Source organism: Schistosoma mansoni, chromosome W (genome assembly GCF_000237925.1).
Source record: "Schistosoma mansoni strain Puerto Rico chromosome W, complete genome".
NCBI lineage: Eukaryota > Metazoa > Platyhelminthes > Trematoda > Strigeidida > Schistosomatidae > Schistosoma > Schistosoma mansoni.
Window position 1 is genome coordinate 18,963,339 of NC_031502.1, and position 62,423 is coordinate 19,025,761.

Genomic DNA, 62,423 nt, shown 5'->3' on the forward strand with positions numbered 1-62,423 from the left:
GCAACATGGAAGTCAACTTATTCGAGTAAGATAAGTTCCATTCTTGTTCGTATTTCTTAATAATTGCAAAAGCGTTATCGCTCGAGTTTAATAGGTACATTGCCCCTGGTATGCATACCACACCAACAATCAATAAAGGGGATATAAAGGCGAAAAAAAGGGGGAAAAGCACCCGAAAGCGTAACTAAGGGGAAAATGTCGATTTTTCGCCTGCACGTCGGTTATTTAGGGGAAATGTCAATTTTTCCCCCTTTCTTCGTGAATTTGGGGGAAATTTGCAGATAACGTGTCCAGTAGGACACATTCAGTCAGTATGCAAAACTACTGCTCACTTTGCTTCAAGTATTACTAAATCTTGTAACTTAGATCCCAATAATTCCGCTGTTATTTATGATCATTTATCTTTATCCAATGTTCGAAAGGTAATGTTCTTTTTTAAAAGCGATTATATACATCCCCTGGTTCATTTCATGAATTTATTGTGGACACAGGCAGTATAGAGTCCATTATTTCATTCAAGAACTTGAAATATTCAGATCCTAATGTTGTAATAAGACCCACTGAAGTCTCAACATTGGGGATTACTGCACACAGACTGCCCATACGTGGATACTATGAATTGCTAACAAGATATGATAATTCTTCATATATACCTTGTGAATTTTTAGTTAGTGAAACAGGACTGTCAATACTGGGTTTAAAAAATTTGAAAAGGCTTGAATTAGAATCGTCTTATAGTGACATTTATGTCTAGTGATTTTTTGTAACAACAAATTAAAGGTCACATATTTTTCCTAGTTGTCACACTTTTTATGTAATCACACTCATATTCGATATTTATTGTTTTTCTGTATCAATCGTAAAGAAACGAATACTTTTGTTTGGATATATATAACACGACTTCACTACCGCGCTTCTTAAAATATAAACGTTGTATCCGCCGTCTATTCTTCTGCTTTAACGGCCACAGCCTTTGATTGAAGATTATAATAGTATTATAACATCTTTTTAGACCATTCCACACTACGTTGGTGTTTTGGCCCGGATCATTACTGAATAATACTACTGGATCTAATCTTCTCCACTTTGCTGTTGGTGCCACCACGTGCAGAGGAATCTTTGTTAACCAAGTGAACTTATTTGTGGTTGTTATCTCAGAAAGCAGCTTACAAGTAACATTCATTTCATAACACTGTTACCATTTTGTTGTTCAATATACCTTTTTATAATTTAACTGTAATTTGTTACCTTTTGCGTTAATCATAGACACACGCTTAGGTTCGTAGTGTTAATTCTTTTGGTATATTGTTGGTAACGTTGCGTATTGTTATATTCTAACTAAGCTCTTCTGCTGAGTTCCACCACAGTCTTTACTAGTTTCTACAGAGAATTCTGATGCTTTACTTAAAGACTTGATAGCTGCGTGTGCTAAGGGCAGTTGAGGTATGAAAATTCAGCTTATATAAGACAAATAATTCTTTATGGTCTTCGAGGAACAGTACATAAGATATTGAACGATTTGTATGCAAAAGGTATAATTGAACCGATTCAGTCTTCAGCGAGAGGTACTGTTATTGGTACGCCATTGAAGTCGGATGGCAAGACTCCTAGAATGTGTGATAATTGTAGAATAACACTGAACTCCCGTTTGTTGAAGCAATGGTAGAGGCTGAAGATATTCTAAATCGACTTCATGGTTCTAGAGTTGACTTAAAAGATGCTTATCTTCAGATCTCTTAAGATCAATCTTCATCTATTTTGACAAAAATTAACACTCCTTTTGGTCTGTTCAAGTACGATTTCCTTCAGTTAGGTCTAACTTGCTCTCCAGACATATTTCGGGAAGTGAAGACTAAGGTAGTAAATGATCTTGAATGTGTTCAAGCTCATCAAGATGATCTCGTCGTTTATGGTACTGATAAAGTAGTTCGTGACCAGAGACTTGTCGTTTTATTGAGTCGTTTAATTGAGAAAAATATTACAGTGAAGCCAAATAAGTGATAATCTTGTGTATCTAGTTTCGAGTGTATTGGATACCTAATTGATGGTAATGGATTTAGACCAGATATGAAACGACTGCCTCTACTGACAAATGCTTCGTCTAGAAAAAATCTCACAGAATTACCTTTATTAGTGAGTGCTCTTCAATACAATTCCCGTTTTATTTTTCTTGTCGTGATATTCAATTCATTCGAATGGGATGAGGAACAAGGGTCATGCTTACGAATTGCGCCAAAGTTTCTTCAAAGCTTTGCTGTTCTTAGAACTTACCCAGTGTACAATCTGTACTTATTACTGATGCATAACCTTGAAGATACGACCGGTATTGTAGTTCTACAACTATAAACCAGTAACACCTTTATTCGAATCGTTCCTCAGTCGGTTAAAATCAGAAGTCAGATGTGAAGAGATTGGAAAAATATATTTGATCCGTTATCAGTATATCGAGAAGCGTTCACTCTAATCTGGCTATTGAACGTAGGAGCTGTTTCCCACGCTGGGTCGTAACGTGATCTGGTGCGGATGCATGACCGAAAGCCTTCACTTAAACAAGTCCACTTAAAAAAATGTGGTTAGCATCCAATGTCGAACACTTAGAAAGCTATTGATTTTGGGGAGTTATTTACAGCTACAACCTGTGGGTATTGGCGCGGTTTTGGAGCAGGAAGGTAGACTAGATATCTGTTTCACGCAAACTTACTGTTGCTGAACAAAGTTATTCACAAACTCAGCGAGAAGCATAAGCAGTATTTTAGACTGTTAAAAGACTTCATAAATATTTATTTGGTAAGAAGTTTACCATTATTACTGGTCGTGAACCTTTAAAGTTCGAAAATCTTTAGCACGCTCCTCAGGTGCTGTATGGATTGTTGCTTTGAGTGCCGATGACTATACGGTTCAGCACGGGAGTGCAAAACAAATTCCAAACGTTGACTACATTTCTCAACAATCATTATAAGGTGGACCTGTTAATATTTCGTGCCTTAAGGTAACCCTCGTGCTATTGATAGAAGAAACCAGAGAAGTAGTGAATAGGTCTTTATTTCGATCTTCGCGCAGTCACAGTGGAGCGTGGGATTATCTGTTCGGACAAACAAAGGCTCTCAACATTCAATATAAGATAATAGGGAATATAACGCTTACAAAAAGTAAGGAAGTGGATGAATACTTGAACAATACTGTTTTAGCATATGCTTGGTTGTTTGGGGTCAACTCTTAACCAACCAACCTGAGCTGTTACATTAGCTTCCCCCTAGAATCGACTTCCGTAGGAACGTCGGTTCGATTAAACTATCTATCGAAAACACCTTAGTTCTATTTCTCATCCCAAGGCGAAATTATCAACTCGCTCACTATTTGACTTACAATCAGTTACGACTAACGCTTTCAACGATAGTCCATGGATGTCTCTTCATTTACTAGCTTGTCACCTTATTTTGTAGCATGTGATCTTTTCTACAACTATCGCTGACGTTTTGCTGCGTGCTTTCAAGAGAAAGTGTGAGAATGTGGATTAAGAATATCTGAGGAAGTGCCGCGAGCGGGCTACACAACACCATGTTGGTGAGGTACGATTTTTCATGCTACGAATTTTTCCAGGCTCAGACCGGCTATCAGGTGTTACTCACCCTGCCTCTTGAGTCGCCTCCAAGTAAAAAGTAAAGAAGAGTCTGCTCAAAGGTTATGTGAAAATCAAGCAAACCTGAAGAACTGCTCCACTGCCTGCATAAAATAATAAGATACAAAATGGAAATACATAAATGCAAATGATAATTGTTCGGTTCATGTAAGTGCTTGGCCTCCAGAACGGATTGGTATCTGGAAGGAAATAAACATAGAGTAGATATCTTGTGCACGAAGAACCATGAAAACAACAAAAAAACTCTTTTGTAATGCATATATGTAAGAGGGTGAACTTGCTAGAAGTTGGACTCTTTAACAAAATCGATCAAATGCATGACCTTGAGCCAGTGATGACCGCCTTTTACAATTAGGTGCGTAACCAAGGGTGCATCAGAGTAATCCACAAAACGGAAACGAATATACGGTTAAGAAGCAAAAAAAATTGTGTGGAGTATGCGGATCAAGTACAGTTGTGTCAAATACCCTTTTCTGGTTTGATTTAGGTATGCATGATATATTGAAGCAATATTTCGTCAATTCATCCAAGTAACGAATTGGTTTGCACCTCAGAAGTGTGTAAGTCCTATTACTCATTAGTATTATGAATGATTAGTCGATAAAAGGAAAAATTTCAGTCATAACAAGAGGACGGATTGATATGTCAAAGTGCCATATTGGAACAGTACAAGTTCTTTGCTTGTATTAATAATAATACTATAGAAAAAAAAATGATGAGAACTTTAATAAGTACTTGACCATGGTTTAATCCAAAATGTTTTGTCTAAAAAAAAACACTTATTAATAGTAGTATTATTCGTATCAAGCTACTAAACATATCTTCGACCGAAAACTTTTAGAATTAGTTCATATGGTATATATGTATAGCCAGTCTACGTGAAAAATGTATACAGATATATAAGAAGTACAACCAACATAGTTAATTCGCCAGAAAAAGAAATCATAAAACTCACCTGGATTTGATTTTTGAATTCGTTGTATTTGCCAGTGTTAGTTGTATGAGTTTGATTAAAATCCTCAGCCATCGTTTTGGAATACCTAGCTTATGTGTCCAGTATTTAAAAAAAATATTTAACATAACACTTATATATCAGAGGTAAAAGGTCTGGGGAGTTGTATGTGAGGCGGAATGAGGAAAAAAAAATTATTTTTAAGTAGATGCAGGGTCTGATTAGCTACGTGGCTAGATTTATCCTGCAGCCGAAACTGTCAACATCCTTGACTGACTAATCGGATGTGCCCAGCGAACCGTTTTAGTCATTTGTAAAGATTTATCATCTTTACATTTCGATTCCGTAATGGATTTGTCAGTTAAACGATTTAACAACACGTATGGTGGTTCATGATCTAGATAAGCCGGCTTTAGCCTATCAATACTTACTGTGTCGATGTTTCCATGTTTTTCTATCACGAAATATTTAGATTTTCTTGAGACGACTTTGAAAGGACCTTCAAATGGAGGACTGAGTGGTGCTTTTATTTTGTCACATCTTATCCAGACGTGCGTGCAATTGCTTAGGTCTTTAGGTATATATACGGCGCGCGATTGTTCACGAGTATTAATCGGCTTAAGTTTAGACATGTGGTCCCGTAGTTGATCTACATAATTTTCTAAATTAAGTTTTTGACTGTTAGTATTAGGGTTAATAAATTCACCTGGTAGTCTCAGAGTTGTTCCGAAAACCAGTTCCGCAGCTGAACACTGTGCGTCAGTTTTGACAGATGTTCGTATTCCCAACATAACTAACGGTAGGAATTCTGTCCACTGATTGGGGTTTGAGTGAGATATAAGGGCGGTTTTTAGCTGACGGTGAAAACGTTCTACCATCTCATTAGCCTGAGGATGATATGCAGTGCAGCGTATCCTATTGGGGCCTAGAAGTTTAGCCAAGTTATTAAATAGTTCGGACTCGAATTGTGCTCCTCTATCCGTCGTTATTGTTATGGGTGCACCAAAAATGGTTACCCAGTTCTGCATGAAAACTTTGGCTACTGTTTCCGCTGTGATGTCCGCTATCGGGATGGCTATAGGGAATCTGGTAAATCGATCTATGCATGTAAAAAGATAATTAAAACCGTTTGAACGTGGTAAAGGACCTACCAAGTCGATATGCACATGGGCAAAACGTGCATCTGGTTGCGAGAAAACACCTATGGGTGAATTTGTGTGACGATTTATCTTTGATTGTTGACATGCTGAACACTCTCTAACCTATTTGTGTACATCCTTCTGTAAATTCGGCCATATATATCTGGCATTGATTAGTTTTGTTGAAGCTTTTGCGCCAGGATGAGACAAAGAATGAAAGTTATTATATATCAACTTTCGCATACTTTTGGGAACGAAAGGTCGCGGCATTGTCTTGGTCGTGTCACAGTAGATTAGAATACCGTCGACAGGTGATGGGAACTGTTTTAAATTAAGACTTGAATTGTTCGTTTTAAGCAGGTTTTGTAATTCTAGATCCTGCTCTTGTTCGTTTCTCAACGTCTCGAAGTTTACTGTAGACTGCTGTAGCACGTTTATTTCTAGCCTAGATAAAGCATCTGCCGCCTGATTGTCCTGACCTTTGACATGTCGGATATCGCTTGTGAACTGTGATATATAGTCAAGGTGTCGGACTTCTCGAGGTGAGTATTTATCAGCTCTCGCTTTTAGTGCATTCGTTAGTGGTTTGTGATCCGTAAAGACTATAAATTCCCTGCCTTCTAACATGTGTCGGAAGTGTTTAATGGTTAGGTAGATTGCAAGAAGTTCTCGCCCGAAGGTAGAATACCTTGTCTCTGCTGGAGCGAGTCTTTTTGAGAAGAAAGCAATTGGTTTCCAGGCGTTTTTAACCAGTTGGTTAAGGGTACCGCCTACTGCTTTATCTGAAGCATCCACCATCAAAGCAAGTGGGGAAAGAGAATTAGGATACATCAACGTAGTTGCTTGAGCTAACTTATCTTTAAGCTGTTTAACAGCTTCGACAGCGTCAGAAGACAGTTTGAATTCTTTTGGTTTTCCTTTTAGCGAATCTGTCAAGGGTTGCATTAATTGTGCACAACCTGGTATGAATCTGCGATAAAAGTTAATTAGACCTAGAAAACTTCTCAGTTGTGTTAGGGAACTAGGTATGGGGTATTGTTTAATGGTGTCTACTTCTTTTTTGATCGGTTTAATCCCTTCTGGGCTTATTGTGTGACCGAGAAATTCTAAAGTTTGGACACCGAAAACACACTTACTTTGATGTATGTTTATTCCATGTTCATCCAGTCTTTTTAACACTGTTTTTACATGCTGTCCGTGTGATTGCAAATCGGGGCTGGCAATTAACAAGTCGTCTATTTACCCCTGCGCAAATGGCATATCTCGAAGTAGATTGTCTATGAATCTTTGAAATGTCTGTGCCGCATTTCTCAGGCCGAATGGCATGCGTACAAACTCGAATAAGCCAAAGGGTGTTGTAACAGCTGTCTTGGGGATACCTTCATCAGCCACTGGGATATTGTGATATGCCCTGACTAAGTCAATTTTAGTGAATATGTTCATACCCTGTAAACCGTTTGTGAAATCTTGGATATGTGGTATTGGGTACCTATCTGGTACGGTTTGACGGTTGAGGGCTCTGTAATCCCCGCACGGTCGCCAGTCACCTTCATTCTTCTTTGGGACCATATGCAAAGGGGATGCCCATTGACTATCAGAGGGACGGATAATACCCAGTTGTAGCATATAATCAAACTCGGCCCTAGCGATTTTGAGCTTATCTGGTGCTAGTCTCCTGGGTTTTGCAAAAACCGGTGCACCTTCGGTTTTGATAGTGTGACTTACTTTTAGTTTGTCTTTAGAAGGCTGTGGGTTTGGTTTAGTTAAGTTTGGAAATTCCGCGAGTATATCTTGGAATTTCGCTGTTGTTACTGGAGGAGTTTGAATCAAGTTAAGAGAGCTGATGTGACTTTCTTTGCCTTTTGTGTAATACGAAGTTTCTTTTAGTGTTAATCGCCGTTTCTTGGTGTCAACTAGAAATTCGTATCTCTCTAGAAAGTCCATCCCCAGTATTGCCAGATCTAAGTTGGCTACCGTGAAAACCCAAGGGAATTGCCTCCTGAACCCCAAATCTAGGGTTAAGTTTTTCTGCCCAAATGTCGCAATTTTAGTTTTATTTGCAGCTTGAAGTGTAATTGATGATGTTTCTCGACTAATCTCAGTTTTATTTTGAGGGATGATGCTAAGAGCAGCGCCAGTATCCACCAAGAAATTCAAGCCAGAGTTTCTGTCTCTAACATAAAACAAGCGACCGTTTAGGCGCCCCTCCTCAGTCGTCGCGACCTGGGGAGGGGTTACTCGTTTCCCGCTATCTTTAGAATTATGCTTAGGCTAGGCGCATGGTTGCATGCACTTGGTTGAGTTGACACCAAACTTCCAGTGGTACCAACAAAACTGCCCAGGTTGTCTGGACATTTGTGACCTGTTTTGTGACTTGGATCGTGGTCGTTGTGGTGACCTGCTCCTGTTTCTATGACCCATTTGCATTCTGGTGACAGCCTCAGTGAGACTCTTAACACTCGCAATGAGTCCTTCTATGACGGGGTCTTTTGCTGATTCTACTTTTTGTGTGTGATTTATTGTGCCTGGTCCAGTTGGAGGACCTCTCTCCATTATTCTATCGGCTATACGCGCTAAATGAGATAATGAGGTTTCAGGATCTTGTGCATCCAAACAGTGTTGGACGTAGCATGGGAGAGCTTGTATCCATCCTTGTTTTAGGACTGCTTCACCCACTGTGTTATCACCCATTAACACTTGGAGGTGACGCAAAAACTGTGACGGTGACCGATCACCTAGTGTTTCACCTTGAAAAAGTCTTTGGATTCTTTGACTATCTGATAATGATAAACGGTTCATTATCTCTCGTCTTAAGATGGTGTATGGTTGTGGTGATGGTGGATCTAAAATCAAGTCACGGACTTCTTTGGCGACTGAAGGAGGAAGGATAGAACACAAGTCTCTATGGCGAATCCCTTCAGATTTGATATTGTGTCTCGTGAAATAATGCTCTAGTTGAGCAAACCACAACTCAGGATCACTACGATCAAATTCTGGAAGTCGGGATTTCGTAGTCATAACAGTGTCTATCTCCACTGGTGACAAATCCTCCAGATTATGGGTTTCTATTGAGTCTGACATGAGGTATGTGACAAATATAGCAATAAAGTTAGCACGAAAAATGGTTACTATAACACGAATAACTTAAGATAATACGGAATAAACTAGTTATATACTCAACTTAGTTTACGGATAATCCGGTCTACTTTTACGCTTAAGAAAAAAAAAATTAATAACAGAAATGAGGTTAAATTTGTGTTCAAAAAGGGCTCACCACTTTCGTGCCTTAAGGTAACCCTCGTGCTATTGATAGAAGAAACCAGAGAAGTAGTGAATAGGTCTTTATTTCGATCTTCGCGCAGTCACAGTGGAGCGTGGGATTATCTGTTCGGACAAACAAAGGCTCTCAACATTCAATATAAGATAATAGGGAATATAACGCTTACAAAAAGTAAGGAAGTGAATGAATACTTGAACAATACTGTTTTAGCATATGCTTGGTTGTTTGGGGTCAACTCTTAACCAACCAACCTGAGCTGTTACAAATACTTCAGACTTTTTGTTAATGCAATCTTTACAGGTGAGACGTCCAGATCTCATTGGTGGAACTCGTAGACACTTTAGATTTATACTCAATGCTATACGGAAAGGTTGGAATGCTAGTCAAAATGTAGAATTCCTGTCTATCTTTCAAAGAGGGATGAGTTATCTACTATTCCTGATAGTATTTTGTGCCTAGATGATCGTGTCGTTATTGCTCCTTCATTACGTAAATCCGTCCTTGAAGATCTTCATAGTGAACATCTAGGTGCTGAGAAAATGAAGTCCTTGGCAAGGCTCACATGTCGGTGGCCAGAGATAAATGCAGATATATGTCGCAGATATATGTGAGAGATTTCATAAGCTAAAAAGTCAGCCTTCAAAGTCGACTCCATGACCAGATTCGTCTGAGGCCTGCAAGAGAATTCATTGCAAATTCTTGGCAAGTACTATACGCGTGTAGTTATTGATTATTTGTCAAAGAGGCCTGAAGTTTTTTTCACTTCACCAAATTCGGACTTCATAACACAAGCATTAGGAAAGGTTTTTAGTCGTGAAGGGGTTCTCATCGTATTAGTGAATGGTTATCGCTCTCATTTCGTTGCGCATGCAGTCACTAACTGGCCGAATGGTATAGGGTACAGGTATCGGTTCACTGCTCCCAGGCACCCTTATTCTAATGGTTAGGCAGAAAATTTTGTCAGTACATTGAAAACTGCTATTGATTCTATTGGTGCTTCAACATTGAAAAAACTGGAGAGGGGAGTAGATACATTTCTACTTCAATATAGAAATGCTAAACACTCTGTGACAAAAGAGACTCCATCAGAGCTATTAAAAGGAAGAATTCTTCATTACAATGTGAGGTGTTTGAAGTCTGTGGAAGTTGCATATTATCGTGAGAATGATTTTCAACTAGCCACGGGGATTGTGATGAAGAATGTCGGGAAATATATGGTCCGAATTCTAGATACCAATGACCCAAGTATACATAACCGACATGTTGATCAAATACGATTCTAGAACCCAGGTGAATCTTTTCCAATTTTGGTTGTTAAATGTAATACTAACGAGTACATTCTAGATAATACAGAGTCTTTATTAAATGCGCTATCTAACATACACAGGATGAACTTAAGAAGAAGACGTACGATCGATTACAGACACTCAGACTCCAATTTAAGTGTTTACATGAACCAATGATTTTTTTTGTAGTGATGAGTGTTTTGATTTCGAATCCTAAATACAATACATTGGTTCTTGCTCATCTAATAATTCTTGAATAAATGGCGTTGTTTCTGGGATTACTATTTTTTTAATATAGTTCAAATACTCTTAAATATCACAGTTAGCCATAGGTCTTATTGCATTAGTTATACCGTTAGTAACTGACTTATTTTAATCTTCAGTCTCAGTAGTAAAACAGCGAAAATCATACACTTTTATTATCATGAACGTTCCCCAACTAAGAAGACGTGAACCCTGAGAAACGAAACTTTCATTGTCCTTGCTGAATATTTTATGCATGTATAGTGGTCGAAACCGCTTATTGTACGAGTGTCCCAAAGCCAACAAAACCAGATTCTGAGGACAACGAAACGAGAGGATTACTTCGCTGAATGACTGGCATGTTGAGGAGTGCCTTATCTATGCTGACTAGATGTCTGAGTGATACGCAGCACGACGTACCTAAACGCGATCTGGAGCAGATGTTCAGTGTGAATCTTCGGGTAGGCGTGTGCACGTAAAAATTGTGAGATCTGCATCAATATGGAAGACTCAAAACACTCTGTTTCTAGGATTTATCCCGCTCTATACTTTTAACTAAGTTTTAAGGTCGAGGTCCGACCTTTACAGGGCTATTTTTGAAGGTAGCGTTACGAAGTGACTGATGCTTATGCGACGTTGTTACCATTTGCAGAATAAACCAGAAATTCTCCACCCACTTTTTTTCTAGTCTCAATCACTTTGCAGATAAGTACTAGTAGTAATGCTACTAATATCACTACGAAGCAGTTGAAGGATGAGGAAATATAAGTGAAAATGGAACTTTTCGAAAATCGACTTGTTTTTCCTAACATCACATTTTCCCATATGATCTGTTCCATCAAACCTTTCCATAGGATTTTTATTCGACCACTGAAACACCATCCTTTGTTGGGAAAAGCGTACAGGGCTGCATACGACCCTACACAAGTTTAATAATTGAAACAAGTAGGTGATACTTACCCAAAAACCCATACTTATGTGTGTATGAATGCACTGAAAGTTGTTTCCGTGTATCACTATTGTCGCTCCACTACTCGGATACGAAGTGACGACATCTTAAGATGCTTAGACATCTTAAGGCAAGTTTGTCCTATAATGATATCAACACTTGAAGTCATAGGATTTCTTTTGTATAACTACCGTATCCATAGGTACTGTGATATCGGTTAGCACCCTAACTGTTGCACGTCAATGCATCTCCTTAGCTGAATTCATCAGCCCAAAATCATTGTACGGCTGTAAATCCTAATCCTGATTCTTCACACTTATTTATAACCGGTTAAGTGGACAATATCAAGGTGAATGTAGCGTCACTCAAGGGTCGTCCATAAATTATAGTCTCACCAGATCATAATGCGATCATTGGATAACACAGGATCAGAGCAATTATCGTCACCAATGGGTAGACTGCGTGACATCGGTCAGAATAATTCACAATTTCGCACGTGTATTCAATCATTATCTCTGATCTGGTCAATTGCCTCCATAAAGATTCTTTATTTCTACGAACGCTCATTTACTTGAAGCATGTGTCTTACCCATCGCTTTTTCTATTGCTAATAATAGTTACTAACTATACTACTGTATCATCTTACTGTGTTGGTCTGATATGGCAACTAGAACTAACGCCCATATGTGCCAAGCTGTGCGTTACTGCTGACTGACTTACAGAGTCTTCATAGGTGTTATTTTAGGTGTCTATTGTTGACTAGTCTCACTATTCGGTTTTTTATTTTCTAGGTCATTAAAGGATCGCTTCACTGCATTTATAAACCGTCTACGATATATTCGCCGTCAATCCAAAAGGACATTTGGATCAATATATCTACCCAACAAAGTGTGAAATAAAAGATTTGTCTGCATCAATGTACTCATAACAATTATGTCGGGCTCAGAAGAGGACAGTAGCATTTTTGTTAAAAGACTGTATGCTCGCTATACCAAAGATGAGATTATAACTCCACAAGCTCTTGTCACTTGGTTTGTTGATTATTTAAATTATCCATTTATGTATGATGAAAAATGTAAGTCTAATTTTGGCTTCTTCAAAGATCCTAAAGATACAAAGAACCATCCATTTCAGATTGTTTCTTTTATTACTCGTGATGCCTTACAAAGCAACACGACTCTACGGTTTTCAGAAAAGACAGAGCTGTTTTGTTTATATAATTCTTACCGATTTACTTTTGTCATTGACTTTAGTTGGTCGACTTTGTGTTCAAGCGCAGATGGAACATGTTTTGTAAACAGTATTGTAAAAACAATCAACCAAATTTTTTACATCCTGTCTGAACCCAGTTCTTATAGCTTTCCTGGGACTGGTTACAAGTTGTCCAATTTTACAGTATTTTGTTCGGTGATCGTTGTTGTTCCTAACTCAAAGTGCTACACGTTATTGTCTGGTTGGGTTGTTAACACTAAAGAAATTCCCAATAAAATAGCATATATTTCTCGTTCACTTGTGAAACTTGAGCGTAAGTTTTTGGAAGACATTAAAAATAAGCGTGATGACTCTAAATGTACTGGCAGACGATACGTTTTCTTATCAGACCTACTTAGACATGGGGCTCTATCTGTGTCATTACTGACCCCTACCTCAGGACCTGCCACAATCTTGTTTTTTACACACGGCTGTTTTGCAACATCTGATTTTGGTGTTCCAGAATTAGTAATGTCTCATTTAAATGTAGAACATGTTCGATGTGTTTTCATTTTGATGACAGACAATATTACCCCTGATTTCCACAAACCATATACTCCCCATAACACGTCTAAACCATCTTCTTTCATGACCGCGGGTATTCAGCAAGTAGAGTTGTGTAGTGTCTTAGCCAATAACACCGATGGATTCGTCGTCAATATCCCGAATGAATCTCAACATTTAGCGGTTCAGATGAATTCATGGAATAATTTGGCCGAATCTTTGTTAGCCGTCCCCGTATTTCGTCGTAGCGAGTATACAGAATGTTATAGTGATTTTAACCGTGACTCCCGAGTCATCGTCAAAGCAGGTTCAAAAATTGTAGAATTGCCTCCACATATCTTGTTAACAACAAGATTAAAAAGTGGATTCCGACTTAAATCCATCTCAATAACTAGGAAATCGACTGTTCCAAAAAGCCATTTGATTACAGCAGAAGCTTCTGTTTACAATAAAAATGAAGAGATGGAAGCTTGTGTTCCACTTACTGAAAATGAAAAGATCTCTAGTAATTGTGTGGCCACCAAATTAAAGTTAGATCTTGTGATGGTATGGGGGGTAAATATAACATTCCACTGTTCTATACGTGGAGGTTGGACACGAATATTTCGTTCTCCTATTGTAACTGGCTCAACTGATTTTGCTACAAAGAACATGCATGAAGACGCTTTGTTATCTCCCTTTTCTGACGCATTTACTACTGAAAAGTCGTTGGTAGAATTGAAAGTTGAAGCAAATTATTCACTTTTACGACAGATTTTTAATAGACATTCTTTTCCTAACAGTAATCTGGAACTATCGTCAATGTTTTCTCGTCTTCCATTGCCTATTCAAATGATAACTTTGAATGATTTACTTTTAGTGCATGTTTATGAGTTCAGTAGGGATCCATTTGTTCGGAAGGTTCCTGACTCATTTTCTAATCGTTTGTACCCTGTGTTTGTTATGAAAAATAATCTCCAAGGTGATTTGGTTGCAACACCTATACTACAAGATCTACAACCGACTATTAATCCTGACTATTCATCCATTCTACGCTTTATCAATTACTGGAGACTTTTCATCGATATTGACCTAGTTCAGTGCTATCGTTAGATGGACTTGCATCACATCTTTTTACTCTTAGAATACGACTCACCTCTACCACCTAACATACATTTCCCTCCATCTGACAAGCGCGATACTTCTCCTCTTTCTTGCTGTCAAGCTCTTTTCCGTGTTCATACTCTTCTGTCACAATGGTCAAGTTTTGTTTTGCTCGAAAATAGTACTTATATAAAGTTGTTTCATATCGGTGACTTTGCTGTTGGACGACTTGCACATAAATCCAGTTCTTTATCTTCGATTTCTTCTGTTTCCGGGGCTACCCAGGAAACTATGGACGCGAAAAAGGTTAGTGAATGTAATGTTGGTTGCAATAAGAGATGTTCGGGGGTTTCCATATCATCTGTATCTCACTTCTGTTTGATTCGTCTTGAATTAAAAATTCCTGAAGTTAGATTTTGCATTGGCTTTGTTAATAATACTCCTGTTGATATTCAACACGAAATTATAGAGTATCTCAAAACACAATTAAAGTCTCTCCATTTTCCACCAAGAGGGCGCCAAGCTATTCCCAAATCTAGACACAAATCTGGCACTTTTCAACATGCGGCCGAGTGCAAACATGTTCCACCTCTTCAACGCTCCTGGGAAGATACACCATGTTGCACAATTTTCAATGCTAGACTTGATCGTCTTGTAATAGACTTCGGCACATTCTGTAACCCTGTAGTAAAAGCCTCAGACTGCATTTCCACCAATAAAAATAAAACTGTCAAGCTTGACCATACCCATGAATCTGAACGTGTGTCAAAATCATGCAAACAAAATCGGCTTTTGTTTTCACGAACCGTTCCAGCAAATGATGTGACTATCAATCCAGTATTGTTGGCTCAACATCTTCGTCATTCCGTTTGTGTATGGGCAGTTTTTTCATCAACTTGGAAGTCGTGTATGCAGTCAATATTCTCAAGTCTTGTGAATGTTCGGCTACAGGAAGGATTTCATCTAGCTCGAGTAGGTCCGCAATCCGGGTTCGTGTCTTTATTAACTGAACTGGAAATGCAATCACTTGAAATTAATAACACCGGGACTCCATGTTTGGTTCAGTATCAAGTCTATCCAATTGTTGACCCTAAAAATGTAGAATCTCACGGACATGATTTAGGACATTTGACTGTTATAAATAATTTTTTAAAGAGCCATATCGATGCTGCTGTGTTAGATATGTTAAATTCACCTGATTCCTCCGTGGTTCCCGACATAAAAACATCCTCGTTTTCTCCTATCATTATTGCCTCCGAAATATGGATCCAGCCTGTCGATGGTAGTATTAACCCAGTCCATTCAGAAGCACAAAACTGGTCAGGATCTACTTTTTCCGAATTACCCCGGATTATTTTTAATGATGACGAAGAGTGCATAGTTTCATACATAACATTGGACAACTTGTATAACTTTGTAACTAACAAATCCAAAGCCTGTATTAGTTCTCCCAAAAAGATAACTTTACTAGGTGATGATGATCCATATTTTCCACTAGAGTGTCCTACAGAAATCTGTCTAGTATATAGTAGCATATCTAGGCTGGTATCTCGGTGCCCAAACGTAATTGCTTTGTTCCCTTTATTGGGGAATGTTGTCAACAAGAAACCTTCATCTAATCTGTCAAATGATATTCATAACCAACGTATGTTAACAAGTTTGCAATCACGTCTCCTAAATTCTGGTTTATTGGTTGAGGTTCCAGTTTCTGTAGATGAATTGAAAACTGTTCTTACTAAATGGGGCCACAACATAAACTCTGAATGTCCAGAAAACACTGGTGTTGATCTTCCTAAATTACGTTGTTTTGTTGGTCGGGGATCACTGAAACAATCTGTTGTTGTTTCAGATGTTATTGATGAACCAAATCCTATGGTTACGATGATTCTTATACCAGCCACAATGGGTGATGTATTTCATCCTATTAAGTTCAGCATAGTTAAAAACCACCTAGGAACTTCTGATGTACCAAACCACCCTTCTCTTCCTGTATTTATCTATGCCTGTTCTCGTGTTTATATGTCGTATCTAATTGATGACAAATGGACATACAAGGCCCCAGATACTCACGTAATTGATATGCGCTCAAATGACCGACGTTTTCTCCAATCAGATAAACATGAATGTAATATTGTTGGTAAGGTATATTCTTTGCCAGGTGAAGTCCCAGACTGTTTTCTGAACGTGGGTTGTCAAAATGAAAGATTGACTCAAGAGTTGCACGCATTGTGGTCTGATTTGATGTTCTATACTGAAATTTTAGAGCACTCGTACAGTTATGCTTTCAGTGTTGTAATTTATCGGATTATTTTACATAACTCCATTCCTGACACTAAAGATGTCAATTATATACTTAGGCACTCAGAAGAGTGTTTTCCGATTCAGCCATTGTATGTAGATCTTACATCATTCTCATTACTTACCTGTTCTCATCTTTTTCCCTACGTTCATTTGCTACATAAAAGAAGTAATAGACATTTTGAAGGAAGTAATTGTTCCAAACCTCTACCTGTTCTGGGTTATGAAAAGCCAAAACAATCTTCACTTCCATTGTGCTTCTTGGATTCAGAGGACCTGTCAGTTGAATTTTATATGTCTTCCGCCAATAACTGCGACTGTTGTGAAATTCAGAGAAGTTGTCTTCTCAGTACATTTACTGAATATCTCAAACCTGTACCAAACTTGGATGGTGTTTATGTATTGTCGAAATCCAAGTTAACGTGTCGAGGAAATCTCACAATCCGTCGTTCTGTAAGTCAAAATATCTTAAAATCGTGGAGTAAAGCTATAAATATTTCTGGTTCTAGGGAAATCCTCAGTCAAACAGACACTTGCAATGCATACAGTAGTTCGGTGACTTGTAACTTGTCGGAAGCCAGCGGAGAGAGCGAGGCTTTGTGGGATTCACGCACTCTAAAATCGAATAAAGAGGTTTCTCATCGTAATCATTCTATTTCTCATTGTTCAGATTCACTACTACGAAAATTGGTGGAATGGTTTCATTTAGTTACGAAAAGTTCCCCCGATGTTTGTCTCCTATTCTTACGCATTCGTGGGATCTTGGAGTATAAAGGAACATCTATCAATGTGCCTTTATTTAAAGGGATACCTACTTTCTGTGCTTCTTATTTTCACGGGCTTTTATCAGAACTAATCTTGAAAAAGGCCTCTCAACACAGCTCATCATTCAACCATAAAGTATCACATATGAGTAGCAGCTCTGCACTAAAAGTCGATCTAAGGGAATTATATTTTTATGTCGAGATTCTACCTATCGTTAGACCACATTCTGATTTCTTTCCTTCTCACAAATTTAACGACAATATTTTTAAGAGGCCGCGTCATAAAAATAAAACAGAAATTAACTCAGGCCGTGTACGAAATCAACATATAGAATCTTCAGATATCTCTCACTGCGCTTTTATGTCCAGTAGTTATTCTATTAATTTGGCTTACTCGACAATGGAGGAAGAATGCATTGTTATGGATGGCTGGTTAAACCAAAACTATGTTTCTGAAATTCCGTCAATACAACAATGTTTTCTTCGTCTCTTCATTTTTCAAATGCTGTGGCATATACATGACAAGTCTGTAAATTGCCTGCGTTCCGTCACTCCAGTGACAGAAAAATCCCTTGAAACTGTTCTTCAGCACATTGAAGATACTTGTAAAGCAATACATACTCCACTCTTCAATCCTTGTAGCATTTTAGTCAACTACTCGTATATATCTAGTGAAGACGAACTCTCAAAATCAAATGTCGATTTCGAAAAGTCATCAACTGTGGTAGAAAAACTATGTACCGTAGCACCGAACTTTCACAGTCTTAGAAAGCAGGTTCGTATGCAACGAATACAATTGGACTTTGTTTCTCATGACACTGATGTGGTTGATCAGTTTACGAAGTATTTTGAGAGTATGCTTGTTTCCCATTCATATGGGTCCCTTCAATATAATAATGGGTACTACTACCTATCAAACTTTGAAGAAACTTCTGAAAGCGTTTTAGAGAAACGACATACAAAGAGTAGTTTTTGGGACGGCGACAGAACTAACTATTTTCCTGGTGTTGAAAATTTCAGCTCTGGTTTGCAAGACCCAAGTGTTACCATGGATAAGGTTTCTTCACATCAGTCATCTTTTCCAGATAGTATGGCTATTGCTCATACTTCAAAAAAGGGGACACTTGCTAGGTCTCTAAAATATCAAACCCATAAGTATATGAATGTTTCATGTGTTGGTAATGGGTGGTGTAGAAATAAAGGATCATACTTATCTAAGCAAAATCCTTGTCGAACCCGTAGATCATACTCGCTTTCTAGTTTTGACTCTCATTATTCCAAAAATGACAATAAAGCTGTCTTTAAAAACAAGCTTGTTAGAAGCAGTATAAACCTATCCGAAAGTAATTCAAGAAAAAGCATACGTCCACTTGCCTTAGATGAATATGCACAATCATCAAAAAAATCTATGCCATTTTGGTTTATATTCCGTATTTGTTCCAATTCAGTTAGCGTTTTTTTTCATCATACAGATTTACACATCAAGAGCATTCACAGTCAAAAGCAGTGCCGATATTTATCACTGTCTAGATTTCCACTCCCTAAAAATTCATCATATCAAATTTATGAAGATATATTGTCACTTGAATGTCCGTACTGCACTATTTATCAGAATGTAGTGAGTTCCATTTATTCTGTGATTCGAATGCTCAATCAGAAGCTGTTGTTAAATAAACTTTATGATGAACGTTTTTGTGATCAGCTTTTGTTGCCTTCCGATGAAGTGGATATGGTTACAAAACGCGAAGTAGTTAGTTCATCTGAATTTGATGAAAGCAACACCCGAAATGGATCTTTTACTAAGAGTAATTTCCGCGGATGGAAAGTCCGAAATAAACGTCATTTCCGTTCATTCATTCATCATATACCTCCAAATGATAAAGAAAAAGCAGATTTCAGTTGTCACAAATTGAAGACACATTCAAATACTCCTAATCATATCGAAAGAACTAGCCGCATAAAATCTTCCAGCATACTCAATACCACACAGCATTCCGTGAATATCGGTGATAATCAAAAGAAACTCCCACTGCAGCACAAACTCTGGCCACCTGGTGTATTTGCTTGTCCGGTACAGATGACTAGCTATATTTATTTACATCCTCGAGTCTTTCTTAACTGTCAAATATATTCTGTTGAAAAAGGCAGACGCGTCATTCCTGCCCTTCGTCGGCTTCTGGAAAATTTAGCCATAACAAATCGATCTAATATGTTCTTCCTCATTGACCACCCTTCCAAAACAGATTCAATTTCTGCTTCTGCTAGGCAAAAAAGACAGGCTTATTGTGACTCGGAAGTGCAGTCAATACACTCATTGTCAGAATCTTCACAAGACCCTGTGTTTTATATGTTATTGAAAGAAATTACTACTGCAACATTTTCATCCGATCAGCAATCAGGCCTATTAGATAAACGGACAAGTCAAACAGAACCAAAATATTTATTGGAATCAAAGTTAAGTACCAAGATAAATAAAGTCAAGCATATTTCCTCAGATGTCCCCACTTCAACCTACTTTGGCAGTTCAGAAGAGACCGCAAAAAATATTCGCAAAGGCATCCGATTTGCAGGCAATTTACATAAAACTTACAAGCACAACGACCGTATTGGAGAAAATGTTTTGCAAATAACTCTTCATGGCATAAGTCAACCTAGCAGGCGACTTTGTTCTTCTGTTCACCATATGCTACAAACTCGTTTAGATGGACTCGTTCTTCAGCATATATCAGATAGTCTTTCTCGAAACGCCATTAATCGTCTTACGTTGGAAGACTTTACGTTTTTACTCAATAGGCGAATTGAACATCCCCTTATTCACTTTTATATCGCACTTCCTGATTTCCTAACGGGTAATGATAGTAGTTTGTTTGTTAGTCAAGCAGTTCTCTCCTTTTGCCACTACTTTCGACAAAATCTTCTTTTATTCTTAACTCCAGTTAAAATTGATGATGATACTAAAAAGCGTCTGAAGGAACTAGGCAAGGCTGAGTTATATCTTTTCAATCGTCCAAGCGCTCAGGGTTTCTCCAAACATGGTGTTGCAACTATCTTGATTCAGCTTATGATAACTTCTGGCGATAAAACACCTCAAACAAATTATGGCTTCACTAGGCCTTACATTATTACGGAATCCACATCATCTGATGAACCTGCTTGTCCTGGAATATCTTGCAACCTGTGTTTTCAAGACATGTCTAAAGCAATTAGGAATTTCTCTGAAGTTAGTAAGTCTGATTTACAGAAGCATTCAGTACCAAGACTTGTCTTATCAGTTCGCATGTGGGAGCGTGGACATTCTGATCTGAGCAACTTAAAGTTGCGTCTGATGACTTCTGTTCATCACGCTCTTTACGATTTAATAACAGAACATCTTGTTTTGACTTCGCCAGTATTTTCGGATGTAGAATGCAGCAATGATACCTTACATAAAGAGTCTTCCCAAAACTCAAACAGTATTGACTTGACGACTTCAGATTCAAAAGATACATTTTTAAGTGCCAAGAATATGCCTCTGAGCTCACTTGTTTTTCAATGGATGAAAGAAGGAAAAAATATTGAATCACCGCTTGTAACAGATGTCTCTATTAACCTTTCGTCTTGTTTATTTGTTGAACAACTGATTTCGGATCTTCTAAAGCCATTTATTTCTCATGATGATAATTCAGTTCTTGATAGTTCTCCAAATACCATTTCCCGTAAACAGGATTCCACACCAGACTTCTCTTGTGTATCTATTAACCCTGGTGGGACATTTAGTCCCTCTGAATCAGCAGCGAGTTCAAATAATAAAAGTGAAACAAAGTGTGAAGAGAATGTAGAGATGTTTAAGCCAGGTTTCATCAATAAATATATTATAGTCGGTCGCAATTGGAACGCCTGGAAAAGAGCTCTCAATGTAACTCAGACGGGACAACAACCCAAATCTATCGCCGTTCCAAAATCGTTAGATAAAACATCACATATCTGGCTCATCGAATTTACTTCCGATTCTGGTAAGTTTCCTTTATACTTAACTGTTTTGATGACTTTTTATAAGTTTAAACGCTATAAGTACCTGCTACTAGGTATTTTTAATTTCTCGCTTCATGTAGAAATAATACATTTTAACGTCCTAACATCTCATGACTCATTGGACCTGCTGTCTGGAGGTGAACCGGGAAAAACTGTCCTGTAGAAGTTCTGCTGATTAACATTGAGCCCAATATCTGTTATTGAATTACTGACAAAAGTGGAAATGAGTTTGCAGATCTTTGTTTAAAGTACCAGTATTTATTCCTATACCCTTGCAATAGTATGACTCATTCAGCAGCATTTCAAACACGTTGATGTTAAAGTGTATTAATTGCAGTAATCTACAAAATTGTATATATTTTACTTTGACCGTCAAAATATTATTAATAGGAGATCAGGATTAATCACTGTATTGGTATGTACGTGTTTTTTTAGTATTTCCTGTTTGTGGATTGTCTTGAATTATCTGAAGCGGAATATTGACTATTATCAACTGTCCAGTGGTTATGTTTGGGAACAATCATATATATTCTTTTTAAAGTTGGTTTTTAGACAGCTGTATCAGCTTCTGGAAAAACCTCACCCGGATAATTGGGAGACGTAAGACATGCCAAAATATAATTTCTGAGTCAGTATTTCTTAAATCCTCAAAGGAATTGAAGGAATGCATTGTTAGGAATTCCAGTAACCACCTAAAGTTAATTGTATTTGATTGTTGTTTTCCCAGGATTATCTCTGTTTTTGCAGTAGTGATATCACTCGAAGTTTGATGAAGTGTAGAGGTCTTCAGTGAATAGTAGAGGTATTTTCGAAGGACTCTAATATTTTAGATACAATTTACATGCGTCCCTAAGCATTAATTTCTGACGCAAAGCTCGACTATCAATTCTTTCTATATAGCGATTAAGAAATAAATGTTTTTGCTGGATTAGCACCTATCGATATATTTCACTCCTTTGATTTACTGTAAATATGTAGAAAGTTTTGTCTCGAAAGAAAAATCACTGAAAGTTCTACCATAATCTCCTTTTACTTTCCCCTAAAACTAACAGAGCATATTCACAAACAGTAATGAGTGTTTCGTTTGATGTTCTTCTTGGTCAGTTGTTTATCAATAGTACTTGCTATTTACTCAAATTTCCCTTTTATTCTTCAAAATACCACTTTAATTTATACGGTGCTTATCTTGGTATCAGTTTTGTTACTGATTTTTTTGTTCTGACTGTGAAGAATTATTTTAAATCACGATGACCAATTAGTGTAAGTTATAACGTTGTTTTGTCTTGTAGACTTGGTTCATTTCCTTGCAAAGTCGAAGTCAGACGAATAAAATTATTTATTTGTTAAGTGAAACAATTCACAGAAAGGATTATATAGACATGAAATAAGGTTTCACTGGTTTTTAGATTATATAGGCTTCATATTTCGAATTTTTTTACGTTTCATTAAGTAGTTCACGTTTCATTTTGAACTAACACGGCTTAAACAGTAAAAGTATACTATTAGATTTGCTCAGTAAAATATCAGGCCTTTAAACACATAAGTTACTATTTTTTTTCTACTGGATAGGTATTTATTATGATGCATCTTCACGAATGCAACCACTGAAAGTTAATATTCCACCAAATATTTGCTCAATAAACATTGAATCTAATCCACCCATCAAAAGACTTTATCGTAATGATGAAGCATATGCTTGTGAAGCACGCTTTTTATCTAACAATGATGCTAAGCGACGTGTAACTCAGTCATCTGATTTTCATTGGTGTCTTACCGATAGTTGTTGCAATTCCGCTCTACTTGGTAAGTTCAGTATTCGCTTATTTAATCTTATTCTACGGTTAAGTCTCAGAAATTCAAGTCCCGAACATTCTAGTTTTTAAGGTTGTGATGTTTTTGTTTGATTCCCGGTAAAGGTTTAGGATATGTAATAGCATTCATTCGTTTTATAAAAATTCTGTTGGGTAATGTGTAAGATACACCAGACAGTCATTTGTCTCCTATAAGCCCGCTGATAATTAGGACAGCCATATTCCAGCCATTAACCCAGTAAGAAATCTCGTCTTTCAATTTTTCGTTTTTGTGAAGAAATTTTGAGGTTAATTTTATAATATTTCGTTTCAGTCTAAACTGTCTGTAGTTTGATCTGGTTTTAGACTACGGAAGATAAATTACCAGAAATTTATTAATTATCTCTAGTATAATTTGTCCGATAAAACATCGAACAAATGGTTTCCAACTATTTCTTGTAAAAATCTGTTCAATTCCTTTTACTTCTGTCATTGTATGGATAAATTATTTGTAAATCGTTTACAGAGGGCATAGTTCGTGCCAAGATTTTTCACAGAATAATAATTCTCTTTGTCTTCCAACTTTTGCATTAAGTAGGTGGAGCGGGATTCCGACCTGTGACCTCCACTAAGCTACCGCTCCTTTGCTAAGTACCGTTCATCATTAAGATTTTCTACTTTGAAATGAATTTACGTTTAAGTTATCTTCAGTATTCTCCTTTTCAGTATCGAAGTTCCCAGAGTTTTGTCCTGTAAAAATTGGGATGCTTCAACATGCATCAGCTGATACAGATGATAGTGTTCATTTGAACCAAGCTGATCGTTCAGATTCAAATGAATTCTTATTTCAAAATTACCCTATGATACAAGAAAAATATGGGATAAATATACATATTCCTAGACAGAGCTTCTGTCTTATTTATGTAAATGGGCGTCATATTCAAATGTTCACTTATAATTGGACAAAAGAAGAAGCTGAACGTATGTCAAACCGCTTACTATTGTCTGTTGAATGGTATAATCAACGTTACCAGGTAATTTTCTCCCCTTTCATTTTATTCACTTAAGCCATTCGTTTTCCATAGGATTCAACAAGTTATTGTTGTTCCTGATTAGAAGTTAGCATCAACAAAATATCTGTTTAGAACTTCATGTTTTTCCTTACTTCTTTATTAATTTATGAGAATTTACTTATCACTGTAATTTATATTCCTTATTAATTTGGTTCAAATGCGAAGTGATGGTAATGACTTCAGAATAATCAGCTACTGATTTTTTAACAGCACCGTCCACCATAGTACTTCGCTGATCATTTATATTCAGTGATCTCCAGATATTGAGAATCATCGCCTCCTATTCTCATTATATAAAGATACCTATTCGAACCACCTATCACTGTAATTCATCTGAAAATCTCAGATTGACACACACAAATACTGTGATTATGATGGAGCCAAGTTAATGGTACCCTGATCGTCACTAAAGAGGAAATTTCGTAGGGTATCTTTAACACAGCACACAATTGTGATAGACAGAGAGTTGAAATTCCATCGGTGATTACGAATATTTTTCTAAGTAATCAACTATCCTTTGTCGTAAATACGATTAGAATCCTTATAAATGACTCTGTTCTATATCTGCTAAGTTTAAGTCTTGAAATTTGAGGATATTAAGCGAATAACAATCCGAATGAACTATGTTATTATTTAAATCGATAAGTAAATGTCAGTCTTTGTATACCACATTTTACTGTAAAAGCATCAGGTTGTTTTACTCACTTATTTTAGTATAAATAAAAGTTTATTCAGGATAGTTTGTTGTAGTTGAAATAAAGTGTCAACTTCATCAGTTGATATCCTTGGGATTTTTCTAGCGTTACGGTACAAATGAATTTACTTAAGTTAAATAGACTTTATTTAGATCCCCGTTTTTATTGGCTTACTGTTTCGTTACTGAGTTTATCTCTCTACTTCATTCAATCTATTCACCTAGCTTTTATGTTCACTATCATTTCAAAAATTGGGCTTGTTTCATGCAATCAATAATTCAGCTTTTCGAGGTTGTGCTGTTCGTGCTATGGATTTGATACGAAATACATGCCCTCCTGAGTTAAACATTGGTACGGATTCTCCGTGTACAGCAGTTAGTCAGACCTCAAGTAACTTATATAATACTTCGCCTTTATCGTCAGTTTCATCTACACCCAATGCTCAAATTTCTGTATCAAGTGTTTCTATGAATATTCTATCAGCTGTTACTTCCGTTGCTCGCAGGCGACATGTCACACCATCCACAGTTGATACGAATACTAACTGTATTAACAGTAGTAATAGTTTTCACACTCCTTCCTCACCTGCCTTTCAAACTCATTCGTTATCTCTTCATGGAACAAACAATTCACGGATGGAATTTAAGGAACATAAAAGTATCAACAACTTCTTACGACTGTTTCAAGTAAGTTTATCCCCTTTTTACTCGTTCATAATACATTCCGGATCGTCGGCGTGAATGCATTTTATTTTGTCTTCGAATGATTAAATAATTAGTAGGAGCCTTTAGTCCTCTAAGTCACTATAAAACACTAGTCATTGGTGTACTACTAATTACTCTCAAATATCGTAAAACTCCACATAACTTTGCTGTGGCTGTTCTGTTGTCTGATCTATGCAATATATTCAGCTTTGAGAAATAAAGCACGATTTCGATTAACATCTAGGTTAACTGTGTTTCTATAATAAGAATACGAATAGCATTTCACTGATATTCTCCATAATTTCTCGTTTGGGCGCGTATGTCGGAGAAGTTAATCACTCTATGTAATGTTTATCAGGATTTGATGCTTGAGCAATACTATGTTTCCTCATCAAAACCTAACGATCACAATCGAAAGTAATACTTTTGCAGAAAAATTATTTTTGATGTTTATTTTCTTTCTAATGTAGTGAAAATTCCCATTTTGACATATGGTAAATAAAGAAGGAAAAAGTGTAGAGCCTTGGTGGAAAACTAATTGAAAAGAAACTTCTTTACTCAATTCGTTCCTTCCTTATTTTCTTTCTGTTTAACGTTTTCTTGTGACTTGGAATATAGCTGGGTGCAGATACATCAGGAACGTTTTCAGATGTGTGCTAATCTCGAAATATCCTCAAATTCTGAAATATATACCATTGCTAACATAGGTATGTGTCTAAATCCAACTTTATCATGAGTCTATCGGAATATCAGTTAACGCTTGATTGAGAGAGCTGGTAATATTAAAGTAACATCTGAAGTAAATAACTCATAAAGTGTCTGAATTTACGGTAAGGATGAATTAAAAGCAGTCAGCTGTCAGTGAGATTTTCATCAGAACACGAATTGTTAATTCTCTTTTGCAGTCAATCTATATTGTCACAGGGGAGTTTGTACCTCATCTACCCTAACCATTCACATTAGAAGAAATTGGCATTCATATGGAATAGTTTCTTATATGTCTTGTCTCAACTATATGTTTTGCCAGTCATCATCAAAAGACCGATCTATCCTTTACAAACAGATAATAATGAAAGCGGTCTCGAAATCAATAATGTTACTTAAAATAACTAGTTGACAATAAATAGAATGATTCTAACAACTATCATTTATTATAGCAATGTCATCAGTTCCCGATATATAATACAAGTGAGAGCTCAGTGCGGTACAATTTCCAGTATTTAGAATCGATTTTCAGTCTTCGGGATTTTGTAACTTACCTTGACTTTCAGATCTGTCATATACTAGAATATTCATGCAATTGCTCAGTCTTTTTCACTGAGTTTTCCGTTTAAAGCATTTGCTATGAGTTTGATAGAAGCGTAGTTTTTGCTAAAACCATCTTCCAGACTTCAATCAACCTCGAATTCTTGTTGATTCTATTAATTATACTATTAAAAGCGATTATTAATTATCGGTTATCACAGCAATCTTAATCATCACAAAATTTATTCTGACTGTTATGTCCCGGTAGGGATAATGAATGGTAACTTTGGGATCTATTTATGAATCAATACTGTGCATATATTTTTTATCGTATAATTGCTAAATAACTAAATTTTTCTTATCATGTTCCCCTTATCATGAGCCTTATTTTGAATTATAACCTATTATTATACGACTTACAATTCATGAATTAAACCCAGTCTACTAATTACTGTTCCCCCTATTCACAGCCACATTGGCTAAATCTTGTACAAATGTTATTTCTTATTTTATGATGCGATGTGGTCAGTTTGATAGGTATATAAACCCAGTATGTTTGAGAATAATGATTAATATTGCAGAGACTGTTACTGGTGTTCTAGACTTAACTAGCTGGGCTAGGCAGAAAGCAGGACTGATAAGTACTCAAAACTGCTCATACGGCTTTTGTTTGTCATTGCTCTGATCGATAATTCACTTCTCTCTAATTGGCGGGGATCATCATGTCATACATTAAACAGGGCATTCAAGCAATCGATTAAACAGACTGTGATTCTCTAAAACATTCCGTTATTTACGTTCTAAATTTTTTGACATATACTACCGCTTGTTTTCGTGAATATGGCAATCTTCGTTTTATTTTATGCTTTATTAGGTGTATACCTGTTCTGTTCAGTTTTCTGATATTCTAGCTAATAATTTTAATTAATAAATCTACGTGTTTGGGACCAAGATCATTCTGCATATATGTCACATTTTTTCGTTTGCCTAGTTTGCACGTCCCAATTCATGAATTCGTTATCGTAGAGACACTGGCAATTCTGTATTCCTCTACTATTTCAAGTAACTATCATCTACTGCCTAACCTAAAAGGCACAAAATGTTTTCTAAACCTGTTTTAGCTATATGACTTGTTTCCATGGCAATATTTGCTGTATACAGGATGGTTATCATCCTCATCATTCTTACATCCCTTCTGAAGTCACTATTTTATTAAAAAAATTTCAGGACTGTGGTTATATACCTCCTTTGGTACCACCTAGTAATCCAAACTTACCATACATTGATATGTTACAACGGTACAGTGAACAAGCCTTAACGCTAATGCATGCTGATATTCGGCGATCTCAGTATATCGAATTGTTCGGTGAATATTTTAGAAATTGGCAAGAAGGTGGTAAAAACAATACAGCAAATAAAGAGTCAAATCCAGTAAAATCTTTACCACTGAACAAGGATACTGGACAGAAGTTTTCTCATTCTAAGTCTGCAGTGGAGTCTGTGAGTGTGATAAAAATTTTTCATAATAGCATACTTATATTTCAAACTGTTATTACTACTATTAATACCAGTAATTGGCTCATTTTCAATACATAAACAATGTTTAACAATTATTTGAACTAATCGTAATGAGTATCATGTATTCATACTTCATACACCACAAAATATCAGGAAGAGTTTTCAGTACCTTGAAAATTTACTGTCTTTGTACTCTGATGTTGCTAATTTTTTGCATCGAACGAATTGGAGAAAAATGAAAATTCCAATTTTGTTGTATATGATCTCACACGCTTAACCCGTACACTCAGCGTCACAACAAGTGACTGATGTCTGAACTATTTGATGTTTAAATTATTTTCCGGTCATATATCTACATGATACTCCCTAGATTTCTATACATTTTGATCATTTTACTAAGAAAAGTGTTGACTTTATGGTGAAAGCGCTTCACTCTCAACCACTAGGTTGGAGGTTCAAACCCAGATCCACTTCCTTCGATTTGGCCAAACCAGTGTGTATTTGGCTCATAGCCAATTACACAATACTGTTCATGGTAGGTGTGTTGGAATAATCATTTCAACTAAATGAGTGTGCATGTGAATATTTCAAACAGTATGCACCTAATTTGTGTGATGAACATCATTAAAAAAAAATTTTCATCGTCTTCGGTTTACTGTGTTTACCCTCATATTTGTTAATATTTACGGATTAAACATACTATAATTTAGATGTTTACAAAGCCATTAAAATATTTTGACAAGAGTTTACACGGGACCATAATTCATTGAGAGAGGGTTATATTATTTTGTTTTTTTCTACTTGAACGATAGGTTTGTGATAATTTAACCTTTTTTGTCGTAGCGCTGCTGACATTTAGTGATCTGATGCAGTTACCGAAGTGCTGTATGGTGGGATATCTAAAATTTTGATGCAATTTTTGTCTTGTGTGGACGACTATGCAATGCAAATTATGTAGAGACATAAAATTGACAACAACATTTTCTAAATGGTTATTCGTTTTAGGATTTACTTGTGTATCATATATGCTCCTAGTTAATAACTATACAACTTCTAACAATTTCAGTTCGAAATGTCATCCCACTCAATCCTCTCTTTATATGAAATGCAGCCGTTAGATTTTGGCGGAGTAGACATTTTGACTAGGTAGTTGTTTTCGTTGGTACTGAGTTCTCTGAATTATATGTAACAATTGCTGTCCATTCATTGTCGTTCTGGAAAGTTATTATATTATTATTAGCTTTATTCAATACTATATTTTTGGTACAATACAGAATTCTCAGCACAAAGTACTTCAACAAGTTTCCGTTTCTTACTTCTTGATCAATCCTGACGATAAGTATTAGGTGGTCGCCAGTTAGAAGTTAGCAGTCCAGGAATCGACATCTGAATAATGTACATTCTTTTCACTGAATATTACCAGCAAACACGATGTCTCTGATTGGGCTTGTTTGTGACTTGTGCAGTGAAAGATTGTAAACTTTTCATAAACGCACCTGAATAGGTTGTGCGATTAGTAAACATAATGATGTGTTAAAACAAGCAAAAACAGATAACTTGTTGAAATATTTACAGAGCAAAAACAGGCAGCGCAGATGTTCAAGCAGACTGCCTACTTCTTGTAGGCGCTTACAAACAGTAAAGTCCAATTTTTATTGCGCAAATCATGTACAAGGGGGAACGTTAGTCGGTAATTACGATTCTGCTAAGCACAAATTGCTCGTCATAGTAACTGAGTTATCCTAATTTTTCAGAACTGTTCCTTTTAGGCAGCAAGTTAATAATAAAATTTCATATGGTCCATTGTGATCTATGTTCATCACCTTCCTTCTCTTAACTGTGTTGAGCGATGGTACAGTGGTTAAAACGTCCTACTTTCAGCCACTACGTCGCGGGTTCGAACCCCCTTCTACCTTCGGTTCTGGAAACCGGCTAGTGTCGATAGACTTCGCACTTAAAGTGTGGCTTGAAAAGTCAGGTGCATAAATCTGTAACAGGTAAGTTAATAAAAAGTTCTTTTAAGGTTACACAAACATAGAATTAAGTTTGAGCAAATATTCTGTAAGTTACAATGACTTGTTATTTCTCATAATCTTCTCATTTTTTTCCGTATGTGTTACTATAACTATATATTGTATGTCTTCCTTTGACTCACTCAAGAATTTTAGGGATGTATTGCAACATTATGCTATCATGTTTTCTAGATACACTTGACATCACAATTCCGTTCATATATTTCGCATTCTCTAGAATTCATTGATCGAAATCGCATGTTCACTAAAACCCAGACTTGTTTCTTTTTCTATCATCACCTTCATGATCTATCGGTCAGTACTTTCGAGAACTACTGTTTGCTGCTATTCGCAAATTAAATACTGCCATATTGTTTTTTTAACTTAAAGGATTTATCTTGTGACCATTTCAAGGCGATCAGTCATTATCTCAGCAAAAATTCTTGAATTTCAATAAGTAGCATATAAGTTACCATAAGATCATTAAATCACTTTGTTCAGTAGGTGAGTTATTTTCAGTTACCCGATCAACCATAAATACAATCTCTTTGTAATCAGTAGTGAATATTGTCTGTAAAAAGCGTTTGTATATGAACCTCTGTAATAAAGTTCATTTTTTCCACATAACCTTTGTGTTCTTGTGCCCCCAAATGCCCTGGTACGGCCGAGAGTGGGGAGAGTCCGCTCTCCCTCTCGAAATGCTCTCACATGGCCGCGCGTATATAGCCCCTGCCAGGGAAGTCCTACTCACTGCTTTCTCGTGACGGGGGTGTTTACGAAAGTGAGAGGATGAAAAGCGAATGTCCGGCGCTATAACCGGGTTGGTGGACACGGAAAGTCCACCTAGGAGAGTTGGAAAACCCTGATTCTAAATAAATGGTGCACATGGGCTCCCGTATCCTGAAGGAACAAATGGCGAATGAACCAGTTATTGGTCACCGGCTACCATGGGACTGCATCTCCTCACGATGCTCCACTGCCTTGTGGGTTAGACCTCTAGGTCAAAGGCTCGGGGTGTGACCCCTAAGAAAACAACCTGCTTCGGTTTGGGCACCCGGGCAGTATCACAGCCCTCTCGCAAATAAATGAAATGGAACATTCAACTGACAATTATATTCTTGTTCATACTAGAAACAAAGCAATTTGCATTATTACTATTATTATTACTATTATTATTATTATTATTATTATTATTTACCATATCGCTAATTCACCCCCTTTTATCCCCAATTTGTGTAACCTTACTTTTCAACTTATGCAGCAGCTCACTCTTGGTGAAAATCTGTCCTATCTAAACGATCTCCAGTCACTGTCTGGTCGAAAGTGAATGCTTCCACCGATTATGAATACTAAAGCAGTCTTTCTGAAACCACGTACGCCATTCAAGCTGGCTTCCTTCAACGTTCGCACACTAATGCAGATCAGACAACAGATAGGGCTGGCTATGTCTTTGGAAGGTCTTAATGTTGACGTTTGTTGTCTATCCGAGACCCGTATTCAAGACTCTAGTGAAGTACTACAAATCCGCTCTCCATCTGTCGCCTCGAAAAGCTTGTTTCACGTGCGCTTATCCGGGGACCCTGTGGCATCCTCGTCTGGTCTTGCTGGCGTTGGTGTTGTACTAAGCGCTAGAGCTGAGGCAGCACTAATCGATTGGATCCCCATTGACAGTCGGTTATGTGCTGTTAGATTAGAAAGTTCCATCAAAGTGAGAAGAAATCGACGTGAGAAACGATGTCTTTTTGTCATCTCCGCCTATGCCCCGACAGATTGCAGCCCGGATGCAATCAAGGATGAAGTCGACCACCAGTTAACTATTCTCCAGAAAGCGCGTTCGACAGATATTGTAGTACTAGCCGGAGATTTGAATGCACAGGTCGGGCGTCTAGGCACAGAAGAGAATCGTTTAGGTGGCCGAAGGGGACTTGTTGGTCGCAGGACAGATAACGGAGATCGTCTACTGCAACTGTGCACAGAATACAACCTGTTTCTGGCTAGCACTAGCTTCCAGCACAGCCATCGCCGATGTGTCACCTGGCGTCATCCCTCTGCATCTCAAGTCTGGACTCAGATTGATCACATTGCGATCAGCTACCGCTGGAGCAGTTGTGTACAAGACTGCCGCTCCTTTTGGAGTACCTATCTGGAGTCTGATCATGCCCTGGTCTGCGCCAATCTCACCTTACTTTTCAGTGGCCGAAGGATTGACCGCCATCAATGGATCGATGTTAGTAAACTGTCTGCAACTTCTGTTGCATATAAGTATCGAGCGGAGCTAGCTTCTAGGCTAGCTACCATCCCACCGAAAAGTATAGATGAGCATTGGTTGCATCTTCACGACGCCATGAAAATGGCGAGTAAAGCCGCTTGCGGCTTCGCGAAACGTCCCGCTTACAAGCACTGGGTTTCTTCTGGCTCCTTACAACTGATCGAAACCCGTCGGTCTACTCCGGGTGACCGTGAGTATGACCACAAACGAAGGCTGTTACGTAATGAGATTGGGCAAAGCTTGCGTAAGGACCGAGAAGCCTGGTGGTCGGAGCGTGCTAATGAGATGGAAGCAGCAGCTGCATCTGGTAACTATCGGAAGCTCTTCCAACTCATCCGAGCCACTGGCAGCAAGAAGTCTGGTGTGAATGAAACAATCTGTGAGGATGACGGGATGCCAATCAATAACATCTGTCGACGTCTTGGACGATGGGCGGAATTCTTTGAAGGGCAGTTCAATTGGCCTACTGCTCCGGCAACATCCACCAGATTGTCCTGCCCCCCATGGCCGGTGACGACTGATCCACCAAATGAGGCGGAAGTCCGCAAGGAACTCCAACTCTTGAAACGTTACAAATCACCGGGCCCAGATGACTTACCTCCGGCTCTTTTTAAAAATGGTGGTGACTTTCTGACTAAGGAATTGACTGTGTTGTTCGCAAAGGTTTGGAAGCAAGAAAGTGTTCCAACATCATGGAATGAGTCGATAGTCGTCCCTATCTTTAAAAAGGGTTCACGTTGTTCCTGTAATAACTATCGGGGGATAAGTTTACTTCCGATTGCGTACAAACTATTGGCTTCTATCATTCTTCGTAGGTTGTTTAAAACCCGAGAACGATTGACTCGCGAGGATCAGACTGGTTTTCGTTCTGGTCGAGGATGCATTGATCACATCTTCACCCTCCGCCAAATGTTAGAACACCGTCATACTTATCGCAGGCCAACAATCATAGTGTTTCTTGATATCAGGGCTGCCTTCGATTCGTTGGACAGGACTGTTCTCTGGGATTGTCTATTGAAGAAGGGTGTGCCTGAGAAGTTCATTAACATCTTAAAGGCCCTGTATACGAACACCTCAGGCAGAGTGAGGGCATACAACCACCTTTCTCCTTTGTTCCATTCGAGCAGCGGGGTTAGGTAGGGTTGCCCAATCTCACCATTCCTCTTCAACTTTGCCATCGACGACATCCTGGAAACAGCTCTGATGGATGTAAGTAATGGCGGTGTGGATCTGCTGCCTGGAGAACGACTTCTCGACCTTGAGTATGCGGATGATATTGTCTTACTGTGCGATAATGCCTAAGGCATGCAATCCGCACTTAATCAGTTGGCAATCAGTGTCCACAGGTACGGCATGTGTTTTGCACCCTCCAAGTGCAAGGTACTCCTGCAAGACTGGCAGGATTCTCATCCTGTACTCACCCTAGATGGTGAGCAGATTGAAGTAGTTGAGAAGTTCGTGTATCTAGGTAGCTACATAAGTGCTGGTGGTGGCGTGAGTGATGAGATTGATGCACGTATAATGAAAGCCAGAGCGGCTTATGCCAATCTGGGCCATCTTTGGCGCCTTCGTGATGTTAGTCTGGCTGTAAAAGATCGGATCTACAACGCGTTGGTGAGAGCAGTTTTGCTCTATGCTTGTGAAAGCTGTCCTCTCTGAGTTGAGGATGTTAGACGTCTCTCTGTGTTCGACCATCGTTGTCTCCGAAGGATTGCTGACATTCAGTGGCGACACCATGTTAGTAATGCAGAGGTTCGGCATCGTGTGCTCGGGCGCAGAGACGATAATTCAATTGGTGTCACCATCTTGAAACATCGACTTCGGTGGCTTGGACATGTTTTACGAATGTCGTCCCAGAGAATTCCACGTCGTGCATTATTTGCCGACTCTGGGACTGGTTGGAAAAAGCGGAGAGGAGGTCAGTGTATGACATGGTGTCGTGAAATGAAAGAAAGTTGCAAAGGGCTAGCTTCTGTTGGTCCTTCACGACTCCCTGGCTGGGGTCCGAGAGATGGTGCAACACAGTGGCTAGAGACGTTATCAGATATGGCTCAGAATAGAAGCCAGTGGCGATCCTGCTGTAACCTTCTACTTTCTTCATAAAGAGCGGCTATAACTTTCTTAACTGAGAGAGCTCTTCTGGTTGTACATTTCAGTTCCCCCCATCATTACTCTTCTCCTTTCTTTTTTTCCTTCTTTTAGATATACGCATCTTGTTCCTTCTCCTCCCATTCTCATTATTTTGTGTGGCGCATATGTATCCGGTGCCCTTTGTACCAATATATATGTGATTAAATAAATAAATTTGTGTTCTTGTAGTGGTTTTAGGTATCTTAAAATGTAGGATTTGCTATACCTAATCTTGACTGATCAGTCATTTGAGTGGGTTCCTATTGTGTATATTGCTGATGCTATGCTAAGACATTTTATACAACCATGTCTAACTGGAGATGGATGTCACAATGATTATTTGCTTTTCGGCCATTCCTAAATATAGTTAATTACTATTTCGCATTACAGTATTGCCTGTTGGAGTATATATATTACCAGTCTTCTGAACACATATCTTATTCTCTCCCAATGCAATTTTCGCTTGATATGATTAGGCTAAGGAACTTCTGCTCAGTGATCAACTGTCCAAACGGCTACAACGTTATTCGGCTATTAAACAAGCCTGTCGTCACTTGCACACTATATGTACTCCCATATTATTTTGTCCTAATACACGTTCAAAAGTTGTTCAGCTAATTAAAGAAGAAGAAAATGCTATGAATAAAACAGCTCAGTTATACTTCAGTTCTATTTCACATCATTCTCCTGCAGCCACACCTACGGACGTCACTGTTACTTCTGCCACTAATACCAATTCTACCATTGCTGGTTTAACAGTACATAAAGAAATAAGTGATTCGGATAAAATGCATTACCATACCGAACAAGCTACAAACCAGTGTAAATCCATTGGAAACGAATCTGGCTCTTCAAAGGAGTAAGTTATGAAATTTATCTGTTTCTGTTTAATTTTGAAATTGCATAATTCATTCAAATTAAAACATTTTGAATCGATAAGTGAATTCTTCTATGAAGTAAGATATCCCACAATAAGGAATTAATAACCTTAGACCTTTTTTCGATTTAAAATAGAGCAAATCTTCTATAAGAGGCAATCAATGGAATTGTTTAGAGATATGGAAATGAAAAAGTTAAGTCTTAATAGTCATCTTTTCGTTTGAACGGTTTAGATTTTCTGGAAATCTCTATACAAAACAAAAGATAAAAAATACGTAGGTGAAGTGATTCCTAAGTATTTGCTCCTAAATGGAAATTTCAATGGCATTTCTTCAATGGTCTAGTTACTAGTTATTGAAATGAATTGATTAGCTGATTTTGAAGTGAATTTGCATGTAATTCAGATCCTAACATACCAAAAGTTTAAAGTTTTTGGTTTAATATATGACAGAGTTATTAGTTCTTTATGAACAAAATGAGAATTTTTAGAGCTCTTTACTTTGTAATAATCCTAGATATATTTCAGTTGTTGTCGTGAATGAATTGGCCTTTAATCAAATGTTAATTTCTCAAAAATTTTCAGTTTTTCTGTGAAGTCAACTCCTGTTAGACTAAAACAAGTATCGGACGCCAGTGGGAGTCGTTTTTTATCCCCATGGCTAAGTTGGTCACACAATTCAGCTACTCCGGGTAATCTTGATGACACAAATATACTTTCAACGGATATCTTACTTGCTGATAACAATTCATGTGCTGAAAATTCTCAACATCAAGATAATAGTTTTACTTCCGTCTTAAACTTCAATAATTGGTTACGTCGTGTAGCTCACCAATTTCTAATGAAATATTCTCAATATTTGCAACAAGAAGTAGGCTTTCATTCAATACCAATTTTCAATAGTTCTATTTCATTAAATAGACGTGAGCAGGCGGCAAAACCTAATGTTAGCTATGCACTGTTTCGTCGTTCTATACACTTAGCTGGAGTACATATTATTGAGGTTAGTTGCTTCATATTTAACATATTAACTGTTAGACTAACCCTCAATATTCTCTCACCTTTCTTAACTTCACTATGAATTTGTGTTTAGATAACTGGAAAACGTGTTTTCTAATCCTATAACGATGCGTCCGAAAATTGCTATGCCTACTCCTATTTTAATCATCAAAGGATTTCGTCTCTTTTATTTTCTTTTATTTTTTGAAAACTACGTGCTTCGTGCGAGCTAGTAGTGAATGTGTAATGAGATGAAATTGATGTGAGAAAAACGTATTATGATATAATGTGATGATGCCCACTATGTTTTAAATAATGCGATCACCAACGTTTTTGTTTGAGATTTTATAATCGATCTAAGAAAGACCGATTAAATAAAAAGTGATGATTAGATTTACTGATGAGTGAGAATGAGAGACGGTATCATATATTTTGCACACAACACAATATGAAAACCTAGTTTACGATTGATGAGGTGTTTCATTAGCATTATATTTAATTATCATCCTGATATACTTTCGTTTTAACTACTTCGGTTTCATCGCCCCTTTTTTCTTAAAAAAAGTTATCAAACTACTTTTAAGTAGTATAAATAACTGTAGACCAAAATAACCCATCAAAATTGTTCTTTGAGCTATTGAGCCTAATATTTACCTACCTTTTCAGGGACTTCACTTTACCTGACTAAAAATTTCTTCCCACTTCACTCTTACTGAAATGGTTCAAGTCAAATGGATTGGTGTCAGTATGCATAGTTATCATCAAATTTAACCTATTGTTACCCTTGCTTCCATGATATAGAATTTGTAGTGTAAGCCTGCTAATCCTTTTTTGGTTTACATTACTGCTGAACGACATTCTGAACTAATTATTGAACTTAATTCAAAATTACTGAGTTATGTTTTGACAAAGCAAGTTTCTATTTTTTTTTACTTTATTCCTTTTTTGTCATGGTATTTGTGATCTTAGACCAACCACTGCCTACTCTGCCACACGGTACTGGCCAGCACAGAAGCTGTTTGGAAAAACATCATGCTTAACCAAAACAAGGCACAGCATCAGTTTATCAAGCCTTTAACTTTTGGTTTGACCCATGTATCGAGATATAGGGATCCCTATTAGAACTCACGTGATAATTGTAATCTGTAGCTAGAGGTTTTAATGATATGTCTCCAAGTTGGCTTCAATGAAATGGCTGTACTCATTATCTACATTTCATTCTGCTCTTTTTATCCCTACATCTCACTAGTTCTGTTTCAAATATATTTCTCAAGTTTAGCTTTCCATTCCATTTAATAATTTTTTTCCTTCGCTTTTCATCTCATCTTGTTGATTCCCTCTCTTACAGAGTGAATGTTGAGGTGTAGAAACTTGGATACGTTCGTTCCAGGTCCTAAGTATTCTGTTTTACTTACAAACTAACTTCATTACTTCCTTCGGACAACTGAGAGAATCTTCAATCTAGTTCACTTAGGTCATTAAAACATACAAGAAATTTAACCACCTTGCGCTATTACTAGATTTTCATATATATAATTAGAATTTGTTGGGTTTTCTCACCAGTAACTTCGTATACATAATACAGGAAACTTAACCTAAGTTTTCGACTGTTTTGATTATTGTCTAGGGGCATGATTTTCAGAAAATATTTGGAAATCTGTAATTAAGTGAGAAAACCTAATTTCGGTACATCAAAACCTTGTCGAACTAAGTTTTTCTGAATGTTTAAGCCATTCAGTTGTTTATTTTATTTTTGTGAACGTATTTAGATTATTTAGAGCTCCACGGGGAGGAATTTAGCTTCATATTTTCAAACACATTTTATTTGTCTTTGTTAAATCTCGATAATTGTTCGTGAGAGCCACTAAGAAGCCGAAAATCGTCTGATATACTTTGAATCAGCCAAGATATCTGATGATTTCTAGTAAATTACAGAACTTTGGACGTTTATGCTTTTCTTAATCAAATTGATCTGACAGTTAAGCTGTTAGCTATTTTAGTATGTTTTTCATAAGGCTTTTCAGGTTTTAGGTCGCTCCTAACAGCTGTATTGATGACCCCTAATTTCTGTAACGAAACTAACCTTAAAAGTAAGCTTCAGTTATATTCCAGCCTTCAAAACTGTTCCGGTTTCAAATGTTGTGAATCGATTGAATTTCAGAGACCGGATAAAACGTCAGCATTGCAAGCTTTCTGTGTACGTAGTGATAATAACTTAAGGTAATCATGGCGCATTGTTATTCTTGATGTGGATTCATTACAAAATCACTTCAACACTAACCTTTAGGTAATCACACAAGTCAGATTTATAGAAATCTGGAATGTTTACCCTATTGCTAGGCAAATATAGACAACATAGTGTTAATAAATATTTGTTTGGTGAATGATAGTAGTGATTACAATTAGCCTATGAGTTTCAAACTCAGCACGTCTGTAAAACTGGAATATACAACTGATTAAAATGTCATCATCCTTGCGGTCCGCTTTATGAACTATCAGTTTCCTACATTTTGTTATAAATTGCATGATAATACTTTTTAACTCGTAATTGTGTGTTATGCTGTTTGCATTATTTAGATAATCGTTAATTGTTTCTTATTTACTTCAGCTGTTTGTCCGCGATTTTCATCTGTTCGTTAGATTGGGTACCATCGAAGTTAGTCGTTTTAGTTGGCATGCTTCACGTTCTGTAACACTTGGGCCGTATACTTCTGAAGTGATCTCTCAAACGGCAGCATCAGCTGCAGCCAGTATGACATCAGTTATGTTCAATGCAGTTTTCCGTCGAAATATGGAGAGGTCATTTCGTTCGCCTAGTGCTAATTCTTTTGATATCATATCTAATCCATCAGATGGGAAGTATTCTGATTGGTTTGAGTATAGTAGTAATCTTTCGTGGAACGAATCAAGTAAACTCTGTGATTACACACATCTCCATTCATTTTCGTACGACTTTCATTTGCGCGCAATTCAAGATTATTTAGAAAGTGAGTTTTTCATTGTCTACTCCAAATAGTCCAGTTATTATGAGTTATAATTTCATTTAGTCGATTGTAATTTATAGATAACCAATAAAATAAACCGCTTTTGCACATAGATTCTTGTTCAAATGACTATATCTTAAATCTTAACGGATATTTCCATTTTTCAGAACATATATTTCGGTATCCGAAGTCAGTAGTATCGTGTGGTTATAAAAATTAGACCAGGCTTTGAATTTTGGAGGAAAAGCGTTCTAATCAGTTCTTCGAGGGCGATAGATAGAAAAAGAAACAATCATATAATACTCTCCTTATAACCACTGTTGACCTTCAAGAATGTGTGCGTTTTATTGTCAACGTACCATATTTTTTCTCTTAACAAGTTAATATTGATCTTCATTTATAGATTAGATATAAATAATCACAGCATAACTGAACACTTCCGTACATACTTACTTCTGTTACCCCGAGTGGAGGATCATAGGCCACCCACCAGCATTTTCCATCCACTTCTGTCCTCGACAATCCTTTCCAGTTGCTATTCATCCTTTTCATGTCTGCTTCCGATTCCCGACGTAGTGTGTTCTTCAGCCTTCCTCTTTTTCGTTCCCCTTCAGGATTCCAAGTTAGGACTTACCTCGTGATGCAGCTTGGTGATTTTCGTAATGTACGTTCTATTCACCTCTAACCTGTTTCCCTAATTTCCTCTTCAGTTGGAAGTTGGTTTGTTCTCTTCCAAAGTAGGCTGTTGCTGATGGTATCCGATCAACGGACATCCAGTGTCTTGTGTAGACAATTGTTTACAAATACTGGTACCTTTTTGATGATGGTTGTAGTAGTTTTGCAAGTTCCAGCTCCGTACAGTAGAACTATCTCGACGTTCGTATTAAAGATTCTGACTTTGATGTTGGTTGACAATTGTTTTGAGTTCGATATGTTCCATAATTGTAGGAATACTGATCCCGCTTTGAAAATCCTTACCTTTATGTCTGCATCAGATCCCCTTTGTTCATCGATGATACTGCTCTAGGTAAGTCAAAGTTTCCACCTCTTCCAGAGTTTCTCCATTAATTGTGATTGGTTTCGTGTTCTCCGTGTTGTATTTGATGATGTTGCGTTTTCCTTTGTGTATGTTGAGGCCTACTTTCCGGATGGAAGTCATATCACGTGATAATGAGTAGTATACAGCTGAAGAGCGTGGACAAGGTACTTGAAGTGTCATCCACTCCGATACACTCTAGAGGATGTAATTCTCGCTATGAGAAGCAAAGGAAGGATTTACGTCTCATATAATTATGATCAGCTACTGATGCAGGGGCTGCTGCTACACTATTTGTCTTCATCCGCATTTGTTGGTGTATTCAAGATTTCTTCAAATTGATCTACCCACCTGTTCCGTTGTTCTATGATTTCAGTGGTTGTCTTGCCTTGTTTTTCCTTGACCGTTCTCTCTGGTTTACTATATTTCTCTGCTAGTTTCTTCGTTGTATCACAAGTAGGCTAGGAGATGGATCGATTTTCTGATGGGTAGGGTTGTATATATATAAATGAATGTTTGTGAATTTAAACTGTAGCACAATATATTTTTTCATCCACTCTTGTGTTTTCACTCAAGTAATCGGTGGGTGGTTGGCGTGTAGCACACTGTGCATCAATATCAGGTTTCTGATACCGCCCATCATAGCAAACTGTTGCTGTGGTTGTCAGAAGGGACATCGGTCTTGTAATCTCCGAAAGATCTTGGCTCTCACTATGAGGCGTTATAACTCTTCTAAATGAAGATCCTTCAACTCTCAGGAAACAGCTTAAGTAATTTTTTGCTAGTTGATGTTTTTTTGGCAAAGTTTTTTTCTAGGAGTTGGGGTGTCTGACCCATTGCCGAGTCCTCCTTCTTTACTCGGTCTCGGGCCGGGCAGTAACTGTAGAAGAGCTTCAGATGGAACTGAAATATAAAGTTTTAATAGCCTTTTAGTAAAGTGTTAGAAGCATTATCACTTCATCTACAAAAGAGTACACTGGTAATTCAAGTGTCCACTTTTGTTGAAAAAAATTTTTTCGTAACAATACTGATGGAAACTTGTCAATTGGTCTTTTTTCCAGTGGTGGAAGTCAAGATAATCAACATTTATTCATCTTGTTAGTTTAATAACTAAATGTTTGCTGCACTGAAATTAACAGATCAAGTTTATTTTCCATGCAAAACAGGTCTTGTGTAAACCAACAATGTTAATGTTTCTTTACTAATCAATGCTGTGCAACTTATTTTGTAAGATTACATACTTATGTATTCATTGTGGAATATTCGTTGTCATTCGTCAAAAAATACATGTTAGTACTAGTGAAGCAGTTTCGGTCCCTATCGCCAGCGAAAACGTCTTCTAGTTGAGATTTTTTCTGATCCATTCAAAACGCACTTGAACATTATTTTCATTATTTCTCTTCCAGATTGCTATATTGATTCTTTTTTTATATTTCTTCCTATACAACATATTTGCCATACTGTGTGGCTTCTTTACATTCAATCCGGATAGTGAATAGTGTAATCGCTTTTGTGTCTTCCAAAACAGTTAAGTAATTTTTTGATGTTATATAACGGTAATGACTGAATTCCATGTCGCGGAATCCTTTTTTACCGTTGAGTTCTCTTTTGTTTGTCGGTTACTCCTTTTAACTTAGATCGACGGTGCTTTCAACGAAGTCAGTGTTCTGATGCATCACGTAGACCAACTAGTGCAGTTGGAAGCGTATATTCTAGTATGATTACCATTCCTGACTACCCTGTCACAAAATTTCTAGAAGATTTGACCTGTATCGCTCAAAAATTACCACTCTTTTCTCGGGGTTACTTGTGCTGCTTTCCTGTTACATGCCACGTTAGTTTATGTCTGCGACCAGACCAAGTTTTTCATCATCTTATCGAAGAACACGCTTCTTACGGTGTAGATGTAAGTTAAAATAAAGACTGTAATCATATTTGATTATTAAATCACTTTTGCATTTACGGCTTTCTGGAATCATATTCTCTGCACAATCTTCTTTTCGTATCACTGATACTACTTGTTATGACTATAAAAAAAAGACAAGGGACGTATGCTAATTCGTTCTTGATTTTATGTTCAGCTTTTTATCACGTGATTTATCCACCAATCGAAACACGACATTTCCAATCGTAACACTGTGCCAAATCAGTGACGTTCGACCAGTATAAGTAGTCTAGCGTCCTTATTGGTCCCTTTGTCCGCCTAGCCCTTCCAATTGAGTTCACAACACCAATTACAGCTTCAGCTGTGCGAATCTATGCGAATCATTTATTTCAAGAATACTCGGTTCATATACCAGCCAAACATACCGCATCACACCACAAAATAGAAAATAATATTTGTACAAGATCAAGCCAAATGTGGCTGTGAACATGGGATACAGTAATCAATAAACTGAACATAATTTGGGAACAGTAATTCGTATAATAATAATCCATAGGTCAAAATGAAGCTTATAATAAGATGAATATAGATATACACAATCTAGTTACTCAATGGTTAAACAATAAGAATATATGTAGAATAATAGTCCATTAATATGTCCTGAGAGTTATCCGTACTTTTGTCTTCGCTAAGATATAACACTACCAATTATACTGCAATACTTATTTTGGTACTTCTGTCTCAAAGTATTAATTTGTTGTGGCAAATTGCGGAGATATACATTTGTATCACCTTTTTACGTTATTTATGACGGACTTACTTGCCCATACTCATGATCACAGGCGGCTTCGCAGTTGAAGAATTATGCTCAATCGATAGACTCGTCTAACAGAATCGCCTTAGAAAAGTTTGGTATTACTATATGCCAGCAGCAGCGCTGTAAGCGCATCACTGACACAGTTTAACCATTAAATTTTGTTGTCTTAAACTGAGTGTTTAGATTGTCATTCAGCTTTGTTGTCTTTCACTGAAATTGATAGCACGGATAAAAGAACCTTATGAAACCGTCTTCCACACTGATGTGTCTGAGAAGATCGTCAACATCGTCCGGAATTCATACGACGGACTACAATGCAAAGTCGTGCATGGAGGACAGCTGACAGATGCATTCCAAGTAAAGAAACGTGTCAGACAAAGCTGCTTACTCTCTTCTTTGCTCTTTCTTCTGGTGGTCGACTGGATTATGAGAACCTCGACATCCCAGGTAAAGCACGGAATACAATGGACAGCTTGGATGAGACTAGACCATTCGGATTTCGCAGATGACTTATAACTCCTGTCTCATATACACCAACAAATGCGGATGAAGACAAATAGTGTAGCAGCAGCCCCTGCATCAGTAGCTGATCATAATTATATGAGACGTAAATCCTTCCTTTGCTTCTCATAGCGAGAATTACATCCTCTAGAGTGTATCGGAGTGGATGACACTTCAAGTACCTTGTCCACGCTCTTCAGCTGTATACTACTCATTATCACGTGATATGACTTCCATCCGGAAAGTAGGCCTCAACATACACAAAGGAAAACGCAACATCATCAAATACAACACGGAGAACACGAAACCAATCACAATTAATGGAGAAACTCTGGAAGAGGTGGAAACTTTGACTTACCTAGAGCAGTATCATCGATGAACAAAGGGGATCTGATGCAGACATAAAGGTAAGGATTTTCAAAGCGGGATCAGTATTCCTACAATTATGGAACATATCGAACTCAAAACAATTGTCAACCAACATCAAAGTCAGAATCTTTAATACGAACGTCGAGATAGTTCTACTGTACGGAGCTGGAACTTGCAAAACTACTACAACCATCATCAAAAAGGTACCAGTATTTGTAAACAATTGTCTACACAAGACACTGGATGTCCGTTGATCGGATACTATCAGCAACAGCCTACTTTGGAAGAGAACAAACCAACTTCCAACTGAAGAGGAAATTAGGGAAACAGGTTAGAGGTGAATAGAACGTACATTACGAAAATCACCAAGCTGCATCACGAGGTAAGTCCTAACTTGGAATCCTGAAGGGGAACGAAAAAGAGGAAGGCTGAAGAACACACTACGTCGGGAATCGGAAGCAGACATGAAAAGGATGAATAGCAACTGGAAAGGATTGTCGAGGACAGAAGTGGATGGAAAATGCTGGTGGGTGGCCTATGATCTACCACGAGTGTTAATAGGTTTATGTATGTAAGTATTACTAGATAAGTTTGACCGGAGGAACTTAAGAAATTGACGAGAATTTTGATGAATCTCGAAAATAAAACCTCTACCGATGACATGATACTCGCAACACCATATTTCCTGATTATCTAACTGTTAGAAGAAACTGAGGAACGGATTCCATCATACTTTGCATTTTGTCGTCAAGTATATTTATGATTCCTCAATATCTGTTTTCTTGATTCTCTGTTGCTCAATACCTTTCGGCCTTAGTTTATAGATATGATGACTGATGGTTATCATAAAGTTCAGTATGTATTTGTCCATACTCTTTGTATAAAGGTAAATGGCTCATATCGCATTGTGTAACATTTTGGGAGTACTTAAAATGCACACTTCAGTATTATATTACTTAATAAAACTAATTCATGCAAATATATAAGAAGTTTTCGTTCACGTTTTCTGACAATATAATCAAACCGTTTGTGTGAAGTAGTTTTATCCCATACATTTGCTTTTTCTGTTAAAATAGATTCTTCGCATGACTAGAAGGGAATATTGTGCTTCGCAAACGAATCCACCATATAACAAACATTTATCATATAATTTTGCTTTAGTTGAGCAATGTCATCCTGAACAGGAATTTGGATGTTGTAGTTCACGTTCAGCCAGTTCAGATCATCATTCAAAATATCAACCATGTTCGAATTTAAGAATATCTTCTGAATCGAATTCTTCCTCTACCACTAATAGTAAAGATCAGTCGTGTAAATTTTCCGCTTTAGGTATAGCAAGTGCACATCACATTGTTGAGAATTTAACAAAACTTGATAGTGAACTTTCTAATAGACAGTCGATATCCCAACCTTATTCAGTAACGGGAATTGTTGTTCCTGATGAAGTTAACGGAACCTATTCGGATATTAGATCGCCGGTAGATGGATCTATTACAAATAGACTACTTCATTTGATTGTATATCTAATTATTCTAGATTCAAAACATGAATTTCCGGAATCTAGACTTGCAAAATTAAATTCAAGTTCGTGTACACAAGTGAGTTTTTTTAAATAATTTAATATCTGTCGTAAAATTTGCGTTGTCAAATAAAATTTATTTGCTGGGTTAGTAATATTAGCAACATCTTTTTCTGACAGGTCAACTTAATGTTTAGGACATTGCACAAGAGGATATCTTATTATTATGTGTTAGTATCTCAGAATGCCATTTAAGTTGCCCAGTCTGTTGAATTGGAAAGTAATTTAAAACAGTTAGAATATTACTTTCGGAAATTATTAGTTTGATGTAAGAATTCGAAACATGTCTGTGTGCGTTTGTGTATAGATTATCAGCTTGAGGTGAACATTTGGCATTATTTTTCCACCTTCTTTCACTTGTGTTGTTTTCTTAAGTATTGATCTCTGGTACTTAGATTCAATAGTGTATGTCTAAAGTGATATAAAATCAATATCATTAACAACGAGGTGAATATTGTAGAACATGATATGAATGTATATCGGTTTAGGCTATCACACTTCACCTCATCACAAGTGGGGATAACAGATTCTAGTCCGAGCAAACACTCTTATCATTAGTCACCAGTGCTTCGTAGATGTAAATATGCATTACACGTAATCAAATTATGTAACAATTTCAATATTAGTTAATCAGATTCATTTTAGTTGTGTTAGCACTATCGTTAGGAGTAACATACACGTTTTTGATCATTGAATAAAAAACATAATTATTTTACTCAGAGGCACCCTTTTGGTTCGAGAATAATTCATCTCAAGTTACTAAAAAATCTGCTGTTGTGACCACTATGACCAGCTTTGACCTGAGAGAGTTTACTTTGTGTTCTTGAATATTTTCCAAGATCAGGTTAAAAGATGGGAACAAACTACTTCAAGACCTTTAAAAATGTATGGTGAACTGCGAGTGTTGATATGTCTTGTCAAGACTTTCAAACTTGATAATGTTAAGTTTGTCGGCAATATTGTGGTGTGTTCGATCGATTATAGTGATAAGTGAAAGAACATGAATGGATTTTCTCTGATTTTTTGGTGTTCATCACATAGATGAATATCAATCGAAAGAGTTTAACGGATAAGAGGTTGCTCAATCTCGAAACATAGCTTCAAAATATCCATAATATCTGGTGCAGTATCTAACTGCAATCAGATAGAATAACTCTTATGTATCCAGTGGTTTCACTATTTTATTGAGGATTTATCTGAGCCAATTACGCTGTAAAAAAAGAATTTTGATTTCGTATTCAGCGTATTAGAGCCAAATTTATATTAGTGCTGATGAAGCTCTCAGTTTTCTCCAGTTAATAAGACTCTCAATAGTTATTATGTTACATATCAATCATAAGTATCAGTATAATCCTAAATATAATTTACAATGAGTTATAAGCGCGAGTAAAAATTTGTGATCACATACTAGATTCTCTCGCGAATTGATACGTGATAACCCGATAATGGTTGAACTAGGTCAAATATGATTAAAATAATGAAATGAAACCTAACTGTAAGTTTTCAAAATATCACATTGTATGGCTATTATTTTAGAAACAACGATCATCATCGATTTAACTTTCAATATTTTAAGAATAATAATGATAACTAATACTTTATTCTGAAGACTGGTTAATTTACGCTTGTGCGAAATATGTAGAATTTCATTTTCTTTAATTAAATTGTACTTCATTTTAGTTATCTTACTATCATCTTCTTTGTATACAGTATTCATAACAAAATCATGCTATAATTTCATGGCATCTTAGTTTTAAGCTCAAACACTTTTCATCTAGTTATCTGAGTCCTATTGTTATCTAACAAAAACACCTTAATTAATTTGGAACCTATGTAACTGGGTGGATGAAATACATACAATTTTTGTTTGTGCTTTTTTGTTCAAACTTACCTGTACATGATCTGAGCATTTTGTTCGTTTCACAGATATACAATTCATCGTATACTGTAGTTATTCCCTAGTGTTATTTTCCATTTAACCTAGTTTTATAAATTCTATTCAACAGTTACGTAGCTACCCAGAATGCATCGGTTTTCGTCAAAATGTGCTTCTGCGTTGTAGTTTGCGATACTGCAACGTAAAATATTTTGTTAGTTCGTTATATAAATGATAGAAAAGTATTAGATTTTGTTTGTTCACAATAACCAGACATATCATGTTTCCCACTTCTTTGCATTTCACCACTTTCTATTGAGATTATTGGGGCAATACAAGATAATTAATTAATAGAGTACAGAAATCAGTAGAAAATATTTTATTTAGAAAAGACATTCAGATTTTTATTTTTGAGACAAAGCCTTCCTCACTTTAATAACACTTGACGATGGTTTCCACTATCGTCTAATCATCTTCATACATCGGCGTTCCAACATGTTTTAGTCAAATGTAATTTAAACTGAAAATTTTGTTAGTTTCTGCAGTCATAATGCTTTTCTATTTATTTGACCCAAGGTCTCCTTTGGTAAATTTTTCTGAAGTCATGCAGACCGATTATTTGTGCTGTCTCAGAGTAGGACTCTGAGATTCTATCAGCTCTGTCGTTATGCTAATTGCATCCATAGGTATTGCTGTAGCTGAAATCGGTTGCTTATAATCCCTTTGGACGGGCGTTTAGAATATTAAGGGGAATATACAGAGTGACAGTTGTTCTGAGTAAGATGTTGACATAAGTCATGGGAAGCTGCTACAAAGTCGAGACCAAGTGAAGCAACAGAATCCATTAACTCACTCGTAGTAATTATTATGGGTGGTAGTAATGAAATACTACTACTAATTATTTACTTGTTGGAGTGTAGAAACGGAAAGTAGCCGTTTCACATTGCTTTCAATCTCTGATCACTTAAGTTTAAAAGAGAGCCGTCGGTTTGCATACAATATACTCTAAACTCTTCTCAATATTTAATCGTTTAGTCTATCTGTACACTTATCTTTCCTATTATCTTTCAGCATTTTGTATAAATTCGACAACTATCTATATAATTTATTTCCCTTATAGCTCTTTTAATTCTAGATCAAAATTCCTTAACTATCTCAACCTTTTTTAATTAGCATAGTTAACGCGTTCTGTCGGTTTTTAGTTGAAATGTTTTGTAAACCTAAATATTACTCTCCTATGTTTCTTTATTCTGAATGAATCTTGCAATGGTTTGTTTCATTATATTATTTTGACCTTCTAGACTTGCTTATCACAATGTTACAAGATTTATTTACAATTTTACTAATATTAGTAAAGATGTCAATGACAGCAAATCAGAAAAATAATGTACATAACTCACTTTCTAAATAAACCAACGTAACAGTAGATTGAATGTAATATTTGAGAAATTTCTATTTATATGCACGCATTATTTTATTCAATTATTTCAATGTTAAGATGAGCAATGAGTTCACCTTTGAGTCATATACTAGCTATCATTTTTCTAGCCAAACTAGAAAATGGTCCACTCAAAAAATTATTCAAAAACTCACATTTTACTGTCGATCTATGGATGATACCTTCAACCTCTGTAAAGATAATACATCACAGCAAGAGGTTCTTAGGCATTTTAACGACGTACATCCTGTCATTGAGTTTACATGTGAAGAAGAAAGTAGTGCTAGAATAGCCTTTTTGGACGTTCTCTTAACCTAATAGAGCTGATGGATTATCAAAAAATAATTTAAACAGAAAAAATACCTGGATAGGACAGTACACACATTTCCTTAGCTTTGTACCTCTACAGTACAAGAGAAACCTGATAAAAACACTTAGTTACCGAATACGCATTATATGTTCTACGGATATAGTTGTAGAGCTAAACACCTTGCATAATACTCTTAGGGAGAACGGATACCCTAGAAAGTTTAATTAAATATACGATTACGAAGGTGTAAATAGGCAGAATACAAACGGTGAACAAGAAATCCCTGTTCATGCGCCTACAATTCAGAGGGGGTACGACTAGCGCAATATTAACTCACAGGTTAAGCAGAACAATCCAAAAATCTTTCAACGCTGGAGAAATATGACTAGCGTTTTCTACGCGCTTAGTGGTGACACCGAGGCTAAAAGATGAATTACGTAGAATGACCACCTCATTTTGTATTTATCAGTTTGACTGCTCCTGTGGAGCTAGTTATATTGCCCGAAGTTCTAGGAATTTACATTTTCGTGCTCGTGAACACCTCCCAGCGTGGCTAAACAAAGGTCTGGTGAAGAAAGTGAACAGCTCGATACTAACATATTTAGTGCAAACTGGTCATAGTGCCAGTATAAACCAATCCTCTTCAATTATTTATCGGGTCAGTAGTTTTCTGCCAAATCTTGGTCTTACAACTTGTAGCCTTTTACCCTTATCAGTATATCACGTGACGATACCGCCAATTAGAGAACAGTGATTTATCGACCAAACCAATGACGCATAAACCTGTAAGACCAGTCTAGAGTCCTTATCGGTCCTTCCTCCTGCCTAGCCCTGCCCGTTGAGTCCAGAACACCAACTTTAGACTCTGAGATATGAATCATTTGTTTCAAACGTACTGAGTTTATATACAAACCAAACAGACCACATCATATCATAAAATGGAAAATAACATTTGTACAAGATTTAGCCAAAAGTCACTGTGAATGTAGGAGGTAATAACTGATAGACTGAGAATAACTCAACAACGGTAAATCGTATAATAATAGTTCATAGGTCAAAATAAACCTTATAATAAGTGAAACACGAATATGAATAGTTTAATTAATTAATAATTATACAATAAAAATATATGTATGATATTAATCCACAAATAGATTCCAACAGTTAAGATTCATTTTTCTCATTTGAATATAACACAGTAGCCATGTCGATGAAGAAACCTGAGCTATGCGTCCGAAAGAAATATCTTCAACCGTTTCTTGTATCCTGGTCAACATCTAGGCCAATTAATCAGTAGTAATCTTAGCTATTGAATAACCTAGTTTGGCTATTGTATTTACGACCTTGCGTAGTCAAATATAATTGTCTCTGTTATCTTTATTCACAAATCTTTGCATTATTATTATTATTATTATTATTATTATTATTATTGGCTAAACATCATTATTAATCTCTCCAATACATGATTCATTTACTTCTCACTCATCCCACCTTATTATGTCTTACCAATAATTTTTTACACAATATAGTCTTCCACTAAACATTTTATCGAATTACAATTGCACGATTATTTCTCTCACCCTATCTGACTCATATTTATTCTGATCATGGGTCTTAAAATTTTCACTTAGAGTATAAGCTGATTCAAATAAACATTCTGAGTCATAACAACATAACAATTTTATTTTAAATTCACTTGGTAAGTTCGAGTCCCAGAGTGAACATTAAATTTTGAGATGCAGGTACATCCGGCTGACAAGTCCCAAATAGGATAAAGCGTGCGTCCTGGATTCCATTGCTAGCCACTATCCATCTCTGCTCATTCATTTTTTGTTTGATAATCTTAGATTCACATGCTTTAACTTTAAACGATACACTTTGACCCTAACCTGGCCACTTTTCGGATTATTAATTTGGATATATAATTGTAGAACCTGAAGAGAATTTATCGAAAACAGTATTTTTATTAATTATCAGAAGGGGTTTTGTGGAGATTTAGTATTTTTCATAGTTGAAAGCGTGAGTCAATTGAAGCTAGACCACCATGGAAAATCTGGAAACACTGGACGGCCGTTTCGTCCTATTATGGGACTCCTCAGCAGTGCGCATCCACGAACCCGCTCTCGCGAGATTCGAACCCAGGACAGTTCAAATATTAGTCTTTCAATAGAAAAATGAACTAAGTGTAACGATTTCTGTTATCCTTTTCTGCATTAAGGAAAATGGTTTAGTCATCGTTTAGTAACACAAGATGTATTAATATAAACATAGGCTCATGAATAATACTAGAGGGACTGGTTTAAATCTTGATAACAGTCACTAAAGTCAAAGCCTCATGAAGTAAATTTTCATTTTAAAATTTCAGATGGTGGGTATTAAAGCTGGAGTTTTGAATGTATTAAGACTTAGTTACGAATTCGCTTATAAATGAAGCTGAACTACTTGGTAAGATTTAGGCGTTAAAGTTCGTTAAAATTATTTTTCGGGGATACATTTTTGAATGTTTATACACCTTCAGTAACATCATAAGTGAGTTTAAATTCAGTTATATAGGTTGATTGATGATTCGTACTTTTCTCTTTGTTTACTTTCAAGTGTCCAGTTGATTGGCCAGCTATTCGCCCTTGCGTTGATCCGTGTTCATTCACATATCAACCAACCCTTGTCAATCGGATACCTAGACCATTCGGCATTGAGGATACGGGTGTTTCCAGTTTGACATCGGAACGACAATGTCAAAATATGAATATTTCCCCTACGGACGCTGGCGACTATAGGAGGTTCTCAAAGCACTCTGAAAATACTTTCGACAGCGATGTACGATGGCACATGTCTTACTTAAGTATGTGTCCTTCTCATCAAGTTCAACTACATCGTGTACTTCGAATATCTCAGTCTAATTTGGAATCTCGGATAACACAATTAATTGGTCGGTCTGGCGTTGATTGTCATAAGAATCTACTGTGGTACAAACTATTCGATACCAATTCTTCTTTGGCTACCCAGATTCTCTCGACGAATAGTCACTCCCTTTCCCAAGATGTCGTTAAAACCAACTGTCAAGTGGAAGACTCTCCATATATTTCTTTAGGGACCAACCTGAACCCGGTAGATAGTTACTTATGTCCTGTTCTGAACCATCAGAGTTTGTCGATGCGAGAGATAGAAGTAATTTTTTTTAATTATAGTATGTTTCTTCCGAACAATTAAAATGTGATTAATCTTATGTCGACTCTTCATTGCAAACTGTTTTAAGTTTATATTTCGTTATTTCACGACGGTTTTAGGTTTTGAAAACATCCTGTCGAAAAAGAGTGTTAGCCTAAAAGCACTATATATTTTAAAGAAATAGAGCAACAGGAACATCAAATTAACTTTTTAGTTTACGACAGTTGTCATCCGAGTGAGGATGTTACTTTTCTTTAGCCAGTTAGAAGGTTGTTAACTTATTAGTCGATTATGCTACAGTTCTTTAACTGTCTTGGCTAGCACACCGCATTTAAGGTTAAGGACTATTCTGTGAACCATATTGATTATTTCGTTCAGTTCTCAGGAACGTTAATGATAGGGAGCTTGGGGTTAAGTTAAGACTATGTATAGGGAATACTCATAAAATTTAGACAATTATCTGATATACGGCTAAACCAGCTCTGTACATCTAATTCTTCATCTAATATCACCACTTCACTGAAGGAGACTGTTTTTTTTAAAGATAACTAATTAATTTATCTCATAATGGTTTTCATTGTTAAATATAAAACAGATAGGAAAAGTTTCAATAACTCATCACACTCTCAACTGCTATATTTATAAAAGCACTCTAAAGAAACCATTATGAAGAGTAAAAGAGAGAAATGAATTAAAATAGATAATTAAAAAGGAGCTAAATAAGCGAAATAACATACTATTTTGTTAAGTATAAGTTGCATATACATTCTTTACTTAATGAACCTATTTGTGTAGATTTTTAATATATTTATATTGTCGTCATCAGTGAGCTCCACGATGCGCATTTTTTTCTACGTAGAACTTAATTTTTGTTGGCTCGTATCGCGATAAACAGGTATGATAAAAAAGTCTACTGATTTCGAAATGAAATTATATATCAGTACTCTTTTGGGCTTAAAGATTATTACTGTCCTTTCGAAAATCTGCTTTTAAAACTCCCCTACAGCGTAAATGTTTTTGACTTTAAAAATACTAAGCACTTTTCGATAGTTATTAAATATGATATCAAGGTTCAGGACATTTTGATAGACTCCAACCGTTTAGCAGCAAACATAATTCGGGTAGATATTTACTAATTTAACCTAATAGTCTAATTATACTATGTATTCTTATGGACGGGACTTAGTCAATATTCAACACCATAGTTTAATATTAATTGTCGTCGTGATATTGACTCTTATGTGTGAGTATTTAATTATAATTATACTTGTTTATTTATATTTGCATCTTTTTTTCCTCAAAATTCCAAGGAATTAGTTGATTCTGCACCATTTCAGTTGGATATTCTTCGTTTGGATCCCCGTTTAATTGAATTGTTTAATGTTGGTGGTTGCCATTTGAACTCTGTCAGTGCATTGTTAAACAAAGAATTTATTGATTTACAACAGGGTAATCACCATCAAATTGATCAGATGAAACTGAATATTAGTTCGAAATTATATAAATATTCTACATCGGAGACTATACCGTGTATTGCCTACCGATTTAGCCATTCAGTTGAGAGCAAATTGGATGAAGCATCAAATATAGATCGTCAATGTATACAAAATTATATGGTCTTGTTGTCACCATCGTTCACTGAAGGTCTTATATTTCTTAGTTGGTGTGAAAGTAGTAATGATGAATGTGTTTTAGATGAAGATTCTTCAGTTTACACATCCAGTCCTATGAAAAATACATACTCTAATGGTGTTAGTACTAGTAATAGTGGTTGTTGTATTGATGCCGGTGAGAACAATTCGAAAGCAACCCAAAGATATCATATGGAAATAAACAACAATAAATATAAGGTAAGTTTGTGTGCTTGAATTCTGTTATAGATTTAAATAAGAACCATGCAGTAAATTTACACATCAGAATTAATGATGATCCTCAGCAGTCTGCACTAAAACTTCAATGCCGCTCACTGTGTGGTTCTAAATAAAATTGTTTTTGACCTATAATCCCACGATACTATCGGAAAAATCCCAACTCCTGTATTACAGCTTCGTAATTCAACCATGTGTAATGAACTACCCCTCGTGGGAGCATGGGCCTCCTCCACCAGTAACCTCTGTCTTAGGTTCAAATTTCCAGTTTTTTCCAAGTGTTATTCATTATCTTGATTCCTGCCTCCCATTCTCGGTGCAATATGTTCTCCTTCTTTACTCGGGTTTGGGACTGATAATAACCCTAGAAGGGCTACAGTTAGAGTTTTGTGAAATGATTAAGTATGTTTAAGTTATTTCTTCAGTATTGAGTTTCAAATCCTAATGTACTCAGATAGCATTGATAAATACCAGGATAATTCTACCAGTTGGTCATTGAAATTTTCTGACATAGTTTCGTTTTTAGCTGCGTTTTCTACCAAGTTCTCCTGTTTCCTTGTTTGTACATTTCTTTCCGTGTACTTAGAAGACTAGCAGGAAAACCTAGTGATTACTGCGTTTGATATTATACATTCTATCATATTCAGATTTTCACTGTCTCTTTTTTACTGATGTATGTTGGTACGCATCGTTAAATTATGTACTTATTAAACTAATTTTATCCTTTGATACAAGACAATGCATTAATAAAAGGAGCTAATTTTTTACATGTTGGTAAAAAATTATCCTTCAGTCGACTCATTATTTTTCTCTTATATTTCTAGGATTTTCAATTTCGCGCAGTTTTTCGAGCTGTTGGTGATCCAACCAATCCATCTTCAATGCGCCGATTAATTGATTCAGGTAGTGAAATACAGAATTTATTTTTCAAAACGTCAACACTAGCTCTGGTAGCCACTAATTTCATTGAAAAACTCAGTTTTTTCGTTTGGAAAACTTTGCACAATTGATAAAATCTTTTTGATATAATTCTGCTCTGTTTATTCGGTTTAATTAATTTGGTTTGATGCATTATTTTCTACAAACTTTTTTAGTATCAACTCTCCTCCGCTTAATCTTTTCTGTTGAGTATTTTATTCATCTAAATTAAATTAGTGGCTAATTTATTTTTCATATTCATACATTAATAATGATTCATGAGGAGAATCATGAACGTATTTTTTTTGAGCCGTTTTATTCGTCTTTCTATTTTGATAAACGACAATAGAACTTTATTTTATTGAACATTTTTCTATTGTTAACATGGTGATTAGGTCAAGTCTAGTGGAGAGTGTAGTTTCCGAAAAGCTGTTCTGAAATTTTACCACATTCTGAGATTTATGTGTGTGATGATATACGAGTTTATTGTTCAATCATAAATTCATTGGTTTAACAATACACTTTTACGGCTCACATTTGTGACATATAACTGACCAACGATAAGGATAAAAATCTGACGTCAACCCTTGTAAATTAATTTCCTGTATTTCGTGATATATATATAACTTGGTAAGGAAGGGATATCATCTCCATTGAATTTATCGCTTTTCTGAATGGTATTTTTCTTACTTTCAAAAGTATCTTTTCAGATAATTTTCAACAAATATTTCAACGCAATTTTACCGGAAAATAATATCATGATTCTTCATTTCTTGAACAGTTGTTGACCGCTTACAAAGAAACGGTGTTTACTACACGTAATACAAAATTGGTATTAATTATTTCAATTGACTCTCATCTCATTATCTCTGTAATGAGCCATCACCTTCATTGCGCTGAATGTTTTTTTATGTTTGATACTAGCGGTATGTTCTTACAGGTACAAGATCAAAATTTTATCAATAATTTGCATCGCTGTCATCAACAATTTATGGCTTCATCATTAGCTAACCTAGCTTTGTCATAAATGTCACTTGTTTCCACAATGGATTCAACGATAAAACCTATTTCACTCATAGGATATATAAAGTTTATAAAAGGTATTTGTTTTTACCTACTTGTATCTCGTATAAAACTAGCTTGACAACATTCGACGAATACTTATCAATAGGTTACAAAACTTTCGGAGCCATTTAAAATTAGCCATTAGGTAGCATAAAACGATAGGTGGATAAAACTTGGTCTCATTGTCCAATAATCTTATGTCTAGTTTGAGTGCTGAGAAGAAACAAGCAAAAACGAAAAATTCACATGTTCTCTATATACTACCAGATATGATCAACTTACTAGTCTACCTAATTACCTAGTCTTATTCTTGCTATGCGATTCACTTGAACAACTTCTCAAAGTTTAGTGAAACATCACCGTCCCTAGGGACACAAATTGAAGTTGGAAAGCACTATATCGCTTCAGTCTTTACCAGAATGCTGTGTTCTCTTGTGACCTGGGTTGTAATAGTTTCCAGATATTTCCTCCTGGTTAAGCAAGAATGTTTGATTGACGTAAAAGTGATGGATTTGTCCTTCAATCACACAGCATTAGGTTACAACTGTACAAGAATGTCATTCATTTTCACAGCAAAACACTGCCATTTCTGAAGACCCTTAGTTTTTAATGTTGGGACTGATATGCATGTGACCTTTACCTATAATAGTAATATATATTCGGAAAATAATAATTACAGAATTCATACCGGTTTACTGGCATGATCTGCTTGATATAGTAATATTAAGTGTGGAAGACAGATATGTGATATTAGATTGTTTGCAGTATTCTAGTTCAAGAAATTGTCTAGTTAGTACATTTTTCACATGTACGACAATAAGGAAAAGCTTCAACCAGGACCTTTTGGTTTTTTTAAGTGCAGACTTGTGATGAGTACACAGGTTAAGCAATAAACTAATGAAAAACAATTTACAATTCACAGACTAAATGACATCGTTTCATATTCCGAATTCATACTGGAAAACGAGGTCAAACTCGTTCCCTTAATATTTATGGTGGTCTACTCACTAACGAATTATTCAAAGTGGGAAGTCATAACTTTTGTTTATTTTCTCTTCAATGAAGGAATTTTATTATTAGCCTTCTTAAATATCGTATTTTCGGTACATATAGAATTCTCAGCGCGAAGTATTTCAACGAGTTTCCGTTTCTTATTACTTGATCGATATTGACGTTAAATGTTGAGCGATCGCCAGTTAGATGTTATCATTTCAGAAATCGACATCTAAATAATGTTCATGTTTTTAAATCTATGTTGCCAGCAATCACGATGTCTCCCATTGTACATTTTCGTAGCTTCTACTGAGGAAGATCGTAAAATTTTCAAGCACCTGAATAGGTTATGCAATTAATTGACATAATGATCTGTTAAAATAAAGAAGGAAACAGATAACTTGTTGAAATATCTAGATGGCAGGAACAGGTAGCCCAGATATTCAAGCAGATCGCCTTCTATTTCCAGAATCGAGCTTCAGTTGATTTTATTCTTTCATAAAACAATAAATGAGATTTTCTGTTTATCACAAAACATACTGCTCATTTCTTTTTATTGATTTCTTAAATAGTCAGTAGTAATGTCTCACTTAGAATTATGTGCATGAAAAAAACTGACTACAGTTAGTCTCAACTAAAAGAAGTAAATCTTTTTTTAAGGTTAGCCAAAATATTTATTTCTGTTCAAACATATTTCAATGTAAAGTTTCAGTCAGGGTCTCACGTCTAATTACTTATTATTCTGATTTTCTATTCAATATACAGACTTTATTAATCAATGGTTTGTCAGCACTTGTAAAGCATCCTAATTATATTTTTTGTTGTTTTCACAACTTTGATGTCTCAGCTTCATTATCCTACAAACAGGGTTGTGTTCATTTATGATGGTTATTGCTGATCATATTTTGATACAGATCAAAATTTGCTTTTAGGAAAAATGAAAGTGATCTGATTTCTTTTGAACCCCTCAGTTATATCTGAACTTTATGCATGACTACACATGTTACGTGTTATGTCTGGTTGAGTGGCCAAATGACTTTTGCTTGGTATTGAAAACTTGAAATATAACGACGCGTAATGAAAACCAAATACTGGTGATAAAGATTTATGCGACCCCCGAAATAAATCAAAATGATATGTGCATACACTATTTGTTTGTATGATTTTTGCCCAATCAAGTTAACAACCGGATTTGTACAATTTGACTGATTAGTATTTAACATCAGTTAATCACTAGCTTATTATTATGGGCACATTTTTGCAATATAATACCAATCTATTTTAACTCTGACTTGATCCTGTTAATCTACCTTACGCTCCTAATAATAGGTCCATGTTAGTATGATTTATGGTTGTTTTAGAAATTAGCTAAGATTAGAAATAGTTATGTATTTTTGAATTACTTGCATAGTTATCGATGTTTCTGAAATATGGTGTCAGGTTTTACTCTATTGAATATAATACTCCTTGAATGCAAAACCCTTTAGAGACTTGGGTGAGAAAAGATCAATAATGATTTAAGATGAAATGGAATTATGGTCTTGCCTACCTCGATCCAAAACGAGTCTGCTAACACAGAGGCAGTATGCGTTAGCGGTTAACCACTTGATATCAGTTCACCGATTAGAACGATAGAGACCATCAGCCAAGTTTTATCTGTTTTATTCACACTCGAAAACGCATGTGATCACATGTACAATATACAAAACTGTAAAGAGCCATAACTAAGAAATGTTTAGCACGAAGATAATTGATGTTCAATTTCTCAACGGTAAATCAAATGATAGCTTACAACTAAGATAACATAAAATTATCATACATGCATACTGATTCCCAGGTGAATAGCTTGCAAAATTTTTCATTATCAATTCTTCGCCTGTTCCTAATAGAAATTAACATGATATGGATCACTTATGAGAAATGAATGAACGAAATAATACTTCCAATTATTTATCTCACGTTTGTGCATGTTATAGTCAATGAGTACTAGGCGAATATTTCATTGAAAGCGTGAGTCAATTGAAGCTAGACCATCACGGAAAACCTGAAAGCACTAGACGGCCGTTTCGTCCTATTATGGGACTCTTCAGCAGTGCGCATCCGCAAATCCCATTGTGATAATAATAATATGCTCAGTAGTGACTGACTTCGAGAGGTAAATCCAGTTCTAATGAGAAGCAGTGACCAGTGGAGTTCAAACAACGTCTGTTGTGAGATAACAACTCACTGAAGACAAATGTTGAACGGTTGCTCGACTTCGTGGATCAGTTGAAGTTAGACATTAACACCGTTGGATGCCGGCTCAGTGGTCTATCGGTTAAGTGCTCTGGCGCGAGATTGGTAGGTCCTGGGTTCGAATCTCGCGAGTGAGAGATCGTGGATGCGCACTGCTGAGGAGTTCCATAATAGGGCCAAACGGCCGTCTAGTGCTTTCAGGTTTTCCATGATGGTCTAGCTTCAATTGACTCACGCTTTCAACTATGAAAATGTTAAATCTCCACAAAACCCTTTCTGATAAGAATATTTCATTGTTCTGAAAGTTACTATTTTATATCCATGACTACTCTTATGAACAGCTGAAAACCCTCAGTCTTTAAAAATTTATGGTCAACACCAATATCTTCTTTCAGGTGCAACAACATGAATTACCTGCTTTCCTACATCTCTTGAAAACAGTAAATGTGATTCACAATCTATTATTTCGTTACAATAAACATTTTAAATTACAATGATTGAAAACATTTTTCTAATGAACTCCCAGTTTGTTGTTCAATAGCATAGGAAATCACTTGTTGTGATTAATTTATCATATCGATTTCTAAACGAGCGAATCGACTGAACTCCAAATTAACAATAAGTGTTCATCATAAACTGATCAGATTGTTAAATAAATCGATCTACTTTCTCAGTCAAATGAAATGTAAACTAGAGTAACCTGTTAAATCTAAGCTGAATGATGATGACTGGACTTTACTGAAAACTGTTCGCAGTGATAAGTCTATTTGGAAAATTGTATGCAGTTACTTAATGAGTTTGAAAATTGGCCTTGTAAGACAATTTATATGAAACCCTGAAGCAAAACATAGAATATATTTGGTTCAGATATTTCCAAACGTTTACATTAAATACGTACGTGAAACACTTCACCAAATTTACTGGTAGTATTATTGATCACAGTACTAAGTGTTGTAGATTGAGATAACTTGACAAGCACTATCTTCCTTAATAATAAACAGAAATTTTGGTTTTGAGTGCTAGTAGATAAAAAATAATGACAAAGATCTTTTTCAACCTTATTCACTATTTTACCAACAAACAGCGCTTGGTAATATCCACTCACACTGATAGATCGATTATGAGTTTAGTTTATAAAACATAATCAAATCTTAATACTAGGCAATGTGAATTGTGAGAATTGCTATTCGGACATTTAGTAAAATGACGAACAGAGAGAAATATATTTCTTTTTGTTATGACTGAAATAAGAACGTATGCCAATTCGTTATGATTTTATGTTCAGCTTTTTATCACGTGATTTATCCACCAATCGAAACACGACATTTCCAATCGTAACACTGCCAAATCAGTGACGTTCGACCAGTATAAGTAGTCTAGCGTCCTTATTGGTCCCTTTGTCCGCCTAGCCCTTCCAATTGAGTCCACAACACCAATTACAGCTTCAGCTGTGCGAATCTATGCGAATCATTTATTTCAAGAATACTCGGTTCATATACCAGCCAAACATACCGCATCACACCACAAAATAGAAAATAATATTTGTACAAGATCAAGCCAAATGTGGCTGTGAACATGGGATACAGTAATCAATAAACTGAACATAATTTGGGAACAGTAATTCGTATAATAATAATCCATAGGTCAAAATGAAGCTTATAATAAGATGAATATAGATATACACAATCTAATTACTCTATAGTTAAACAATAAGAATATATGTAGAATAATAGTCCATTAATATGTCCTGAGAGTTATCCGTACTTATGTCTTCACCAGGATATAACGCTTTTCAATCGGACTTTCATCATGGCTCTTCACTAATATATATATAGCCCATGGCTATTCCGTCTATTTGTCTATAATAAGAATTGTTGAAGACAAAATGAACATTCATCGTACATCTTAAGAGCAATTCTTTCAGAAAATCTTCCGGCAAGCCAATGTTGATTTGTTTTTCTGTTATTTGCTCACATATGAACTCAATAAGTGGTACGTTGGTAAACAAGGATACTACATCTAGTGAGAACATAGTTTTCATACTAACATTCATGTTTTCCACTTTGGAAGTGAAGTCGAATACATCTTTTACACTCGTTCTAACAACTGATTTGTGCAAGGGCTCTAAGATACGTAGTAGCCACTTTGCAATTTTGTGGTAAGGGGAATTGAACATGTCTAGGACTGGGCGCAGTGGAAGACCTGTTTTATGAACTTCAGGCAAACCATATAGTCGTGGTGTAAAAGATCCAGTCGGTTTAATGGAATCATGAATCTCTTGTGTAATTATTCCCTTTTTCTTTAGATCCTTAAGAGAATTTGCCAATTGGTTTTCCACTTTTTTATTTATATCATTATGACTGGTGACCTTGGTAGGTTTTTCATTCGTTCTAATTGATCTTAACCGATCATATCTACTGAAGTCTTCAATATCCATAGGGCTTTTAATGTAACGAAACGAAATTCCTAGATAAACTATAGAAGTTTAGTGATGACTTGAAGTAAACACAGTAGTATGCCTCGAAGAATAGGTCTTATAATTTACAGTTCTTCATGGAAGCCAATATGGCTAGGGTTTTCAAAGCTGATTCACTTTTTATACGTACCAATGCCAAGGTTAGACTTGATAGTTTAAAATAAATTGAGTAATTACGTAGAGAGTTAATAAT

At 36.3% G+C, this 62,423-nt stretch overlaps 1 protein-coding gene across 1 annotated transcript; it reads left to right on the top strand.

Moving 5' to 3' along the window:
* Nucleotides 1-14,336: 14,336 nt before the first annotated feature.
* Smp_128660 (hypothetical protein) lies at nt 14,337-54,543 on the top strand (the record flags this gene model as incomplete). The annotated part of the gene is made up of 12 exons (XM_018788874.1): nt 14,337-21,381; nt 22,970-23,203; nt 23,917-24,224; nt 25,183-25,644; nt 28,135-28,407; nt 35,313-35,695; nt 36,299-36,716; nt 39,321-39,699; nt 42,370-42,638; nt 45,381-45,902; nt 52,103-52,675; nt 53,986-54,543. 12 exons carry the CDS (start codon nt 14,337-14,339, stop codon nt 54,541-54,543), a joined length of 11,424 nt encoding a protein of 3,807 aa, XP_018654374.1.
* Between the last annotated feature and the right edge of the window lie 7,880 nt (nt 54,544-62,423).